Source organism: Nuphar pumila, chromosome 2 (assembly GCF_984573655.1).
Source record: "Nuphar pumila chromosome 2, dmNupPumi1.hap1.1, whole genome shotgun sequence".
NCBI classification, from domain to species: Eukaryota; Viridiplantae; Streptophyta; class Magnoliopsida; order Nymphaeales; family Nymphaeaceae; genus Nuphar; species Nuphar pumila.
In genome coordinates, this window is record NC_143250.1 from 21,329,852 (window position 1) to 21,390,799 (window position 60,948).

General features: G+C 36.1%; 2 protein-coding genes across 4 annotated transcripts in view; both read left to right on the forward strand.

Annotated features, from left to right (window-relative positions):
• Positions 1-8,396, forward strand: part of LOC149844993 (protein DETOXIFICATION 34-like) — an 11,268-nt gene extending 2,872 nt beyond the window's left edge. Inside the window, exons 2-8 of the mRNA XM_089997414.1 lie at positions 1-217; positions 1,859-2,202; positions 3,128-3,184; positions 4,805-5,043; positions 5,732-5,850; positions 6,999-7,085; positions 8,057-8,396. The exon at positions 1-217 is cut by the window's left edge and continues 65 nt beyond it. Coding sequence (XP_089853540.1) covers positions 1-217; positions 1,859-2,202; positions 3,128-3,184; positions 4,805-5,043; positions 5,732-5,850; positions 6,999-7,085; positions 8,057-8,128 — 1,135 coding nt within the window. The 3' untranslated portion in view covers positions 8,129-8,396. The remainder of the gene's footprint in view (positions 218-1,858; positions 2,203-3,127; positions 3,185-4,804; positions 5,044-5,731; positions 5,851-6,998; positions 7,086-8,056) is intronic.
• A 12,873-nt stretch (positions 8,397-21,269) lies between these two features.
• LOC149844994 (AT-rich interactive domain-containing protein 2-like) lies at positions 21,270-59,394 on the forward strand. Of its 3 annotated transcripts, XM_089997417.1 has the most exons (3): positions 21,270-21,415; positions 21,531-22,375; positions 58,026-59,394. In XM_089997417.1, exons 2-3 carry the CDS (start codon positions 21,551-21,553, stop codon positions 58,944-58,946), a joined length of 1,746 nt encoding a protein of 581 aa, XP_089853543.1. In that variant the 5' UTR covers positions 21,270-21,415; positions 21,531-21,550; the 3' UTR covers positions 58,947-59,394. The 3 variants fall into 3 exon arrangements, with proteins under 3 accessions (XP_089853543.1, XP_089853542.1, XP_089853544.1); XM_089997416.1 differs by lacking the exon at positions 21,270-21,415 and having other exon boundaries at positions 21,442-22,375; XM_089997418.1 differs by lacking the exon at positions 21,270-21,415 and having other exon boundaries at positions 21,442-22,375; positions 58,035-59,394.
• The last annotated feature ends 1,554 nt before the right edge of the window (positions 59,395-60,948 follow it).

Here is a 60,948-nt window from a genome sequence, read left to right on the forward strand (position 1 = left end):
GCTCGGCATCTATTTGCAGCGCTCTTGGATAATTATGTTGGTCTGTGCTCTAATCATATGCCCAGTCTATGTATTTGCTGAACCTATACTCAAGCTCATTGGACAACAGGCAGACATAGCTGAGCTTGGTGCAAACTTTGCACTCATGATCATCCCACAGCTCTTCGCCTTTGCCTGCAACTTTCCTGTTCAAAAATTCCTTCAAGCACAGAGGAAGGTGAGGTACGATGTGTGCGCATGCGTCTGTGTGTATGTGCTTGTGCATGCATGCTTGCATGTGTATGCACATGCTCATGCGTTTACACATGCGTGTGTGTGTGTGTGAGTAAAAGTCTAGCAAGCAAGAATTTACTGTTACCAAATAAAAGATGCACTGAAAGTGACATTGCCTGGCATCTTAAATTGGGTTTGGAAAAGGAACTGGGTGCGTTTGGGATGCCATGATATATATATATATATGAGTCACTAAAATATCAGAACTAATGTGTGAACCACAATTTTCAAGGATTTTTTGTTCTTTTCTCTTGAATCTAACTGCACGTATGTGATCTACATGCTTGGTTTTATAAGAACTCGCTCTTGAATCATCGGATTTTGATGCATAAACGAGATTTTTTTAAGGCTTTAAAATCAATGGCTCATAAGCTTCATAAATATTCAAGCATTCATAAATCACATTTTTTCATCAAAAATACATGATCCAATGGTTGATTCCTATCAAATTCACTATGCCAAGCACATCCACATTGTTGGATTTGCAAAAAAAAAATGTGTTGGAAATGCCCATATTTCTATTTCTCATATTCTATTTTTCATATTTCAGTTCTCATATTCAAGTGACTATATATATATATATATATATATTAAAACACATTTAGCCTATGCATTGAAAACATTCACATTCCATAGAACATACTCATATCATAGCCTATATATTTAGGGATGCAAATGGATTGGATTCAGTTGGATCTCCACTTAAGATCAAAATGAGTACCGGATGCAGACTTACGCAATTGGATTCTCTTTAGATTCATACCACATTTAGATTGATATGTTATATGGATGTGCACTCGTCAATTCAAGTCAATATTTTTTTATGCAAAATCATTGTTTCGAGCAATTTTATTAGATCTATCATTACCATCTGAAATCCAGAGTCAACTTGTCTTTGTTAGTTCCAAATTGGATGTAGATTCAGATTTTGGATTTGATCAACTATATATGATTTAGTCCATATCCGACCTCTTTGTGCCCCACTACTGATCAGGTCAAGGAAAGAGCATTCATAACTTTTTCCTAAAGTTGTTCTTTCCTCTATTTCCTTTTGTGGATTCCATATTGTATGCAATTCATAAAATGGATTGTTTGATTCCATGGAATAGGCTTCAAGTCCACAAACTGACAATGGTATGGATTCCAAATCTGCTGCATCCTGCCATTAATTGTTAAAACAAGAAAGTTTTCATCCACATATTCCTATTGTATCTTCTAATAGTACTAGGAAGGTTAGGAAATCATGGATTTTTGTTTCGCAAATTAATACATGGCCCTTGAAGCTCCTGTTGGAACTTGTTAGATTTGGTGTTCCTATGGGCACTAAGAATGTCACATTTGGTTTAGGATGATTGTAGCAACTAGCAACAACATATTGACCAAAATGAAGCTGGATGATGCTTAATTTTAGAAGATGCAGGTGCAATGGCTATTAATTAAACAAGACCTTGGTTTTGGGCCACGTAAGGCAGGGTGGTCGTGGGGCCCTACCCGGGGTTTTCCTTGCTTCGGCAAAGGGTTTCCCTTGGTTTTATTTTTCTTTCCTCATACGAACTCAAGTTCTGTGACTGATGATTGTGCTTAGGTGATGGTCCTGGCATGGATTGGACTTGCATCATTGATCCTTCATGTGTTTCTGTCTTGGCTCTTCATATGGATCTTTCGTTGGGACTTGACTGGAGCAGCTGCAGCGTTGGACATCAGCGCGTGGTTCATTGTGGTGGCACAGATGTCGTATGTGTTTGGTTGGTGCAAGAATGCATGGCCTGGATTCTCCATGATGGCCTTCAACGAGATTTGGGCATTTGTCTGGCTCTCGCTCGCGTCGGCCGTCATGTTATGCCTAGAGATTTGGTACATGATGATACTAGTTCTCCTCACCGGACATTTGAGTGATGCGACGATCGCCGTCGATTCGTTATCAATATGGTACTTGTCATGATTCATTTCCTTCCACAATGAAAAACATATAGGTGTGTTTGAGTTAGGAGTAAGGGTTTTTCTCTTGCATGGAAAGTCCAAATCCTCAGATAAAACCTTTAGAAAACTGTTTCTGTGCATTAATTTTTTGTTTTGTTTTATTACACGGAAAAAACCTGTTTGGGATTGAAGACTAGGTCATGCTGGTTTAGCCTGCATTCTTATGATCATTGTCTTGGCAGCGTAAAACTCTGCGAGCACCTATTGCTTAGCCTTGCAAGGTAGGGAGAGGCATCCCTATCCACGAGTCAAGACCACATGGGCAACCCCTTGTGGTCGTTTCGTGCATTATATGTAGGGATGGCAGTGGATCGGGGAGGGGGCGAGGGACAAGGTCTCCACCCCCGCCCTGTTTCAAAATCCGAACCTCCATCCTCGCCGGGGATGGATTTTAACCTCCACCCCCGCCTCCATCCCCGTTTCATATCCTTCATCCCCGGTCCAAACGGGGCGGGGCCCGTTGTCCCCGGGTCCACTGCCATCCCTAATTATATGAGAAGTAGTGAACACCTTCACTCCTTCCCCAATATCCAAACACTTTGTAAAGAATGTCAAAGCTCTTTGTGATGTTGTTTGTATGAGCCAAGCTAAACAGGCTCCCTGAACTAAGCCAGACCAGTTATCTATGTGTCTTGCTTCAGCTCAAGATTTGGTTCCAACCTTAGGTAGCTTGTCAGGTAATGGTCCATGTCCACACTAACAATCACACTGGCAACTTTCTCATGTTTTGGTAAACTTAAAAAAGTGCTGTGACTGTGTTTTGCAATCACAGGAAGCTGAGGAAATCCAAGAATAACAGGGTGTGTTGCAAGTGTGTTGAGAGTATTTCTCTAGCATCATAAACAAGCTGATTAGTTCTTTTTTCTTTTTTCAGCATGAATGTAAACGGCTGGGAACAAATCATTTTCATTGGAATCAATGCTGCCATCAGGTGAGAAGTTACATTGACAGTTGTGTGTTGAACTTGTTGTAGTGACCACCAACCATGTATTTGGATTGTTAAATTTGATAGCTAATGCTCATATGCCGTCTAATATGCATCATGCATTCCCGTCTAATATGCATCATGCATTCTAACACCATGCCATCCTATACCATTCATATGGTTATATGGCCATTCTCACAATAATGGTATCTTGGTCAACAATCCTTGCCTCTTTTACTTCCTGCACTTCAAGCTTCCGCAACTGCGAAATTGCTCTTGTTGCAACCATGATGAGTAACATAAGATGCCCCCGTAATCGGCTTCTATATGATTCAGTTATATAAGTCTTTCATCCATTATTTGCTAAGAGGACAGATCAGGTGCAATACTACATGAAAAATGGGATTTATTTTGTGTCAGTAAAAGTCTTTACTTGAACAATCGCCTCGCTATTGAAAGCCTCACAGGTAAAGCTCTCACTGGCGCCGGTGAAAGTTTTGACTGTCCAGTAATACAGTTTTCACACATTTGGTGTGCTGCTGCACCTGATCACCCTCTTGGACACCTGCTCCACAGCTGCAAGGCTGTACCCAAACATCCAAGATGGTCAGGTGTAGCAGCACACTAAAAGTGTGCAATCACATTGCACCTGATCCTCCCTCCATTGTTAAGGACCAATCAGTACAACTTTTTTTTTTAATGATGGCGACACCTGTTTATGGTGTCAGCTTCAGTTGGGTTCAAAACGTGTACCTCGCTCTTGGACAGTGAAACCCCAGGATCACCTCCTTAGTGGGCGGAGCTACATACTGGCCTGGAAATCCCCAATAAGGGGGTGACCTGCACCCCTCTCTCTCTCTCTTTCTATATATATATATATATATATATATATATATATATATATATATATATATATATATATATATATATATAGTAATGCTCCGGGAGTACCTACTCCCATGTACTAAAAATCATGATTATAAGTTGTATTTTCTCAATTAAACCTTATGGATGTACTCAACATAGTTTATTTGATAGGAATCAGCTTTTCATCATGTTTTTGGACATAAAAGTAGGATTTTTTAAGTCATGAAATTTTAATCCATTGTGAGCCATTGATTTTTAGAGGTCTTAAAAAACATACATATATGCTATAATCACATGATCCAAAAACTTGTTTTCTACTAAATAATGCCTATAGATCATATCTATAGGGTCCGATCAACTAAAGAAGTTTAAGAAATTTGACAATCTAAAGCTAAGTGGGAGTAGGTACTCCGGGATCACCGTATCATTACCAACATATATATACCCACCCTAACTTGGATTTCTGGCTCAACCCCTGCCTCCTTGCCCACCAAGAAAAAGGCCCTAGTTCTTTAACACGGTTATGCAAACAGGGACAACCATGCATACATTAGAAATTAATGATAGAGTTGGTATCCTTCTTATTAGTGCTAATCATGTTAAAGAGAAAGAAACATGTCCACTTTAGTTTATTTCATGAAATTAAAAAATTAGAAAAAAACCATATTAATGTTTTCTAAAATTTAATGTGGCACCAATTTTCATTAGTGAATTTAATCAATTATACATCCTTTTTTTATGTGCGTTTACATTTTTCAGTGTTCGCGTTTCAAATGAGCTCGGATCTGGCCACCCTAGAGCTGCAAAGTTTGCAGTGATCTCTGTGCTCCTAACATCACTGATTATTGGGGTTCTCTTCATGGCTGTGATTCTGATAACCAGAAACTACTTTGCCCTACTTTTTACCAGCAGTAAGGAAGTGCAGAACTCGGTTGCCAATCTTGCTTACATTCTTGCAGTGACCATGGTGCTAAATAGTATCCAACCAGTCATATCAGGTAACTACTACACATATATTCATGGAAAATGTTAAAGCTATGGTTTTTCTTTTCTGCTGTTACATTTTATTCTTTTGCTTTGTCACCTTGTCAAATTCCGGCAATCTTTTCAAATAGAAGTTTCAAAAGGTGATGGAATTTCCATCTTCCCATAAACCAACATATCCTATTTCTTTCACCAAAAAAACTATCCCATAATTTTGATAACCAACAGAAAATGTGACAGTTTTGCAAACACGGATCCCATCATTTGAAATAAGATGGGTTCCATCATACATTCAATCCTAGCCATCCGATCAAATGGCTAAATGGTTCTGCTGGATGGCTAGGATTCAATGTATGATGAAACCCATCCTATTTCAAATGATGGGATCCGTTTCCTAGTTTTGCTCTCTATGTGATGCAGTTAAAAAACATACTTAATGAAGGCTAATATTGTGAGAGTATACTTGCTATCGTCCGAAGCATGACAAAGTTTGCAAACTTCTGCAACCAAGTTTATGAATGCTCCAAAATTGTTATTTACTTGATCGTGTTTAATATAATTCCAAATGCTCCGTGATCCCAATGATCACCAAAAGCTAGAAATGGATCTGACAGATTTTAAAGTTTGAAAATTGAGAAGATCCATCAAGCTTTTTGAATTATCTTGCTAAATGATTCTTATTTTACTTTATTTACAATGCAGGTGTGGCTGTTGGAGGAGGCTGGCAAGCCTTAGTTGCTTACATAAACTTGGGGTGCTATTATATATTCGGTCTTCCTCTTGGCTTCCTTCTAGGTTACAAATTGGACTTGGGTGTTAAGGTAAGCTCTAGTCTACCTTCATGCTATTCAATCCTCTTCAATATTTTATTTTTTAATTTATTTAATTATCCAACCAGAGAGCCTATAGAATATGTTAACTGGAGTATGAACCAAGATTTTCATGGGGGTTTTTGTTTTTTATGCATAAATTTCACCAAACTAATGTGATATAGATGTTTGGTTTTATAAAAACAACTCTTGGATCATGCATAAGAATGATCTTTTAAGGCTTGAAAATTAAAGTCTTAGAATTTTCATAAATATTCAAGCATCCAAAAATCAAATTTTTCATCGAAAATACATGATCCAACAATCGATTCTCAGCAAATGAACCATGCCAAATGCATCTACAGGGTTGGATTTGCAAAAAAAAGTGCTAGAAATGCCTAGTTCACACTGCGGTTCACATATTTTCAGTTAACATATTCTAATGACCCTCCAACCAGATATACCTTCTCAATTTATTTTATTTTTTAATTTATTTATTAATATATAAATAAGTTCTTGGATGGACAAAGGCGGGCTTCAAGTAGGATAACACCTGGTAAATTGTTATTTAAGAAAAATACTGAACTTAAGACTTTTTCATGTCTTGCAGTAAGTACAAAGCATGATTCTGAATCTATTTAAAGTCAAATGCTTGTGTTTACTGAAAGTTCATCAGCTTCTGGAGTCAGGAGAACCAAGAAGTTTGTGTTTAATTGCACCTTCTTTTGTTTTCTCTAAAGAAACAAAAACGTCCCACCTATATGAGAGTCTTATGGACAAATTGCCACCTATGTGACATTAATATCTTAATTATATAAAAAAATATCGCAAGAAAACACAATATTATGAAACAAGTTAAAAATAACAAAAACATTGTGATATCTTTAAAAATGAATCAATTTTGTTATTAAAAATGAATGTATTACAAGTTTATTTGCAATGTCTTGGGAAAACAAACTTTGGTTCTATTCACTTATTTGCAAATTTTGTGTTATTATTTTCTTGTGTTTAAGTTAAAACCTAAAAAAAATAAAATGAAAAAAAATCGACAGAATTCATAGCTCTCTCTCTCTCTCTCTCTCTCTCTCTCTCTCTCTCTCTCTCTCTCTCTCTCTCTCCAAGTATAGGCTATTTTTATACTAATGTTCCGACTTTATCAGGGAATTTGGACTGGCATGCTTTGCGGTACTGCATTGCAAACCATCATTCTCTTGGGGATAGTATGGAGAACAAATTGGAGCAAAGAGGTAAATGATAAAATAATTGCATACACCTTGTCTTTTGTCTTTTTGGAAACATAAAGCACGGCCACTGCTCACTAGGGTCATGAGTTGCACAGACCCTAGGGACCTTGTCATCTTGAATTGCATCATCGGCATCATCTTTTATATATATATGCAAACATGTTAAATAAAACATGTTAAATGTTTGTTTTGTGCTTTTTTCATTTTATTTTCAAATTATCAGTGTACAGATGTGATCTACCTATTTTATTTTATAAGTATCAGCCCGTGGAGCGTTTGATTTTTACACATGGATGGGTTTTTATAAGGATCCAAAATCAGCAGTAAAAAATCTTTGTAAACTTTTGAGGCTTCAAATATCATGTTTTTCATAAAATACGTATGATCCGAGTGTCAATTTTTAGTAAATCAACTTTGCCGAACACATCCATCGGGTTGGAATTTCAAAAAGCCACAGGAAAAACAGAAAAGCTCATTAGTATGTTTCATTTACCAGTGAACCGTTGATCGAAGGAAAAAAAAAAGGTTTTTAGATGCAGTGAACTGCCACTGAAGAAGAGTCAAAAGTGGTCGTTGCTAAAGGGGTCTTTCCGCCACTAAAGATCATTTTTGCACTTTTCTTTTTTGGTTCATAGCCAGTCCGCATGTTTGCAGTTCATACATTCTACTCGTATATCCGAACTGCATTCGGCTCAAACCTCGATTATTGAATCATTTCGCATGAAGGCATATAAATGAAACCTTCAAACCATCATGTGTGTGCATGTCACAGATCCTTACCAAAAATATTGAATCCATTAACCATGGCATCCAGAAATATCAAAAAATTTAAAACTCTGGAGATTTTTGCTCTTCAAAAGAAAAAAAAAATAGTTGCAATATGTTTGGTAATGGTAATTTTCATTTATTAGAAACTGGCATCACCTTATGAAGAAAATATTCTTGAGAAATTCATTGGGATGTTAATGTGGTAGGCTGATGCTGCATTTGAAAGGGTGCGTACTTGGGGTGGACAAGAAGATGAAAAATTACAAGTGGAAATTTGATTGTCCGTAAAAAAGGGAAAGGGTTGGGGAATCGTGTGGTTTGGCGCCAACGGCCTCCAGATTTTGTCTGACAAAATAACCAGAGTTTGGAAGAAGAAGGTGAATTGTTCGCAGGAGAAAAAAAAAGAAAAAGAAAAAGTGAAGGCAGCTTATTTACTTTCCGTTTCCATGGTTTCCTATTTGTGAAGCAGTGAAATAGACATCCCACTGAATTTTGATGTTCTTGAAGTTGCTACGATTAGTTAATGAAATTTGTCTTTTCAGTTAAGTATGAAATTTGTGTTTACATGAATGCAATTATGAATTAACTCCATGTATGGTTGTATTCAGATCTACTGTAAATCTTTTCCCTTCAAATTTTTTAATCTCACCCCTACTCCATTGTTAGCAAACCTAAAATACTAAATATTATAAAAGCAAAAGCAAGGATATCAAGTGCAAAAAATTGGATGTTTTATAACTTTTTCTTAATTGACATCATTGTCATTTGAGTTGAGGATGTAATTAAAAATTTGCAAGGGCATTTGTATTGAGTTTTCTGTAAAAAGTAAGTGTTACTTACATAGCACAATGTAATTTTTTCAAATACTGCCCTTTAGGGGCCGTTTGGATGAGAGGGGGCAAGATCTGGTTTTTACAAAATCAGATTTCTAACCTATTTGGGTGACAAAAACCTGGTTTCAGGTTTTTGGCCACCAAAAACATAAAAAATAAAGAAAAAAAAAATGATGCCGAGGGGTGATGGATATTGCATAAGAACCTAACTATTAAGACGGAAGCTATCTTATAGACATTATATCCATGCCTCTTCTAAATGCAAATCATAGTATTAATTCTTACGAGAATTGAATGGAAAACAAGAGATACATTTTCTTAAAATATGGATAAATAGAAATTTAACTCCTAAAGAAGCATTTTACGAAGCTTCTCGTAATTTGATCGATTTATCCATTCCTTTGAGGAACATGACATAAATATACAAGACAATCTAAAAAGGGCTATTGTGCCCTTTTTTACCTTTCATGATAGATTGGATAATATGAAAAGAGAAATCATATTCAAACATATTTTTATTGATTAATCAGAATTGCATGCCCCTAGCTAGGACTTATAACTGTCTCAAAAAGTCCAATACACATACATTATTAGACCTTTTGAGTAAGAGTCAAGAAGATCTTATGAGAATTGAGCATTTTCACATAGAAGTAAAACAAATATTTGACATTCTACAAAAGGGTTTCACAATTGACTTGCTTAAAAATAAAAATCAGTTTTAAGCCTGTTGAAATTATTTTATTGGCCATTTCTTGGCTGGTGGCTGGTCGAAAAATGGCCAGCCAGCCCAACAAGTAAAAAAAAAAACTAAGAAAAAAATATGGTCGGCGCTTTTCCGGCCAGCTGCCGGCCACTGAAAAAAATGAAAAAAAAAAGGTGGAATCCATTGTAAACCTTTTGACACCAGGCTGCATGGCTTTGTGAATTCCATGTAAACGGGAAGCTAGTGATTGCCATGGTCGAGGTGAAATCCTCATACCAACACTTTTTAGCTTTTGATGAAGGAGCTGACAATCACCCTGGATGAATGCATTGAAATTTCGAGTTATTGTTCTCTTAATTTCACGAGGCAATCCAATTTAGGACTAGTTCTTTCTCAGTACCTGCCCTTATGAGTGTGTTGCTTTGCAAAACTTGACTGGTTGGGCTAAATGGCCACAAATAATCCATCATGAGGTCCCTTGCCTGTCCATGTAGGCTTTATGGCATGCCTAACGAGATATTACAGGTGATACAAACTTGTTCGATCAGTGCCTAATGTGGCTTAGAGGATGCTTCACTTTTTGCATAGTTGCTTTGATTGCCTTTGAAGAGATTCATGAGGAAATGGACCTTCGACGTGCCCACCTTCTCAAGCATCTGTTCCATTTTGGAAACCATCTTTCCTTGGGCATGGCAGCCTCAACTTGTCTTTACTGATACCAGTGAGACGATTGCTTTATGTGAAGCAAGGTGCTTCGTGAAATATGATTCTATGAGCATCTTACTGAGTTGAAGCAGGAGAGAATCATCCCTACCAAGTGCCTTTGGATTTGCTATAGTGATTTTGACAAAAGTGAAATTCTGGATGAATGAACCCAAAACCAAAAATTAAATGAATGCATGAAAAAATGACTTCTACGAGCTTTTGAGAAATCTCGGAGATCACAAGTGCAAACAAATGCTAACAATAAATTAATATCTACTAATGATAATTCATGAGGAGCTAACAACAAGTTATTAACAACAATCTTGGGAGTTGCTAATGACACTTTGAAAAGATATGGGTTCATGTGAAGGAAACCACTAACGACACTCTAAAAGAGCTAATGGCACATCAAGGAAAATGCTAATGACAATCCAGTTTGAATGATTTGTTGTTAGTGTAACGACTCCAATTTATAGCTTGATTTTTCTCATAATTTTTTTTTTAACTCATCGGAATATACAAATCAGGATTGTCACAGTTACCGTATCAAACCATACACTAACTAAAATGTAAAAAACAGAATACATCAATATCAATTGAATCGAATTATAATAAAGTTTAAATCGTTCATAATTGTCCAGTTACAGAATCATTCTTAAACCCAATATCATAGCCAACCAAACCCTCAAAATATGAGGAACCAAAATCACCACCTCGACAGGTAGCGTGCAAAGTCCAAGAATAGCTGGACAACGTATGATCACTAGGCCTCCTCAGAGCTTAAAAATTTTACAAGTAAAAGAATCAAACAACTCGAATATAAGTAGGCAATAACATACTGGCATAATGCACGATATCAGAATACATTTAAATACAACCTCATATATCAATCATGTAGCACACATCTTAGCAAAAAATAACATAAAATCATGTTAACAACAAAATAACATGTTACTTTAATGCACATCCATTCATGCTAAGATTTGCATCAATACAATAATTTATGCACATGCATGAACATTTACAAAATGCATGAATATATACAAGATGCATGAACTTATCATTTCAGTGATGTGAGTTCTTCATGCATGAATAAGTTTTTATTTTTAATTATTGTTTTCTTGCTTAAATGATACATGTTACGTTCAATCTATATGCAATTCGCATTCTTGTTTCATTTGCTAATATCTGTCTCTGGGTACAACACAAACTCTCCCAGTATAGAGGTACGACCCAGGTTTGTATTTTTAAGCAATTGTGTCTTATTAACCTACGTGACGCCCCAACTATGACTACTCCAGAGAGGTAAATATAAATTTTAGAGAGATTTCTCAACCTCCTACAACCTGCAATATCATATTTTTCTCAATGAGTCTTACCTACCACATTGTGGACAAATCGTGATAGTTTTTTAGGTTATGGGTTTTGTGGATGGGAGACAAAAGCAATCTTTCGTGCTAAAACAATATCTCACAAAACTATTAGTACCAGGCTTCCTCTCTCAATAGGTCATAAGAGAATTAAGTTTATTTTGATTTCTTAATTAATTCTCTTGTTAATTATGTCAATCCAAATATGCAATCACATTCAGGGTTCATATGCAACAATATTCATGGCACTTTATTCATGTATTCGATTAGTCTCTACCATAAAATCAATACAATAATGCAATCATTATGCATTTACATAATCAAGGTAGGCTAATCATTCATATTTATTCATACTCAATTCAATCAATAATGAAATGCATCCATTTAACATGCATATCTATCCAATATCATGTTTAAGCATCAATAAACATGTTGCACAAAGTAAAATACAACTACGCACCAACCCATGTTGTACTATGCAGTTTGGATCTCTATTATATAACCCAATTTTTAAAAACCCACTAAAAATCTCAGAGACCAAGTTTCACTCTCAATATTTTACTGGAACTGCCTCAACATCTCATAAACATTGCCAAGAAACATAATTGCAAAATTTATTGTAATAAAAAAAATTGGGACTGAACCATGTTCAGGAAAAATATCAGATAGATCCTATCAATTGCAGAAATTTATCCCGGTTTGGAAAATTTCTCAAGATTTACATAAACATCTTTTGACAAAATTCTTTTTACAAAATCTTCTTTTATATGTTAACCCAGATTTTTTCACAATTTATTTTGATCACTTTTGATTAAGGTTTTAAAACTTTCAAAATATTTGGTTGAAACAATCCTTTTGACAGGGCAGAAAACTTGTATTCTTTTGCAATGGATGTGTCTGATTTAAAACATAATCAAATGAAATGAAACAAGATTCTAAATTCAAGCCCAGGATGTGTAGAACACTTCAGTAGTTTTATTTTAATTTATTGACTTTATTTTTATAGCGATGTCATTTTTTTTCTAAAACTGGTCAGAATAAAAATGATGATAGAATAATCAAGATTCAAACTCATACAAGATCTATTAAATAAGAACAAGAATCATGGTGAGATTCATATAATCATGATTTTTTATGCTCTAAATATATTTACAACATTGTACAACGCATCTTTGATCATCTTCATGTTAGTCTTGCTAAAACATTAACATCCATTATCCAAGAATCACAAAAGTACAATTCCATATATGCAAGAATCATAAGAAGCATCTGATATATTCAGAGATTGTGGAGGAACACAGTGAGCATCTGAGGATCTTTTACAAACAATTAGAGAACATAAGCTTTATGCTAAGTTCTCTAAGTGTGAGTGTTGGCTCGACAAGGTGATGTTCCTCGAACATGTTGTATCAGAAAATAGTGTTGTGGTGGATTCAGTTAAGGTAGAGGCAATGTTGTATTGAGAACAACTGAAGATGGCTACAGAGATCAGAAGTTTCTTAGAGTTGGCATGATATTATGGTTGATTCATCCAGGACTTCTCTCGTATAGCTGTCCTGATGACAAAGTGACTGCAGAAAGGGGTAAAGTTTGTTTGGTCACCTCATTGCAAAAAGAGCTTTTTGTCAAACACATATCTATCTTACGGGAGGACATTTTCATCAAATGCATATCTATCTTTTTTATATGTTATTTTATTATAAAATCATCATGGGTAACATTGGCATATGAATTATTGTGGGTCCCAAGATATTCCTTCGTACACCTCCAAACACACGAATTTGTCTTCGGGGGAGAACACACAACCCCCACCCTAATTATATGGTTCTATCGCATGCCTAGCAGTATAAAAATTATTTGCATGAGAAGTTTTATAAAATGCATGTTTAAAATGCATAAATAAAAGTTAGATATATAATATGTATAATTTCTATGTACACATGTAAATAACTTTATAATGTAAATACATATGATTTATACATATGCATGATGTTAAATAACTTGCATACTTAAATTTTACATAAACATGTTTAATGACATGGTCTATAATGTAAATATGTATATTTTTTACATGTGCATAATGTTAAATGGCTTGCATGCTTAAGTTTTTTGCAAATATATATGATAACATGTTGTATGATATAAATATGTATGATTTTTATATATGCATAATGTTACATAGTTCACATGTTTAAGCTTTATGTAAACATATTTTATTGTATACATATGTATGATTCTTACATATGCATGATGTTATATAGTTTGCATGTTTAAGTTTTATGTAAACATGTTTGATAATATGCTCTGTAATGTAAATATATATGATTTTTACATATACATGATGTTACATAATTCGCATGATTAAGTTTTAAGTAAACATGTTTGATAACATACTCTATGATGTAAATACAAATGATTTTTATGTATGCATGATGTTATACAACTCACATGTTTAAGTTTTATGTAAACATATTTGATAACATGCTCTATGATGTAAATACATATGATTTTTATGTATTCATGATGTCATATAGCGCGTATGATTAAATTTTATGTAAACGTGTTTGATGGCATACTCTATAATGTAAATACATATGATTTTTATGTATGCATGATGTTACATAGCTCACATGCTTAAGTTTTACATAAATATGTTTTGACAATATACTCTATTATATAAATACATATGATTTTTATGTATGCATGATATTACATAACTCATATGCTTAAGTTTTACGTAAACATGTTGATAATATGCTCTATGATAGAAATATGTATAATTTTTATGTATGCATGAAGTTTTATGTAAACATGGTTGATGACATGCTTTATGATTTGAATGTGCACTTATGCATGTTACATGACTTGCATATCAAAGTTTTACATAAACATGATTGATAACATGCTCTATGATGAGAATACATATGATTTTTTACGTGTGCATGAAAATACATGACTTGTATGCCTAAGTTTTATGTAAACTTAGTTGTTGAGTGCTCTATGATGTTTGTATGTGTGACTATGAGCTCGAATTTACATGCATATGAATATGTATGATTTATGTTTTTTGAATACACATACTCCATAAAGGCTTTATGTATGTATAAAATAGTATGGTTTATGATTGATGTGTATGAAACATGTTACATGTTATTGTGTTTGTGCATGTTATGAGAGGAAAAACCATGCTATGTAATCTTCATAAATCTTATCATGATATACAAATATGTTCACATTCAATCAAAACATGATGTTGACATGATATTTCATAAGATATTGTAATGTTAATTTTATATGCTTGCAGTTGATTGCTCATAATAGAGCATATGGTTTGATAAAAATCAATATGGTGTCTGACATTGATATGCATACAGTAGGACTTGTATGCTTGCTTACTGTTGATGAAATGGGGTCAATGACTACCCGCAGAGTGTGACAATGCATTATACTATGAAAATCACATGCACACTTTAAATTTTGATGATCGCCTTCACAAGTAAGATATTTTTTTGGTTTAAAGGCACTTGAGCACAAGTGAATGAGTTACATTAACAAATGAGAACCTATTCTACATGGGCGAAAGATGCCTAATATAAGGCATATGCACTATGTGATCCTACCTTGTATGGGTGGATGGTGCCTACTTAAGTGTAGAATCAGAAAAATGTTAAACCCCTTAATAAATATGATCTAATAATCCATTTCACGGACTTAGTTCTTACCATGGAAAGGTGGTACGCAGTACAAACTCACTCTAATGAATAATGTTGTTAATAAATATGCTTATTGAGTGACAATGATTCTATGTCTTCAATTATCGAAGATAAGGGGATAGGGATACCAAATTATTATCATTGGTGGTAGGTCACACATACACTTTTGCAGTAAGTTATGATGCATCTTTGGTTATTTTTATCTTTTGAGATTTTTCTCTCTCGGTTCTTGCACTTTATTGTTCCCTTTGAAGTCGTTTCAGCTAGTCATGCAGGGTATTAAAATATCATAGAACAATAAACCCCTATGGTCTTAGTCTGACTCGACATAGTCACCTTGTGTGTACCTACAAAATAATAAATATGAAACAAAGATTTCTTATTCACATAATAAAAATCATGCCCTAATAAAACATATATTTAATTTGGTTATGTACATTATCCAATTATTAGCTATTATATTAGCATATCTCTAGAAAATTACATGTGTTTTCGAGTTTCATATTGATTAGCATGCTTACGTATGTTCTTAATTTCTCTAATGCAAAGATAGTGTGGTTAAATGACTAAATGCATGTTCTGTAGCATGAATGTGTGCAATCAATAAAATGCATGTTATGTCGTGTGTTTATCATATATATACTAGACTGATGAAGTCTAACCCCTTACAACAATTTTCAGGTGATTATTAGATACAATGAGCTGATAGGATGACGACTTAAGACCAATTTTTCATCTTATTCAGCATAATTTGGTTGTTGAAAACTTATTTACGACTCTTGTATATGTGTTTGAACCCCTTTAATGTTTTTTATGTTCTCTGACTACTTTAAATGGTTCCTAGATACAAAATTGATGTTTGGGATGATTAAGACCCAAGGCTGAAACCGGATTTGGTCGAATCTATTTGGGCATTTGCCAGTATCCCGCTCAAGATTGATTAACTCAAACCCAAAGAAAAGTTTTTTAGCTGCATCTTACTCACATTTAAAAAAATAATTATCTTAAATTTTCGTGTTTTAAATTTATTTTAACTAAATTGGTTGAAAATCTTAGGGTGTTGCAATCAAAGAGCACACTGTCACAATGGATAACACACAAAATGTTTATATGTTTTAATGTGATTAGGTGAAGAATCACTTACGTTCAAGGTATGGTTATGAGTGAGTTCTCTATGCAATGGTTTACAAAAGATGGAAAATAACAATCAACAAAAACCAAAAAAAAATCAAGTATAACGGTGGGAGCATTTTAGCAATCAATTAGGGGTGGCAATCGTGTCGGGTTGGCGGGTCAGCATACCTCAACCCGAACCCGACCCGTTTATTAAATGGGTCGGCTGTGGCAAACACGAATCCGACCCGTTTAATAAATGGGTAACCCGACACGACCCGCCAACCCATTTAATAAATGGGTTGGGTCGGGTAAACGGGTTCGCTGGTCGGGTTGACGGGCTGGCGGGTCGGGTTGGCGGGTTGACAGGTCGGGTTGGCGGGTTGGCAGACGGGTTGGCGGGTTGACCCACCCGCCTAACCCGTTTATTAAACGGGTCAGCCGGGTTGGCATACCCCCAACCCGAACCCAAACTGTTTAATAAACGGGTTACACGGGTCGACCCGTTTATTAAACAGGATGGCTTAAGCCCAACCCAAACCCGCCTAAGAGGCGGGTTGGCGGGTCGTGTCAGGTTTTGCCACCCCTACAATCAATATATACAAGATAACACGGTATCTTATCTTTCTACAAAGATAAATTATTTAAGAGGCGTTCACCTAACCCCCCCAACTGATCAGGGGCACTAGAGTATGTACCCATTATCCAGACCTGCTTGTTCAGATTCAGATCCGATGAGGCTAATACCATATTCGACTAATCCAATGTTGGCTAAATGGATTTATATTCAGATGGTGAAAAGTTCATACCAGATCTGCTTTTTAACATGTAAATAGATTCAGATATTTATCAGATTCGGAAGCAAAAAATCAAAGCCAATGTATGCATGCTATTGCAATCGGATAGGGTTTTGGCTTACCAAATGTAACTAAACATCATCAAATCATCAGGTCAGATATCAGATAAAATCCAATTGATTGATACCCCTAAACAGTATTTAGATAAAAATTATTTTTTGTTTTCACCCTGAAATCTTGCCACATATCTAAACTATAACCCTCTCTAGTGATTTAAGGAAATAAAAAACCATTTTTTTTTTCCAAAATCATCCTTGTCTTATAAGGCATTCCGGAATCCATCCCTGCCTTTATAGCTATTGCCAAGAACACCCATATGTTTCAAAAACGTTGGGACACTTTCATCCTTCCGGCTAGATACTGTGGTTTAGAATTGACCACAGTTGTTTAAAATAATAAATTTACCAAAACACCCTACTTTACTTTCTTGAGTATTTTCCTTTCACCCCACTTATGGTGCCCACTATTGCAATGATGGAAACCTTAAAATCCCAACTTTCTTGGTTGATCTTAGTACAAAGAAGCCAACTTAAATCTTTTTTTCTCTCTTTCTTTTTTTTTTTAGACAGAGAAAGTTGGGGGTTAGGCAGACCCTACCGGTTATACAACCATATACCATTGGGATTCGAACTTGCAACATGCCGAAGATGTTGCCCCCAACGAGTACACAATCCTTGAGCCGGTGAGGCCCGGATTCGTATGCAGGGGGCACCATAACGTTTTATTGGATCTTTTCTAATGGGCAAAAGCTCCAATTTATTGAAGGCAGAAATGATTTGGTCCTTCTAGTGAACAAATCAATTTTCAATTTAGACCTATAATTTTTTTTTTCCAAAAACATCTTTTGTGATGGCAAAAAGTGTCATTTTTCAAGGTCTAAACAGTTTCCCCTCTTCCTCTCCGACGGTAGTTAACTTAGAGGATGGATGTGGAAGGGTTAACCGAAAGGCGGGGACGATTTTGAGAATTGTTATAAGGCAGGGATGAATTTGGAAAAAACTCAATAAAATAAATTATATGTTTTTTTTTTATTGATTTGGTGAAATAGAACTACTTTTCCCCTCGCGCAAAAACACCCTTTTTTATTTTAACCTATTCATATAACACTTTCCTGTTTGGAAACTAGTAGCTGGGATGAGAAGTGGCCGCTGCCAAATCCTGGATTTGACAGCTACCACCTCCTAAGATGGTAGTTGTCAATTCCATGCTTTAGTGTAAATACAATGACTCTTCTCATCTCAAATGCATTAACTCTCATCCCAGCTACCAGGTTCCAAACAAAAAAAAAATGGTATGAATTTTAGATCCATATTCAGCCAAACCAATTCCATCAATTGAAGCGAGTAGTTCTCTTTCACGTCCAACTTTATAAATAATATGTCTGATCTTCCATGGGATTTTTCATCGAAGCTCAGTAAAAAATCCAAAAAATATTTAGCCTGAAAGAAGATCCAACCCAAGAGGTCTGTGTTTGGATACGTGGAATTGTGTAGAATTAAAGGATTCATGGAATTGGGTGGTATTGAAATCCTGTTGGATTTTGATTCCACCAGATTCCACGAATCCAAACACACAATTATCATAGCTGTCGTCTTGGATTTGATATGACTGAGGCTATCTAAACTCCTTACGAAATGGGTTTGGATGCAGATGTGTCATGTGGTATTTGGATCCATAGGTACATGGTTGCACATGGATTTTGCAAATGGTGGCCAATTTAAAACCGGTATTTTTCAATGAACTTCAAAAATCTTAAAAGCAAACTAAAGTCCATTTTTGATTGATTTCTTTTATAACTCAAAATTCTACATAATTTTCTCATGTATTTTTAACATGTAAAACAATATTGGTAATGCATTGATTTACCCAATTTAGTACAGGAAGTATATGTAATTCAATGTTGAAAGATTCAATTTAGACTTTAAAGACTTAGCAGGAAATCTCCAATGATATGAGACCATCAAATTTAATCAATGCTTAATTGTCATATATTAAGACCAACTGACAACAAAATTTATATTTTCTAAAAAAGCAGAATTTACATAACATTTTGACAGAAATAGAAAAAACAAATTTTTGAGGGTTTTAAAGTTTTTGTTTTAGAGTGTCTTTTCTAGCCAAAATTTATATTTTCTAAAAAAAGCAGAATTTACATAACATTTTGACAGAAATAGAAAAAACAAATTTTTGAGGGTTTTAAAGTTTTTGTTTTAGAGTGTCTTTTCTAGCCATGCTTCAATTTAAGTCAAAATTATGGGTTTTCTCTTTGTTTTTTTTAAAGGCAAGCTGGGGTTAGGCAGAACACCTACCAGTTATACAACTATACCATTGGGTTTTGAACATGCAACATCCCAACACAAGGTGGCGTGCAGTAGCTCTACCTACCAGACGAGCGGAGCCCCCGATTGGTCAAAATTATCGGTTTTCTCCACAAAAAGAAAATTAAAGAAAGTTGCGAAAAATTAATACACAAATCTGTCACTGCATGCATGATTATCTAATTTATAGTAGCCAAACTCGTCCTCGGCAATTTCTCAGGACATGTCAACATCGGCAAAACAAGATTAATTGAAAAAAAAAAAATCAGTCAACCATGGCAGTTGGACTCCTCGGAGAATCCTGATTAATCGTCATAATAAAATATTGTGATTAATTGAAAAAAGTTACCATTCACATTTTTGCTATAAAAAAAGCTAGAACTAGAATCATCAATTCCAAAACATTTTTTGTAAAAAAATCTTAGAAATTAGAAAAATATATTCAATAAAATTTCGATACAATTGCATGAGAGAGAGGAACTCCATAAATTATCAATCTTATTGAATTGTATACTTCAATAATAAGAAAAAAAATGAGCCAATGATGTCCTAAAAATGTGATATGTGCTGGTAATATTTCTAACTCATGTTGTTTATATGATAGATGAGCATTGGCAGGCAAAATTAAAAAAATTGAAGCAATTACTGTTGAGAGGTTTAAGCAGGATATCAAAAAAATGTCAGTAAATCTAACATAAAATATTGCTCCATCTGATGTGCTTGGTTTTATTTTCTAAAAGCAGATTCATAGAGATGAATCAAATCATTTAAACGGATTCAAATTTGATAGTTGTGGCAGCTTCATGAACTGTTTTTCTCACAAAGCAAGAACCTTGGGATGGAACTATATCTTTATGTTAGATAAGCTATAAATTTCCTTTATATCATTGGAGATAAATGGAGTGCAAAAAAAAAAAAAAACGATTTGGGTGATGAGTCGCCAGGACAGTTATGGAATTGATGGTATTTTTGGGAATAATCAACACTTATGAAAAGGACAAATTAATTTTTTAATAACAATTGGAATTATATCGACTCTTATTTATTTGTTATATAATGCTAATAAACGAGTGACAGGATAAACCCTAGTCCAAGGGGGACCAGCTGTAGCCATCCTTTGGTTGGCTGTTGGTTCTCTGCTAGGGGTGACAGTGGATCAGGGAAAGCGGATATCAGTCACGGGACAAAGGATATGAAACAAGGAATGAACAGGTGAAAATAAAACCCTATTTAGGGACTTTCTCCCACCCTGCTTGTTCCTGATCCCTATTAGTAAAATAACTAAAATATTCTTAGTTATTTAGTAAAATTATACATAATTTTTATATATATTTCTAATATCAAGTTTCTAACCCTAAAATCTAAACAACCTTTTCAGCTTCTTCTGTTTTGGCAGTCAACTCAAGACTGTGGGTAACAACTCGACCCTCTGGGTGGCTCATCCTCTCTTCTTCCTAATGAACACAATGACAAAAGACATGAATGGTAAATTTGGTGAGATACAGGTACGAGAGCGAGAATAAGAGCGGAGAGATAAATTTGAGACAGAGCTGAGGTTCAAAGTTCTCAATCACCAGGATGAACCAAAAATAAAGGTCAATATTTTGAAAGGGAACTAGGATGGAAACCTTGTCCCCCCCGTCCCTGGGTGTACTGCCATCCCTGCCCTCCACTGGTCAATCCCCCATTTTAAATATCATTAATAATTGCCCCCCCTTAGATTGCCAAATCCTATTTCCCAATGGTTCTTCTCATTCATAAAAAGGTACAAAAATAGCCCCAATTTTGAAAGACGTCTTTCTCTCTCTCTCTCTCTCTCTCTCTCTCCTGCCTGGTGGAGCTAAAGCGCGGGACGAGCATGCGGAAGAAATTGAGGGGCTTCTGAAATCCAAGGGCGATTTTCCCTCCTTCGCCGCTCTCTCCACCTTTGTCACCGTATCTTACAGGAGAGAGGTAACGGCTACTTCTCTCTCTCTCTATATATGTATCTTTCTCTTTCTCCTCCTGCCATCTTCTCCCTCCTCCAGTTTGAATTCTCAAACCCTACGAGCCCATTTCTTGGTTTCAGAACTCCCCATCAGGTTTCCCATGGCTGGATGGTCGTCCTGCGCCTACCAATCCCTCCACAACTTCCGAGTCAGCGGCTTCCGATCGAAGGAGAGCTCGGAATTCATGGACCAACTCCGGTCCGTCTTCGACGAGATGCTCGTTTCTTCCCTGAAGGAGGTCGCCGAGCACGAGTCGAGGCCTCTGCCGGCCATTCTTGGCGAAGGAAAATCGGTGGACTTGTTCAAGATGTATTTCATGGTGAAGGAGCGAGGGGGGTACGATTTGGTCGCAAACAATGGTTCTTGGGCATTGATCGCGCAGGAACTGGGCTTCGAGTCGCGATTTGGGGCGCCGCTGAAATTGGTGTACGTGAAGTACCTGAGTGGTTTGGATCGGTGGTTCAGGAAATTGGGCAGCGAGAACCATGGTGGCGGGGCTGATCGTGCGAGGGACGGGCCGGGGTTGGTGTCTGTTGATTTGGAGAAGGGTGCAGGGGAGTTCTTCATTGATCTCACCGATGAAAACTGTGGACTGGAGTGTGAGATGGAAAGTCGGGTGAAGGCGATCTCCTCTGTTGTCTGTAATGCTAGTGATGACGGGGAGGACAATGAAGATTGTGGAACGAGCGTATCGAGCGACGGGGTTTCGTTGCACAAGAGGAAGCAGGACTCCTTGGTGGGCATGTTGAATTGGTTGAAGGTGGTTGCTGTGAACCCTTGCGATCCGGATAAAGGGAGGGTGGTGGAAGGGCCCGTCACTAAATATGACCGAGTGGATGAATGCTGTTCTCGCGTACTTGTAGCTAGAGAAGCTATGTTTCACAGAAGGAAGGATTCTTTTGCGCATTGTGGTCCCTATACGCAGGTGATTCTATAGAAGCCCCTGTTTACTGTTTCTCCTTCTGTTTAGTTATTTGGATGTTATTGACAGGATTCTAAATTTTTTAACTCTTAACTGCTATGATCTCATTTCAATCAGTATACGTTCTATCAGATGGAAATGTTATTAGAAACTGAATATGCAGTCATTTTAGTGTCATTTCTTGGAAATCATTTGACGAAACCATTCATTTCTCATGCTTCCCTTGTACTTTAACTCGGGTAGTATTATTGTTTTCCCCTTCTCTTTGTTTCTTAGTGTTTTTTGGAAGCAATTTGGTCCACCACTCTTGGTATTCTGCTATGGATTTTCTTTAGATGAAGGAGATTTTTTTTTAGATGAAGTAGGAGAAACTTAATAGTTATCCGATAAACAGTGTGTTCTTTGTCATCAGCATTCTTCAAGGCACAAGCTTTGCTCATATCGTCTGAAGTGCCTGTTGTTACAAATTGATCATCTTCTGTACCTGGGAGAATGCAGGATCAAGTTGCACATTTTGTCCCCCAAAATTCTCCTTGGTAGCTTTTCTTGTAATTGTTTAAGTTGAGTGCATCCAACCATGTCATTTTTGGTACTTGTTTGTTTGTTCTTATTTCCTGACATTCCAAAGATGTTTAATAGCTGATCTTGGACATATGCTTCTACAATTTCTGTAATGTACTTTTCAAGCTTTCAATTGTGTGACTTGATCTCTTGAAGCAGTGGTCTGATTTCATTGACTATATGGTAGTATGGTAACTATGGTTAGTGAGCAACTAGTAGAAGTGATGAGGCTCATGCAGCTTGCATCAGCACACAATGGCTTATGCATACAGCTTGTTGATTTGATGAATTTGTTTGTAGTTTCATTATTAGTTTTCCTTGAAAGCATTGTTGTATTGATGGATATGGATCTAATATCCAAACACAAAAGACCCAAATAAACAAAGTAACCCATAACACAAAATAGATCAATGTGGGCCCTATGGACCCAGATTGCATCCCGCTTTTTCTTTGCACCATTCTCCTTGTTAAATTGTATATACCATATATATACATATACTATATATATGTGTGTATCTATACATATACATATTGGTATGTATATGTATTGTATACATATATGTATATATGCATTATATATGTATATATATTTTTATTGTTGTAAATAATTTTCTTTTTTTCCTTTCTTTTTAGTTCTATTTGAACTAGTCAACACAAAGTTGACTAGTCAAATATAGCTGTTGGAACTAGTCCAACAGCTACAAATAAAGCTGTTGGACTAGTTCCAACATCTCTCTTGCTCTCCCTTGTTGTATATAAAAAAGGGTTCACCCCCTTGTCATTTGTAATGCTTCTTGCATATTTTGAACATCAATAAAATATACCTATATATATAATATATGTATATTTATATATTTTTCCTTTTATTTTATTTTATTTTTCTCTTTTAGTTTGTCTAGTTCATTTTGAACTAGACTCAAACTAATCAACACTTTGTTGTTGACTAGTTTAAGAGCCGTTGGAGCTAGTCCAATGGCTACAAATAGAGCCATTGGACTAGCTCCAACGACTCTATTTGAGCCTCTTCAAGGCCCATTTCTTCCTCTCTCTCATGAGTATAAATAGGCGTGATTCCCCTCTCATTGTATCAATGCTTTTTAGGCATTTTATGTGAATTAAATAAAGATTATTATTTTTACTCTTGAGCCTTCTCATTTGTGCCTTTTTGTGGGTTGTAGTTAATGTGTCTTTAATAGACATTTGTGAGCATATGTGCTTTTGTTGAAGTTCTCCATTTCATTTCAGAAGCGTGTTTCCTCAAAACGCGGTTCAGAAGCGCGAAACACCATACTTCCGAAACATCACGTGAAGCACACTTTTAATTTGGGAATCACACTTCCCATTTAGGGGAATCCCACTTTCTCCTAAAATGGAAACATGTTTCCCCAAAATGGGAAGCATGATTCCCTCTAATTGGTAAACACACTTCCCTAAAAAGGGAAGCACGCTTCCCCTAAATGGGAAGCTTGCTTCCCAATTTGGGGAAGCGATCTTCTCATTTTAACCTCATGTTTCGATTTTTTACAAAAAAAAAGAATGAAATTATAAAATACCCTTTCTTAAAAGGGTATTATGGTAAATGGTCCCTATAAAAGGGAAAGTCGAAACCCTATTCGACTTTCCCAATCTCTCTCTCACTCTCCTACTCCCTTGATTTTCTGGTGACCTACATCATTCTTTCGACGACCTTCGACGACGGTGAGGCAACATGGCTTTATGGGTCTCACCGAACGAGGTTTGACCAATGTTGGGACAACTAGGTTATCAAGACCGTTTGTGGTCTCGCTGAGCGAGGTCAGACCAGTGTCAAGGGAGGAACTGGGCTATCAGGACCTTTTATAGTTTTGTTGAACGAGTTCAGGTCAATTATGTGACAACTGGGTTTTGAGACTCTTTTGTGGCCTTGTCGAATAAGGTCGGGCTAGTGTCAAGGGAGGTGCTAGGTTATTCAGACCGTGTGGGTCTTGTCGAATGATGTCAGACCAATTTTTAGGGACAATTGCATTGTGGAGACCGTTTGGGTCTCGTCAAATGAGGTCGGGCCAGTGTCAGAAAGGAGAATTGGGTTGTGGAGATCGTTTGGGTATCGTCAAACGAGATCAGGCCAGTGTCGGAAATGAGAATTGGGTTGTGGAGATCATTTGAGTGTTCTTCTTTATGTAGGCGACATGATCATCACTAGAGGGGACAAACATGGAGTTGAAAACATTAAAAAACTCCTCAAGAAACATTTTGAAATGATTTATTTGGGTTTTTTAAATATTTTTTAGGAATTGAAGTTGCTTATTCTTTGAGAGGTTATCTATTGTCTCAGTCTAAATTTGCTCTTAATATTGTTTTCAGGTTTGGAATCACAAATCATAAGAAGGTTGACACCATAGTTATAAAAAGTGCACCTCAAGGCGCAAATAGCGCACCTCGCCTTGAGGCGAGACCTTATGCTCCTTGAGGCGCAGGTAAATAGCGCAACAAAAAAAAAAGAAAGAAAAGAAAGAAAAGAAAAGAAAGGAAGGAAAGAAAAAAAGAAAGGAAGGAAGAAAGAAATGGAAGGAAAGAGAAAAAAAGAAAAGGACAGAAGGAAGGAAGAAAGGAAAAAAGAAGGAAAAAGAAAGAAAGAAAAAGAAAGAAAGAAAGAAAGAAAGAAAGAAAGAAAGAAAAGAAAGAGAGACAAAAAGAAAGAAAAAAAGAAAGAAAAAAGAAAGAAAACTATTTATATTTGCAATTTTTTGGAGTAGAAGAAGGAAAAATGTTAATTTCGCTCTTTATTTGCAATTTTATATTTCTTATTGATTGTTACTTTATCAATAAAGCATTTCTATTATTTATTTATATTTGTAGATATTTCTAAAGGTTTTTTAAAGTTTTGAGGCTTACGCCTTACGCCTTACGCCTTACGCCTTGAGGCTTACACCTCACTTCAGTTTTTGGTGAAGCGCTACGCTTCGCCACAACGCTTTTCACAACATTGGTTGACGCTCTCGAGGTTCTCAATGCTAAGATGAGAAATGATAATGAAGAACCACTTGAAAATCCCACTCCTTACAAACAACTTATCAGAACATCTTCTTGTCTTTCAATTACGAGACTTGATATAACACATGTTCACACAACTAGTCAATTTCAGCATGCTCCCACTTTTGTTAACATGAGAGACGTTTTGCGCATTATTAGATATATTAAGTCTTTTATTTATCGAGACCATTTCTTGTCTGCTTCTTCTATATTGGATTTAATTGCTTATACTAATGCTGATTGGCGAGGCGATCCTAATAACAGACATTCAACCACGGGTTTTTGTGTCTTTTTAGGTGAATCTTTGATTTTATGGTAGTGCAAGAAGCAACCAAATTTCTCTCTCAGTTCGACTGAAATTGAATAATGTGCGATGATTACGACAACTATGAAAGTGGTCTGACTCAGAAGATTACTAGTAGATATGGGAATTCTTGTGATAGGAGCCTCACAAATGTGATGTGACAACAAAAGTTCCATCTACATTGCCAACAACCGGACGTTTTATGAGCGTATAAAACATATTGAAATGGATTGTCACCATGTACGAGAGAAGTATCTACATGACACTATCAATTTGCCTTATATTACATCAGAGTATCCGTTGACAGATTTCTTCACCAAACCTCTTGCAACTCTTAGATTTTACTTCTTCTTAGGCAAACTTTCGGTTATCAAACCATAAGTTTGAGGGGAGTGTTAAATTATATATACTGTATGTATATATTTATTGTTGTAAATAATATTTCTTTTTTTTATTTCTTTTTAGTTCTATTTGAACTAGTCAACACAAAGTTGACTAGGCAAATATAGCTGTTGGAACTAGTCCAACGGCTACAAATAGAGCCGTTGGACTAGTTCCAACGTCTCTCTTGCTCTCCCTTGTATATAAAAAGGGGTTCACCCCATTGTCATTTGTAATGCTTCTTGCATATTTTGAACATCAATAAAATATTAATTTTATATTTTGTGAGTGTCTTTTGTGTGTCCTTTTGTGGGTTTTGTGAGTAATCCTATGTCATATAGGTGCGGGTGCAGATGTGGCACTTTAAAAAAACTTGGGTGCAGGGGTGTGGGGAGGGTATATATATAATTTTTAACAATTTTAAGTTAACACTAATAAAATAAAAACAATTATCATATCATCAATTAATCATGCATAAATTCGTGCAATAAATCAAATTAACAATCTACAATTGCTATTCCTCATCAATAAAAAAATAACACCATACTGGTGCAGAGGTGCGTGTATATATATATATATATGTGTGTGTGTGTGTGTGTGTGTGTGTGTGTGCATTTATGTATTTATATATATATATATATATATATATAATATGGATAAAACTGGACTTGGTTAGGGTTAACATCTACTTTTGGATAGAAATAGACCTCAGTGTGATTGACTTCAGCTGACATAAAGGAAGCCACGTCCAAGTGTCGCGCAGCCGCATGGGTGTGGGTCTGACGTGTGTGCGGGGCCCTGTTAGAAGAGTCTGTGTTACATAGGAGTAAGCCCTTTTGTGTCGACTTTGGTGATTTGGTAGACTTTGTTGGAGGCTCTCATTTCCTTTCACTCCCAAGTTGGAGAAAAACTCTTCCTCAGGTTCTTTTATTAAGCTTCACTTTGTGCATGGGCTCAAAATATGGAACTCAAACTCTACAATGCTCCATAAGCAGAACGTGTCATGTAGGATCTACTCTAAAATGCATAGGAAAGTCGTCAATGCACTTTTCAAACCAGCCATTCTTGCACGTGTTGATAACGAAACAGATCAAATAGATCTGGAGCAAGTAGTTTTGACAAAAATAAGGTCCACTCTAAAGAAACATGTACAGCAGCTATTTGGAGTTCAAGCATCAAAGCATCCATTACTCTGTCCTCTACATACTAGATCCACTACAAGCAAGTCCACGGTATGTGGAAGTTTGGTTTAGGCAAGATAGGCATAGAGTGGCTTCATATCTGGATATTGGGTATGACTTGAGAGGGTTCACTTTCAATTGGATCTAAGTGGGTATGGGCTTTAGTCAAAATTGAGTTTATTTTGGACTGGATGTTGAAGTCTAAGATGGGTTTTGGTGGATCCGATAAAATATACTTGGATTTATTAACAGGTACTGGATCTAAATCTACATTAACTGGATCTATGTTTTCAGGAGGTCTACGATAGGTTCCAAGGGAGACTCATTTGGATTGGGTTTAGTTTGTTTATATCAGATTGTGTTTCGGGAAGAACAAAAGTGTAAGACTGTAAGTTGGTTCATCAACAAACCTAACTTGCAGTTATTGCTTCATCTCAACCCATATTGGAATCTTTTTCAGTCTTATGGCTCTCATGACTGATTTGTAAGCTGATCCACCATACATGGTATGAAAAAATCAATGAATATATAACTATCTTCCAAGTTTTTCAGTCATATAATTCATCATTGACATTTCTCATATAGACAACTTTTCATCTTTCCAATCATGTGATTTTATATCATACTTTAACAGATTTATCATAATATCTTGAGAATATCTATCATCTTGATTTATGAATTATCATGTAAACATGCACATTAAACATTAAGACTATCATGAGACTTATTCACATATATTATGAATTTCTCATGAGATCATGAAGTCTTTTGCGAGCATCTCCCATCATGATATAAGTCATGTATCTACCACATAGATATATGAAAATTTCATTATAATAAATTTTAATATAACCATTAATATGCGAAAACATATCATCTTTTTCTCATATCAATGAGAAAATATTGTGTCGCACTTATGCAAAAAAGAAAATTACCTTTTATTCTTAGCAAGAGTACAGCCATGGCGATCTTAACAAGCTTTTATTCATACATCATAAATCAAAATAGTTGCCTCATCTCATGAAAATGTTTCATTTCTTAGGGTTCTCACTTTCATAATCAGTCATATGGGGTCTTATAACTCTTCCATAACTATAGGAGATCATGTGCCAATGATTTTGCATATAGTCTATACTTATGATAGATATTAGAATTTTCTTTATATCCTTTCTAAATACTAAGCCATTATGTTAATTCATGACTTACACATGCACATCAGTGATAAATCATAGACTTTCATCAAGCCACAGATCCATGATGATTTTTTTTTTCAATCATGATCCTGCTATTACCATCAAATTGCTAAAGATGGCAGTGTAAATATTTAATGGAAAAGTAAGCTCTGATGATCCATGTTCACAATGAGAAAAATGAAGAGAAATCAGCATATCATGTGCATTACCAAACATATCTAGGCATTTTTCCAATCATACTCAATTATCATAAAGTGCTCACAAAATAAGAGGTATATGCCCTAATTTCCGTCAAGACAGCCACTACCTAATCATTTTAGATCGATATGCATCCAGGACTCAAATTATCATAAATTATTTTATTTAAAAATCACAAGTGCAATCCTTGTTGCTAACCATGCATTTCATGCAAAACAATTCGATCGTGTTCTCAAACAATAAAAAGCTCATTCAGGATCATAGTTTTATGATGATTATTTATCATGATTAGCAAACAAACATCCACACAGATAAACAAACTATAATTGTGTTGTCACTTTTCTTATGCATATCAATTTGTCCACATGCAAAAATAAAGCATAAACAATCAAAACCTTAAACAGGCATTGTGAGTGTAAGACTAAAATCCAAGTTTTTCAATCAAGGTTCAACTAGATTAGATCCAAGTTCAATGCGAATGATCTTTTATCTATCCAATCACCATTTAGACATGCAAAAAATTATGAACTCATTTATTTTTAAGTTTTTTATCATGTCAAATATGAAATAAAGACATGAGCCTTTAAACCACAAGCTCAGATCCGTACATATATCCAAATTCATTGGATTCATATCGATCCATATCCGAATCTGACTTCAGATGTCATCAAGTCAAATGAGACCTTAAAAAAAGGATCTAAATCTAAAGCATAAACCAACAGAAAACTATGAATCTTTTCCACTAGTGCTGATTTGGATCAGACACAAAGGGATGGTATATTCCTGGACTCAGGAAACAGAATGAAAGGGACCTTAAAAGATCTTGTTGATTCATTCCTAGTTATTCTTGTTCTTGTATAATTTTCATGTATATGAATGCGAATCCGTATTAGTTTTCCTTCATAAAAATCCTCTCATTTATGGTCAATATCTTATCTATCCTTTCTTGAGAGAACGCATTTTTATGAAAAAATAAAGCATCTCGTAGTGGCACCTCGTAATGATTCTCAAAAACCTTCCCTTAAAGATTAGAAAACCCTTCGCCCTACTAATAAAAATAAAAGGCCTATCTCGGATTCCTTGAACTTTCACTCGAGTTTGAGTCTTCATCTATCCAATATTAGGACTTTATGGGTCTATATTTAACACATTAAAATTGCAACATGTCATATGAGATTTGGCTATGATCCAAATCCATGTTTAGTATCCAAAATCAAATAGATCCAACAACATATTTAATCAGGTTGAAAACACATCCAATATTATACTATCTGAATCCATCATAAGGTCTGGAGTCTGGACCAATACTGGATCCATACACTGAGAGGACCTAAAGAGGGACTATCCGAAGCACATATGCATCAAAACATGCATATTCGTACTTAGCCATGTCAAATTATCCTGGATTTCATTATACTAATCTGGATTCAAACTTGTCCATATCAAGGTTAAAATCCAACAGAAACCATAATTGGATCTGAAGGTTATATCATGAGTTTTGAGTTACATTTAATTTCAAAGTTGGATCTTAATATTCTGATTTAATATTGAGTTACTTGGCCCAACACTTTAATAACCTCATAACTCATAAACACGACCCATTCAAGTATGATATCAAACATAAATCTAAATTAACTAATAAATAAAGTTTAAGTACTGACCTTGATTTTGTGAAAGAAAACATCCTCAAACTTTTTTGTGGATCCTACATTGAGGATCACTCTAGTTCTGGTCCAATGGTGCATTATATCAAACCTGATCTAACAGGTCCAATCTCTTTTTATCGGATCTATTATGGTTCAATGGGTCCATTCATATCAACTGAGTTTAATTGACCCAACTAGATCCAATATGGTTTTATTGGTTCCAAACTGATTCAATTGGGTCTATTAGGATCCATTCAGGTTGAACCAGATTCACATTATCATGAATTTGAATGGAACAAAATCAGGGGTATTCCATTTTATACCTTGCTTATGAATTGTTTTGGGACTACAACTTATATCATGTTTAAATAAGCCATGTTTATGAGTTGTGAGTAATGTGTCGGGTCAAGTAAATCAACATTGGATCAGAATATTGAGATGTAATTTTGAAATTAAACTTAACATAAAACTCATGATATATTGTATAGATCTAGTTATGATTCGGGTTGAATCTCTACCTTCATGGCATATGTGAAAAATCTCATGATTAAATGTAGTAAATGGAAAACTCTTTGGTTGTGCATATGATTTAGTGCATAAATAGATAATATTTGGCAATATGCACCATAAGGCACCAATATGAAATAGCATTGTTTGATCTATATGGCCAAGTGAAAGATGTTGGATCCGGGTATAGGACCCAATATGTGGCCATAAGGGTCTCACGATGAGACACTATGAGATAAGTATCGTGGGCCCACCTATGAAGTTTCATTTTTGAGTATTAAAGGTGGCTATAACCCCCCTCAATTATATTTTACTCAGGTTTATGGTTTGCATGTATAACCCACAAATAATTAGGAAGAGTTTTTCAAGATTTAATGGGGCATGGTCTAGGCATAATAGTGCAAAGCCATGGTCATATCAGATGAAATATGAACCAACATTGTTGATAAACCATGTAGTAGGATGGTGAATAAGACCGTAACTGTCATGCCCCTGGAGGGTACCAGACATTAAATCCCATACCCTTAGGTCCTAAGACTCCATTTGAAACCCATTAAGGAACTTCTAGGTGTTAAAATATGTATATATATATATATATACATATACTTATATGTATATATATACAGTTTCCTTTTTAGTGAAATACCCGATAGGGGTATTCTTATAAAACCACAATGTATTTTTTCCTTTTTCTCTTTTTCTTTTTTACTTTTTTCTTTTTTATTTTTCCCCTTTTTTGTAAGACCACAAGGGCCCCACACTTGTAGTCGTTGGGGCCCCAACGGTCAGATTTCTGACCGTTGGGGCTCCCAACGACTACAAGGGAGCTCCTTGTGGTCCCTTCTTTGAGCCTCCCTCCTCTATAAATAGAGGAGGTGTTCTCCTCTTGTAAGCATTGGGTTTTCACCCTTCTCTTCATTTCTTCAATAAATCCAACTTATGACTTTAAGCCATTTTCTACTTTTGAGAGTTTTGTGTGTGCACTTATAGTGTTTGTGTTCTTGGCTCTTAAGGTCACTCTTAAAGAGTGCTTTTTACTCCATTGGAGCTTTCGCCTCTTTTCATTACATGGTATCAGAGCTCGGTTGGTGATTGGGCTTCTCTTTATTATCTTGGAACGTGTGCCTCTCAAATTTTAAGAAGAAAGGAAGGATTTGGTGTCGATGGAACATGATTCTAAAGTGGAGCTTTCTTTTAAGCTAAATGGGTCCAACTATCTCATGTGGGCCTCCGCGATGGAAAATCATCTAAGAGGTAAGAAACTTTGGGGTTTTGTTATGGGAACTACTCCCGAACCCTCTCTTGTTCTCACTAAAATCGAAAATGAGATTGAAAAAGCTTTAGATGACGATGAACGCATCAAAGCTATCAATGACCATCAATTCAAAGTTGAGGATTGTGAAAGTAACCATGCCAAAATTTTGGCATGGTTTATGAACAATGTTGACCTTTGGCATGGTTTATGAACAATGTTGACCTTAAAATTTGTGCTAATATTGCCAAATTTAGAAGGGCCAATAAGGCATGGTTTTTCCTTAAGGGTATGTATACCCAAAAGGATCTTGCTCGACAATTTTTTTGTCAAGAAAAAAGCCGTTCCACCAAACAAATGGATATGAGTGTCCGGGACTATTTTAGCTCTCTAACCCCTCTTTGGGATGAACTTGCTCTTCTTGAGCCTAAATGGGTGGCTCCGGAAGATATTGAATTAAGAAGGGAACAAATTGAAAAGGAGCATTTCTTTCAATTTCTTCATGGTCTTCGCCCGGAATTTGAACAAGTTAGGGCATCCCTTCTCCATAGAAGCAAAGCCTTACCTATTGAAGATGCCCTCGCCGAAATATGCCAAGAGGAAACTCGACTTGGCTTAAGCATTAAGAATGATGAAGTTTTGGCCGTTACTAGGCCCGAATCAAATGTTAAAGTCTATAGACCTCCTCACTTCAACAAAAATAGTAATGAGCCTAGAAAGGGAATAATATGCCATTATTGTAATGAACCGGGACACATTAGACCGGTTTGTCCCAAACTTAAAGGAAAAGTAGCCGCGGTTGGAGAAAATTCTCCAAAGAAGAAAGAAGAAAATGCCAAAGAGGGAGATATCAAAGAGACTCTTAATCACATCTCCGAAGTTCTCCAACATCTTCTCAAGACTTCTTCCTCAACATCCGGAGCCGCCATCGCCTATTCTTCATCACCTCCAGGTATGTGGATACTAGACTCCGGTGCTTCTTTTCATATGACATCTCATAAAAACTCTCTTTCAAATGTTTTTTCCGAACCCATATCCTCTTATGTTTCAACGGCCGATGGAACATCATTAAAAATTGAAAGTATTGGAACGCTTGATTTTAAAAATTCTTAAAAAATTTTCGTTCCTAAAGTAAGAATCGTTCCAAAAATTAATTTAAATCTTTTTTCCGTTTCTCAAATCACCGATCATGGATGTCAAGTCTCTTTCTCACCTAAAGATTGCACCGTGCAGGATCTCCAGTCAGGGAAGCTGATTGGGCAAGGCCATAGAAGGGGTGATCTCTATTTTATGGACTTTTTGACTCTTCCATCTAAATTTTCTTGCAATCTTGTAAAAGACAAAAGTATTGGAATTTGGCATGAGAGACTTGGTCATCCAAATTTTGTAAAAATGTATCTTTTTCCGTTTTTGAACAATACTTGTAAAGACAATCACATGACTTGTAAAGATTGCATTTTTGGGAAATCTAAAGCTACTCCATTTCCTCGAAGAAGTTACTTTACCACTCGGCCATTTGAACTTGTTCATTCCGATGTGTGGGGACCTTCCCCTATTTTGTCTAAAGGAGGATTTTCGTATTATGTGGTCTTTATTGATGACTTCACTCGATTCACGTGGATTTACTTCCCAAGTCGCAAATCCGAAGTTTTCTCATTTTTTAAAGAATTCCATGCAATGGTTAAAAATCAATTTTTGGGAAATCTATCTATTCTTAGGTCCGATTCGGGAGGCGAATATATGTCCAATGATTTTCAAAGATATTTAAAAAAAATGGAATTTGTCATCAACGTTCTTGTCCCGCTTTACTATATTTGGGATCCATCATTCAAAAGTATGGAGAAATTGATGGAGATGTAAATCATAGGATAAAGGTTGGGTGGATGAAATGGAAAAGTGCTACTGGAGTGCTGTGCGATCGTAGAATGCCATTGCGGTTGAAGGGAAAGTTTTATAGGACGACTATTAGACCCGCTTTACTATATGGTACAGAATGTTGGGCTGCCAAGAGACATCATATTCAAAAAATGAGTGTAGCTGAGATGCGGATGCTTAGATGGATGTGTGGAAATACAATAAAAGATAAGATTCGGAACGAAGAGATACGTAAGAAGGTAGGTGTTGCACCCATTGAAAATAAGATGCGAGAGAATCGTTTACGGTGGTTTGGACATATTCGGCGAAGGCCTAATGATGCTCCAGTTAGAAGGTTGGAGAAATGGGAAAATATATTAGTTAAAAGAGGTCGGGGTAGGCCTAGGAAGACTTGGATGGAGATGATAGGAAAGGATATGAATGCTTTGAACCTCACCGAGGACATGGCGTTGGATAGAAATGATTGGAGGAAAAGGATTCATGTGGAAGACCCAAAATGAATTTCTTTTTTGGTTCATATCGCTGACCCCAATTGTTTTGGGATGAAGGCGTAGTTGTTGTTGTTGTTGTTGTTGTCATCAACGTTCTTGTCCCAACACTCCGCAACAAAATGGTCTTGCGGAAAGAAAGCATAGACACATAATAGAAACTACAAGAACGTTATTAATTTCAAAAAATATCCCAAAATCCTTTTGGGCCAAAGCGGTTCTAACCTCAATGTATCTTATCAATAGAACCCCTTCATCCTCTTTGAAAAATCTCTCCATTTGAAAAACTTTACAATATGTCTCCCGATTATAAAAGACTAAGGATTTTTGGATGTAAATGCTTTGTTCTAACTCACAAAAATGATAAACTTTCTCCTAGGGCTATTGAATGTATTTTCTTGGGATATGGCGAAAAACAAAAAGGTTATAGATGTTTTGACATATTCAAAAACAAACTTTATATCTCAAAAGATGTCACATTCCTAGAAGAAGAAAATGGTTTTTCGCACCAACCAAATGAAAATATTGATTATTCTTTTTTATTTGACTTATTGCCTCAAGAAAACATCATAGATGATCATGTTGATCCTAGTGAACCCCTTGGTGAAAATCATTTTGAACATCCAAATGATGATCAAAACTTAGAAGAAAATGTTTCAAGACAAATACAAGTCTACTCTAGAAGGAATGAAAGAAATCCTCCTTGTGCCCTTGAAAATTTTTCCCAAAGTGAGTCAATCGAAGAGACCTCTTAAAGAAAATCAAGTCGGATTTCCAAAATACCCAATAGATTTGTTTCTTATGATTCTTTTTCTCCTAACTTTCGAGCATGCCTACTTGCTCTTCACTCCTTTCATAAACCATCTCATTACAATGATGCTAAACAATATGCTCATTGGAATTAAGCTATGGAACTAGAACTTAATGCTCTTAAAAGGGCGCAAACTTGGAAAATCATTGATCCTCCCAATGGCAAGAAACCCATTGGATGTAGATGAGTTTTTAAAGTAAAAACTAAGAGTGATGGTTCATTGGAAAGATATAAGGCTAGGTTGGTAGCCAAGGGATATGCCCAAGAGTATGGGGTAGATTATGATGAAACTTTTGCCCCAGTTGCTCGAATGACTAGTGTTCGAGCTCTTATTGCTATAGCCTCTGTTAAAAAATGACCAATCTTTCAACTTGATGTCAAAAATGTATTTTTGAATGGTAATTTAAATGAAGAAGTTTATATGGAACCGCCTCCAGGTATGAATTTAAATGGAAAAATTTTGAAATTAAAAAAGGCTTTATATGGACTTAAGCAAGCTCCTAAAGCTTGGTATGATAGGTTTAGTAATGTATTAATCAATTTAGGATTTTCTTCTTGCTATACTGACACTGCTCTTTTTGTTAAAAGGACAGGTGACTCTATTATTATGCTTCTACTGTATGTTGATGATATGCTCATCACTGAGAATGACAAAAATGGAGTAAATGATGTAAAGTCTATGTTAAAAGAAACGTTTGATATGTCTGACCTTGGATATTTTAGATATTTTTTAGGGATTGAAGTGACTTATTCCCCGCGAGGATACATCCCATCTCAAATGAAATTAGCTGCAGAAATTTGTACCAAATCAGGAATATCTGATGAAAAGAAAGTTGAGACTCCCGAAGTTATCAATGCAAAACTGAGACTTGGAGATGGTGTTCTTCTTGAGGATCCAACCCCCTACCGTCAATTAATCGGATCTCTCACCTATCTATCCATCACACGTCCAAATATAACTCATGCGGTTCATGCAGCAAGCCAGTTTCAGCATGCACCTACTTCGGTTCATATGGCGGCCGTAATGAGAATTGTGCGATATATCAAAAATACTATATCCAAGGGACTCTTCTTATCCTCTTCCTCATCTCTTGACTTAACTGCTTTTACTGATGCTGACTGGGGAGGAAATCCCAATGATCGTATCTCAATAACGGGTCTTTGTATTTTTTTAGGTGAATCCCTCATTTCGTGGAGATGCAAGAAGCAGCAGAAAGTTTCACTGTCATCCACTGAAGTTGAATATCGGGCCATGACAATGACAACTATGGAAATCGTATGGCTCAGGAGTCTCCTTGGTGACATGGGCGTCCCCATTTCCACTCCCACCAAGCTCTGTTGTGATAACAAAAGTGCGATATACATTGCCAGCAATCACACCTTTCATGAGCGGACCAAGCATATCAAAATGGATTGCCATTATGTTCGAGACGAATATCTCAGAGGGACTATCTCATTACCATATGTTACTTCAGAGTATCAACTAGCTGACTTCTTCACCAAGGCGCTCCCAACTCCACGATTTATGTTTCTTCTTAGCAAACTTTCGGTCTTCTCCCCGTAAAGTTTGAGGGGGCGTGTTAAAATATGTATATATATATACATATACTTATATATATACATTCGTATATATATAAGTATATATATACATATATGTATATATATACAGTTTCCTTTTTAGTGAAATACCCGATAGGGGTATTCTTGTAAAACCACAATGTATTTTTTCCTTTTTACTTTTTCCCTTTTTCTCTTTTTCTTTTTTTCTTTTTTCTTTTTTATTTTCCCCCTTTTTTTTTAGACCACAAAGGCCCCACACTTGTAGTCGTTGGGGCCCCAACGACTACAAGGGAGCCCCTTGTGGTCCCTTCTTTGAGCCTCCCTCCTCTATAAATAGAGGAGGTGTTCCCCTCTTGTAAGCATTGGGTTTTCACCCTTCTCTTCCTTTCTTCAATAAATCCAACTTATGACTTTAAGTCATTTTCTACTTTTGAGAGTTTTGTGTGTGCACTTATAGTGTTTGTGTTCTTGGCTCTTAAGGTCACTCTTAAAGAGTGTTTTTTACTCCATTGGAGCTTCCGCCTCTTTTCATTACACTAGGTAGAGGTCGGGGTGGGCACATATACAGGGTTTCGGGTCATGGTGGGCAGTGCCCACTTTGACATTTTTACTGCATATTTGAAAATAATATCTATATACATATCACAAGTGTATGAACAAGTATGTGGTTATATAAATTACTTTAAAAAATACTTTTTTACCTCAGGTCTCAAGTTCAAATCCCTTTAGTGTTAACTTTTTGAAATATGTCAAGGATTTGATTAGATCATGTTTAAAACCGAATTTGATTCCGCATCAGACATTTTTCAATCGGATTTAATTTTTTTTACCAAACCTGACTAAACGGGTTCGGTCAGTCACATATCTGACCCGAACTTGTGCCATATACATTCGTAGTGCCTGTGCCTAGGGGTGTCCACAGGTTGGGTATGACCTGATCCTGACCTGTACCGGGTCTGGTAGGGTCATGGTTTGATAACTAATGAAGGGGTCCAATTAACTATTTTGATCGGCCCCATAAGGTTCAATTAAATGTGTTGGATATGGTTTATGAAATTTTGTACCAAACCTGGATCTAACTCAAGTTCCGGTTAAGATTCACAAATTTTCAATGTAAAAACTTTAAAAAACTTTATCGGGAGTGGAACGAGTTTCATTTGTGTAATTTTTATCCTATTCAGGCATGATTTTTTTTATAAAAGATCCGATCAAATTCAGATCCAGACCTGACACTGACACCTCATAGTCGGATCGCCAGTTTTGGACTCACCCATTTTGATGGAGGTCCGACTAGTTGACACCTTATCTGTGCCCACCCTAGTTTAGCTTCCTGGCTCCGCCCTTGTGCTCGCCCCTTCCAAGATTGAATTGAAGAGATGGAGGTTGCTTTAATATTAAATGTTAGGTACCTAATCAATACAACAAAAAGTCCTAGGATAATTAAGGTGCATAAAGTCAAGTGCTTAAACCACCAAGACCCTAGCAGGTTCAAACTTTCAAAATTTGAAGGAAAGATGTGTAAGTTAACAAAAGTAATATATAAATTAAAACAATCTTCAAAGGCATGGTTTGAAAGATTTAGCATGACTGTCATGCAATTTTACTACAGTAGGTGTTGTTAAGATTATTATAATATAAGTATATATATTGTTTAATATATATATATATATATTATGCATATATTGTAATATATATATATATATATATATATATATATATATATATATATATATATATATATATATATATATATGCACAATATATATGGTAGTCAAGTCAAAGCTAGTTTGACTTGCTCCTAACGGCTAGAACTCTAGCTGTTGGGCTCTCTCTCTCATTCTTTAATGAGAGAGGACTTCCCCTCTCAATGCCACTTCTCTTCTTCTCTCCTCTATTTTTCTCTATAAATATGGGTGGGTGTGTGCCTTTGTAAGGGTGAGAGAGTGGTGGGTAGTTCTAAATATTTTTTAGTGTTCTTGAGTGCATTTTGTAGTGAGGTTTTTATGTATTTATTTTTATGTATTTTATTGTTCATTATGAATGAAATTATTTATTCACAAAACTTGTATTAGTTTGTATCTTAGTATTCAAATGTATTTTGATTTGGCATTTGTATTACGATTTGGAATGTCTTGGGTTCCGTGCCATTTTTATTACATGGTATCAGAGTGAGGTATCTTGTTCGTGTTTGTGCTTCGAAAAAAAGATTAGAAAGAAAGGTATCTTGTTCGTCTTTTGATATATGTTTTTGTGTAAGCATGTTTACTAATTTTTGTTGTATGTATTTTGTTTTATCGTAATGATCATTGGTACCCTTAAGCATGTGTCAAAGCATGATTATTAGGTATATTATGTGAATTTTATGTTAAAAATGTGTTCCTTGAGAAATTTAGATTCTTGTATAATGTATATCTTGAGTCATTATAATTTTAATTCTTTGGTAATACCATAAATATTTTGTATGCTCTCATATCGACATGCACATGTCCCATATTTTTATGTGGCTTCAATTATTGACTTTAAGATATTGCTTTCATTGTGCTAAATTAATTCTTTGAAAACATCCTCGATTGATTATGCTTGAGAATGATCTTGGATATTTTTATGACTTGTGTTCATTTCTCTTTGTCATTCGTATTACAAATGACTCTTGCATTGGATGCTTTGTTTACGTATACTTGAATGCATTTTGTATGTCATAATATTAACTTGTTTTTCTCCTTATGGATTGTATTTTGCCCCTTAAAAGGTTTATATTTGATGCATTGTGAGTGATATTTAGTATATAGTATTAAAATTTATAGCTTTTGTATAGCCTATGTGGCTATAAGTTATTAAATTATCTTATTGCTTTGAGTATTCATGATTAGTGATAATTATGTATGCTTTTAAGTTTATAAATAGTTTCTCGAGAATCTCTATTAATGTTACATGTCATTATTGTCTCATAGTAGACTTATGGTTTAAATCTAAATGGCTTTTTTCTTGATCATATATATTGTTCTTGTCTTCTCTTTGAGGGTCATTGGATCCTTTGTATGTGATATGCCTTAGTGCACTTATTCCTTAATTGGTGGATTTATGAATTTATTTTTGAAGAATTGCTTATATTAAGCATGATTCTTGTTTGCTTATTAAAGATTGTAAAAAATTGTCATGTGACATATTGTTGGTCATTTGATTGCACTACATTCATTCTAAGATTTCATCTTCTTTATTGGATTTTTGATTTGAAACTTTGTCTTTTCAAATCAGTTCCTTTTATGAACTCATCTTTATGGAAATGATTTCCGTGAGTATTTATTGCCTTATGGAATTTGTTGTGTCCATCACAAAATTATGATGCATCATTTCTCTTGGCTTTATTATTTTTTATTCAAAGATGTTGAGGTGAGTTGTGTGCACCTCATTTTATGTCAGTTTAGATTGTCAACTTATGGTTTGGCTCTAACTAACAATTGTTTGATCTCTGAATATGAGTATGTTGTATCACTTATTTGTTGTATGATCATTGTTATTATGGATGATTGTAAATCTGTTTATCTGTGATGATTATCTATTTATGAAACCATGGAGTTTCAAAAGATTGTTAAAATTTTTATTCTTATTGATAGCATTAGTTTGTTTTCCATTACAAACTTTTTTACCTTTCCTCTCATTGAGCCTCTTATCTAAGTGTCATTATATGTAGACAATAGATGTTTATTCACACCTTCGTGTGTGATTTTAGCCCATTGTTGGCATTATGCTCTTGATCTAATCGCTGATATATTTTATTTTTTAGTGTCATTATATATAGGTAAGAGATGTTTTATTCACACCTTTGTGTGTGATTTTAGCCCATTGTTGACATTATACTCCTGATTTAGTCGCTGATATACTTGAATTTTTATTGTCATTATATATAGACAAGAGATGTTTATTCATACATTCGTGTGTGATTTTAGCACATTGTTGGCATTATACTTTTGATTTAGTCGTTGATACACTTGATCTTTGAGTGTCATTATATGTAGACAAGAGATGTTTATCCACACCCTTCGTGCATGATTTTAGCCCTTTATTGGCATTATGTTCTTGTTCTAGTAGCTGATACACTTGTTTTTAAGTGTAATTATACGTAGACAAGAGATGTTTATACACCTTCGTGTGTGTCTTTAGCCTTTTAGTGACATGATGTTTATGCTCTTGTTCTAGTCGCTGATACACTTGATCTTTGAGGTTTCGAGGCCTAGGAGGTGATTGCTTGTGGTGGTCAAACTGGTGTTTTAATCAAGATTTTAAAACTCGCTGAGTCAACTCGATGACTCGGCTCGGCTCGGCCCTCCAGCGAGTCAACCCGGCAAGGCAAACTCGGTTTGCCAAGACTCGGGCCTGACTCGGCCTGACTCGACCTGACTCGGGCGAGTTCTGGGATGTTTGAAATTTGATTTTTTGGGTATTTTAGAATAAAAAATGATACAGAGCTAATGGTATTATGGGAGTTCTGCTCAATCATCTTCAATTTTGCATAACCAAATCCTCTCAGAAATAGCATCTCCTACATTTAGACTGTAAAATTGTGTAATTCTTGTGGAAGAAAAACTAAGTACATCATTCTGACCAGTTTACTAAGTTTGATGATTCAAATCATATAAAGAATTGGCCCTCATTAGTATAAGCATTAAGAATAAGATAAGATGACTAGTCTGAAAAGATAACTTAGAAATGCAAACTTGAGAATTAAATGCATTCTGACAATAGATATTATGCATAGAGTAACACTGGAAGAATGGCTTTAGGAGGTTTGTTTCTCCATTTCTTCCAATCACGAGCTACAACATCTATCATAATGCAACCTTTGATGTATCTTTTCACAACCTCCCTCCAAATCTTCAATGGTCTTCCTCTTTTCTTAGCTTTTCCACTAACATGGTATCATTAATGTTGTGACAAGTCTCTGTGGAACATGTCCAAACCATCCTAAGCAACAACCTTCTTTTTCTGTTATTGGCAGTACTTTTAAGTGTCTTCTAATGCATTCATTTCTATCCTTTGTTATTTTATACATTCATCCTACCATACACATCTCTATAACAAGAATTCCCTCAACACTGGGCACCATGTAAGAATGTTGATATTACAACAATCTTGGAAACATTCTTGCAATCATAAAAGTGATTGTCCATCACATAACACTCCACTAGCTTGTCAATATTTAATCCAGCGAACTCATCTTACTAGTAATATCTTCACCAAGCCCACCATACTGTTGCATCATAGAGCTTGTATATGAGTTTATCATCTCTTGTTTACTGAAAAACATGGGTTGAGACAAATTATATACTGTTTTTCTTTTAAAATCAAAAGTTAACAAAACTCGGTCCAAGTCACCGAGTTGACCCGGCGAGTCACGAGTCAATAAAGAACGAGTCGAGTCCCGAGTCACTTGGTTTTAAAACCTTGGTTTTAATTTGCAAAATTTATTCATTATGATGTATGAGATTTTTAAAATTTCTCTATAATTTTTCCTAAACTCATTTGCTCTTTTATGAGAATGATTGTTGAAATATTTTCGTGCATTTCACATTATGCTTTAGTTGCATGAGTTATTCCATGATTGATTTTCTTGCATAGTTTGTATAAGTATATGCTTTTTCAAGGATATATTCATTAAAGAATATATTTTTTACTTGTTTGTGTTGCACTTTATTTTTGTATGTGCTTTTGCACTTTATTTTTGTAATTCCTTATATTTCATTATATGATTTTTTTATAAGATTCTGTGTAGGGTTCAGCAACCTGCAAAAAATAGGAAAAGCGATAGAGAGAGGAGGGAGATTCACAATGGTTGGGGGTGGCACTCGTTAACCCAACCTCCCAGCCCTAAACTTTATAAATAGGGAAAAAATACGATAGCTGAGATAACATGAAATTTACAGGAATGCCATTAATGAAATGGCATTGTGCATGTGTTAAAACATAACGATCCAGATCCATACGCATATCATATTTTAACACCCTCCCTCAAGTTGTACGTGGTCTAGGAGCATGTACAACTTGCTCTTCAATAGCCAAAATTGATGTCCTGTTAACCCCTTGGTAAACAAGTCTGTCACTTGATCTTCTGTTCGAACATGACGTAGTTCTATCTCCTTCATGTCGACTTTCTGCCGTATAAAATGTTGATCAATCTCAATGTGCTTCGTTCTGCTATGCTGAATAGGATTACATGCAATGTTTATTGCGCTTTGATTGTCACATAGAAGAAATGATCGAATAATTGTCTCTCCAAGATCACTCAATAAGTGTCTAATCCATGTAGCGTCTGCCGTGCCTGCAGCCATCGACCTGTATTCAGCCTTTGTACTCGACCGTGCCACTGCCTTTTGTTTTCTGTTGCTCCAGGACACTAAATTGTGTCCAATATATACACAATATCCAGAGACAGATCGTCTCTCATCTGGATCCCCTGCCCAATCTGCGTCTGTATAAGTGATGAGTTCATGCCCTCTATGCAGGTTATTGTTCTTGCGATAAACAAGACCATCTCCTATAGTTCCTTTTAAATATCGTAGAATGCGCTTCACAGCTTTCATATGACCTTCCGTTGGAGCATGCATAAACTGGGATACCTGATTGACAGCATGAACTATATCAGGTCTGGTAAAGGTCAAGTACTGCAGCATCCCCACAAGACTTCTATACGTTGTTGGGTTGACACAAAGATGGCCATCTTCAAAGCTCAGCCTTTGATGTAATACACTCGGAGTGCTGGCTGGTTTGCAATTCGTCATCCCGACTCTTTCTAGAAGATCAAAAGTGTATTTTTGTTGCATGAGTGTCAACTTCCACGCCAAGGAAGTACCTCAACTCCCCTAAATCTTTCATCTTGAAAGTTTTCATTAATAACTGCTTCACGTCTTGCACATGATTATCTGAGCTCCCAGTGATCACAATGTCATCAACATATATAAGAAGAAGTATAACGATGCCTGTCTTTTGGTAAATGAAGAGTGAGTGGTCCAGAAAGCATCTTCTAAAACCATAGCTTTGAATTTTCATAGAGAAACTTTCAAACCAAGAACGGGACGCCTGTTTCAACCCATACAGAGATTTCCTTAGTTTGCACACCCAGGCAGTAGGATCTTTTTCAGCATAACCAGGAGGTTGCTCCATATACACTTTTTCCTTTAAAGCTCAATGCAAGAATGCATTTTTAACATCCATCTGGCTAAGCCTCCATCCTCAGTCGACTGTTAGGGATATGATGACACGAATTGTACCCATTTTGACGACTGGACTAAAAGTTTCATTGTAATCTTCACCATATTGTTGTGTGAATCCTCGAGCAACAAGTCGCGCTTTATATCTGTCAATACTTCCGTCAGGCTTATACTTTGTTTTATAAACCCATTTTGAGCCAACTACATTCTTTCCTTCTGGCCGAGGTACTATTTCCCAAGTCTAGCACTCATGAAGTGCTTCCATTTCTTCATTCATAGCTTCAGTCCAATGACGAGATTGAAGAGCTTGATTAAAACAAGTGGGTTCATCCTGTTTTGTGAGCTGAGACATAAACAACTGGAAATCAAGAGAAAAGGTCTCATAACTCACCCATCGTTGAATAGGATGCCTAATGCGTGACGACCTTTGAGCCGGATCATTAGCGATGCTTTCCACATTCCTCTGCTTTATATTTTTATCTCGTCTAGTGTATATATGTCCAGAGAAGCGTTCTACTGGGGTTGGTTTTACTGGAGATGGTTCAACACGCATCTGTGAGTCATCCAACCCCCTGCTCAAGCCAAAAGAAGGACAATTCACCTGACATGTTTCTCTTGTATTAGCAAAAAGATCTGCGCTCATCCATGGATCATATACCTCTACTTCTCGAGATGACAACGCTTCAGAGTCATTTACCTGAAATTTTTGTTCATCAAAAACAACATTCCTAGAGGTTCTAATACGTTTTGTAGTAGGATCATGGCATCGATAGCCTTTGTATTCATTCGCATACCCAACAAATCTGCACTTAACGGCCTTGTCCTGAAACTTATTTCGCAGAGATGAATCAATATGTACATAACATACACAACCAAAAACATGCGACTCATCATAAAAGGGATGTTGCCCAAATAAAGTATAATATGGAGAGTGTTGATCCAGAAGTGCCATAGGAAGACGATTTATGACATGAACAGATGTATGAAAAACTTCTGTCCAGAGACTAACGGGCACATTGCTATCATGTAACATGCTCATCGCTCTCTCGACAATATGCCTGTGTTTCCTTTCCGCAACCCCATTTTGTTGAGGGGTATGAGGGCAAGAAACCTGTCGACTTATTCCTTTATCCCGAAGAAAGGCAATAAACTCGTTTGATGAATACTCGCCACCACCATCACATTGTAAATGCACAATGTCACAGGAAAACTTTGTTTTGACCATCGAATGGAATTCCCGAAATAGTTGAAAAACTTCATGCTTATGTTTCAAGAAATATATCCAAGTATAACGGGAATAAGAATCAATAAAGATAACATAGTAACGACTACCAGAAAGAGAAGGAATATGTGCGGGTCCCCAAACATCGGAACAAATAATCTCAAATGGCTTTGAAGCCCTTTTATTAATAATATGAAATGGAAGAACATGACTTTTGCAGAGTTCGCATGAGGAACATTTATTATTATCTAAAAAAGAACATAAACTAGACTCTGGAAGAAGACCATCAGATACAAGACTTTCAACGAAGCCCCGACTACAATGGCCCAAACGACTGTGCCAAATATCTGGCTTATTACAATGAGATGAATTAAAAACTTCCAACGAAGGGAAAAACAAAGACTCTGAAGGTGAAGACACTGAAGAATGCTTGGACGACTTCAACTGGAGGACTGGGGCTGAAGGTGAAGACACTGAAGAATGCTTGGACGACTTCATTGAGGGAATCTCCTCGAAGACGTACATGTTTCCTTGTCGCTCCTCCTTAGCGAACGTCTCCTTCGTTCGTAGATCCTTAACATAAACAGAAGAGGGAGTAAATTCGACGGAAGAATTCATATCATCAACAAGTTTAGCTACAGAAATAATGTTCTTTTTAATATTAGGCGCAAGGAGAACATTGGACAAGTGAAGTGAGGACTCTGACATAGGGATATGTGCACTGCCAGTATGACTAATGGAGTGATAAGTTCCATCTCCCGTAACTATACTACCTTTTTCAGAATAAAGCAATAAGTGAGATAACTTACCGACATTACCCGTAACATGAGTGGCAGCGCCGGAATCAACATACCACTCGCCTTGTTCATTTTGCTTGATCGTCATCTGTGACAATGCTGATAACAAAAGTTGTTGCATATCTGTAGGTGGCGCTTTCGTGTCCACAGTAGTAGTTGACTTATTTTCAATTTTGTTTATTTTTCCTCTATTTTGTAGATTAAACCAACAATCAGCTTTCACATGTCCTCTTTTGTTACATAAGAAACAAGTGGGCACTCTCCTCTGATTCCCTGTATTAAAAACACCAAAAATATTAGGTGTAGGCAAAATACCACGACCTCCCTGCCCAAAACGTCCGCGGCCTCTGCCTCCTTGATGCCCTCCATTTCTTCGTCCAAAACCGACAGAAGTGTCCATGGCCAAAACTGAATGAGAACGAACTGATTCATTTCCTTCTGCTCTTTGTTTCATAATCATCTCATGCTGGAGAAGTTTCGCTTGAAGATCGTCAAAGGTAGGCAAGTGAGGAAGGCATGACAAAGCTGTGGTAAACATGTCAAAATCAGGGCCCAATCCATTGAGGAGTTGTTGAACTTTATCTTTATCTGAAATAGCACTTCCAATAACCGCCAATTGGTCAGTAATAATCTTCAAGCGGCCTATGTATTCCATGACTGACATGGAGCCTTTCTTCAAACTTTGAAACTCATTTTTTAAGTACATAACTCGAGCTTCTGACATCTGAGAGTATGTCTGAGACAACTTACTCCATAGATCCGCCGCAGTGCAATCATCTGAAAGAGTAACAAACACTTCTTGAGATAGTGTTGACGTAATATAAGCAACCAAAGACTGATCCCGCTTCCTCCAGGCTGTATACTCTGGATTCTTAAAGGAAATAGTAATGGTGTCACCCTTCTCATTGGTGGTTTCCTGCAAAATAAACCGTGGTGGTATAGGAACCAAACCATCCAGATGTTCATCGAGATCCTGACTCCGTATAAAATGAAGTATTTGTCTCTTCCAGGTCAAAAAATTAGAGTGAGTAAGTTTTTCTGTAACAAGCTGACTCAAGAAATTTGCAGAGGGACCGGAGGACAAGGTGGATAACGAAGAGTAATCCATATCAATGGAACAACGAATAAACGAACAAGACGAATGAAGAGAAAGAAAAGAAAATTGAAGATCACTTAATCAATCAATGGAACTTTAATAAGGGATACACCCGTGATACTAATAAAACCCTTTTTTTTAGGGTCGAGATTGTAGACTGTTATAACGTGCCTATAGGCGTCACACAGAAAACATGAAACAGTAATAGAAAAGAAGACTGCAATAAAAGAGGGAAACTATAATCGTTGATGTCGAAGAGGCGTTAAATGTGAAAACTGCAGACGTGTTTTCACATTTAACGAGTACTGTGAAAACTGCAGACGTGTTTTCACATTTAACGAGTGCTGCAGACGTTAAGAATCAGAATGAATAAGAATCAGAAAAGGAGAGACAAATGGTGATAATAACGAGTACTGTGAAAACTGCAGACGTATTTTCACATTTAATGAGTGCTGCAGACGTTAAGAATCAGACAAGGTGGATGAATAAGAATCAGAAAAGGAGAGAAATCAGAATGAACGAGTGCAAAATTTACCAAGGAAGAAGAATGGACGAAGAGGTGTATCAAAATTGTTCCTTCAGAAATCTTCAGATCTCGCTGAACACACGTCTGGTAGGGTTCCGCAACCTGCTGCTCTGATACCATATAAGATTCTGTGTAGGGTTCAGCAACCTGCAGAAAATAGGAAAAGAGAGAGAGAGAGAGGAGGGAGATTCACAATGGCTGGGTGCGGCGCTCGTTAACCCAACCTCCCAGCCCTAAACTTTATAAATAAGGAAAAAATACGATAGCTGAGATAACATGAAATTTACAGGAATGCCATTAATGAAATGGCATTTTGCATGTGTTAAAACATAACGTGCGTATGGATCTGGATCCAGATCCATACGCATATCATATTTTAACATTTTTAAGCATTTCATTAGTGAAATCTCTTGTGTATGCTCATAGTGGCTATTGTGTGCATTTGATTGCTCTTGAAATTGATCTCACTTTATATTACTTTTTGGCAAAACTTATTGCACTTGTGTGGATCCTCATTGGGATCCCTTTTTTTTCTCTTATTTCCAAGCATGTGTTCTTGAAAGATTGTTTATTGTTATTGGTTCATATGCGACTTTTTCATTGGTTCTAAATTATTGCATGGTTTATTCATATATGCATTAGTTGTTGGTTTAAATATTGCTTCTAATTGAGTCATGCCTATTTATATCTTCCGTAATAATGATGAAAATCTATGATTGTTATATATTAATATGTCTTTTGTGATAGATACATATATACATGATTTTCATAAAATAACTTTATCATTGTTTGCATCTCTCTTAATATTATTCTATTATGGTCGAGTTTGTCAATGACTATCATGTTTGTAGTTAATGATTGTTTAAAATCAATTCTTACTTTAAATGATTTTGTAAAATGTTAAATTGACTTATTTTGTACGTATCTTATGTTTGTGTGCTTGGCTATCCTCCATAATATATATTTTTTTGTTAGATTGCTCTTGTTTTGCTCTCTTTATTGGTTCTCTAAATATTAGCGGTATGGATGATTCTAAAGACATTTCAAGAATATTAAGAATTGATATAGAAGATTCTTTATATAATAGAGCATATGATTGAGCACTCCTTGAAGAGACACCAAATGGAAAAACTTGATAAAGTCTACAAAGACATTTTGTGTAATGAGTTTCTTCTTTTGTAAATTCAAACTTACATAAAGACATTGTAAGTTTGAGGGGGGTGTTAAGATTAATGTAATATAAGTGTATATATTATATGTATATTGTAATAATATATATATATATATATATATATATATATAATATAAGTCAAGTCAAAACTAGTTTGACTAGCTCCCAACGGCTCTCTCATTCTTTAATGAGCGAGGACTTCCCCTTTCTATGCCACTGCTCTTCTTCTCTCTATTTTTCTCTATAAATATGGGTGAGTGTGCCTTTGTAAGGTGAGAGAGTGGTGGGTAGTTCTAGATATTTTTGAGTGTTCTTGAGTGCATTTTGTAGTGAGGTTTTTGTATTTTATTGTTCATTATAAATGAAATAATTTATTTACAAAACTTGTATTAGTTTGTATCTTGTTAGTATTCAAATGCATTTTGATTTGGCATTTGGATTACGATTTTGGAATGTCTTGGGTTCCGCGCCATTTCATTACAGGTGTGTGAGTGATGCCACACTATTTGTTATAAAAAAGGAGAATATATGTCTAATTATATATATGTGGATGATATTGTTATATAACATGTGATAATGAAGAAGAGATATCAAGATTAAAGAGATATCTTAACGAAGTTTTTGATGTAAAATATCTTAGGACACTTCATTACTTCTTGGGGTATAGAGGTTTTCTGATCAAAGACTGAGGAATACTTTTATTCCAAAGAAAACTTGTTGAAATAAAATAGGTACCCTTGGGTGCAAGAGTTTAGTCACTTCAATTGAACAAAATCATGAGTTGGTTAAAGTGAAGATGAAAAGTTTGGAGATGTTGGAAGATAGCAAACATTGGTAGGTAAACTTATCTCACTAGACTTCCTAAATTTTATGTTGTAAGTGTTGTTAGCCACTTTATGTGTGCTCCCACTTTGGTGTATATGAATGTTGTGCATCATATCTTACGGTACCTGAAGCAAAATCTATGAAAGTGTATTGTATAAAAAAATAATGGATCTTTTACGTTTGAGGTGTATGTAGATGCAGACTAGACAGGCTCCTTGGAAAATAAATCTATCTCAGGATATTTTATTTGGGGAAACGTAATGTCTAATGTCTTGGAAGAGTAAAAGCAGGTGTTAGTGGCTAGGTCAAGTGTTCAAGCTGAATATAGAGCCATGATGCAAGGAATCTATAAAGCTTTATGGCTAAGATCTCTACTTTAGAATTGAAGTTGGAAAAGCAAACCGTTCTCCCTATATTCTAAGAATAAAGCTGCCATTCAGATGGCCTTAGATCCTGTCCGTCATGAAAGAACAAAGCACAAAGACATTTGTTGCCACTTTATAAGGGAGAACGGTGATGCAAAAGAATTTCAGATTACTCATGTTTGCACAAATCTTCAATTAGCTGATATTCTTGCTAAGGCCTAAGGTCAAGACTCCAAGAGATAAGAGGAAAGTTGAGATGGTTGCTCTTTTCTCCATAACTTGAGGGGGAGTGTTAGAGGGTCACATGTATTTTTTATTCACAATCAAGGGTATTTATGGGTGTATGTATATATATATATATATATCATTTTGTAGTAGGTCATGCCTTCTAGGGGATTTTTTGTATTTTTATTTTTTAATGTTTCTTGCTGTTGGGACTACCCCAATGGCTAGTAGGACCAGCCCCTCCGCCTCTTTCTCCTCCTATTTAAATGGGGTCTTACCATGGTTGCCAGTCGAGGAAGCGGGAAGCGAGGCACTTTAAAAAATTTAAGAAGCGGGAAGCGTGGGACGACTTAGAAGCGAATCACGAACCGTCTCAAAAGTAACCTAGGAAGCGAACCGGAAGCGAAAAAAAAAATAAAAAAAAATGAAAAAAAGAGAGAAGTGTGGGGGAAGCATGTTTTTCATAAAAGGGAAGCACGCTTCCCATAAAAGGGAAACATGCTTCCCATTTATAGGAAGCGCACTTCTCCAAAAAAGGAGACACTTCCCCACGCGTTTCGGAAGCGGGACGTTTCGCACTTTCGAAATGCGTATCGGGGAAGCGCGCTTTCCTTACTGGTTAGGCGCTTCCGGTAACTCTGGGTCTTACCCATTGTTTAAGTATGCTTTTGTAAGGCATTCTTTAAGTTAATAAAAATATTATTGTGCTCCTTTGAGTGTTATTTGTGAGGTGTGCTGTTTGTTACCTTGTGATTGCCCTAGTGGCTTTGTGTTTGTGCTCGTATTTGAGGCTTTATTACATGGTATCAGAACCCTTAGTGTACACACCCTTGGGTCTTGATCGAAGTACCCGTGTGATCGGGTGCTCATTGTCATTCTTCCACCCTCTCTTGCTCTTTCTCTTCGTCATGGCCAAAAGAGAGTCAAAGATTGAACTCTCCTTCAAATTGAATGGATCAAACTATTTGATGTGGACGGTCCCAACGGAGAACCACCTCAAAGGAAAGAAACTTTGGGGTTATGTATGTGGCACAATTCCCGACCCACAATTCAAGCTCACAAAGGAGGGAAATTAATAGAATACTCTTAATGGAGAAGAAAGAAGAAGAGTCATCCAAGAATATCAAGTAAAGATAGAGGATTGAGAAAGCGAACATGCCAAAATATTGGTATGGTTTATGAGCAATGTTGAGTTGAAGATTTGTGCCAACCTTGCTAAGTTCAAGAAAGCCAATAAAACTTGGATATTGATGAAAGACATGTTCACTCAAAGGGATCTTGATAGACAATATTTTTTACAAGAAAAAATGAGATCCACCAATTAAGGAGACATGAGTCTACATGATTATTATAGTACTTTATCCCCTTTGTGGGATGAACTTGCTTTACTTGAACCTCAATCGGAAGGAGCTGCCATTAAGTTAAGATAAACAAATTGAAAAGGAGCATTTCTTTCAATTTCTTCACGGTCTTTGTTCAGAATTTGAACAAGTTCTAGCTTCTTTGCTTTATAGAACTTCTCTTCATCTCCTAAATGAAGCTATTGCCAAGTTATGTCAAGAAGAGACTTGCCTCTCGATGACTAAGGAGGGAGATGAGAGGTGCATGATGTATCGAGACCGGGGAACAATCTAAGAACATACAAGCTTCTTCATTTTGGGAGGCAAAACATTGGAGAAACAAGGAAAATCATATGCCAGTTTTGTAATGAGCTGGAACATATTGAACCCGATTGTCTTAAGCTCAAAAGAAAAGTGGCCTTTGTTGGAGAGAAGCCAACCAAAACAAGTTATGATTCAAAGAAAGGAGGATATCTTAAAGACTTATTCATCGCTCAATTGGTGAAGGCTCTCCAACAATTTTTGAAGTCATCTCTACTCCATCTTCATTTGGTGTCGCAGTCTCATCCTCAACTCCTCCCGGTATGTCTTCTTGGATACTTGATTCAGGAGTTTCTTTTCACATGACACCTAATGCATCCCTACTATTTGAAAAATGCACCAACTCTCATATTTCTTTTGTTTCAACCGTCGATGAAACATCTTTGGAAATCAAATGAATCCAAAATTTGTAAAAAGTTTTGAACAACTCCAAAGAATTTTTTGTTCCAAAAATTAGAATTATTCCAAAATTGAACCTAAATTTGTTTTTTGTTTCTCAAATCTCCTACCATGTTTGTAGTCTTTTTTTCACCTACGGGTTGCTCTGTGCAGGATATTCATTCTGGGAAGCTGATTGGGCAATGCCATAGGAGAGGAGACCTCTACCAAATGGATTTTTTGTCTCCCCTCTAAATTTTTTTGTAATCATGTTCAAAACAAGGATATATCTACTTAGCACAAAAGACTTGGTCATCCTAGTACTTCTAAATTGTATCATTTTTCTTTTCTAAAAGCTTTTTGTAATGAAAAAGAGTTTATTTGTAATGATTGCATTCTTGAAAAAATGCATACTTCTCCCTTTCCAAATAGTAGTTTCGTTTCTAAGAGACCTTTCGAGTTGGTCCATTCGGATGTATGGGGACCAATGCCCGTCATGTCAAAAGGAAGATATTCTTGTTATGTTATTTCTGTTGATGATTATATTAGATATGCATGGATCTACTTAGATTCAAATTAGATCTTTTCACATTTTCTAAAGATTTTATATGCTTGTCAAAAATCAATTTCAAACAAATATTTCTATTCTTTGATCAGATCATGTGGAGAATGTATGTCAAATGAATATCAAAATTATTTGAAAGAAAATGCGATTATTCACCAAAGATCTTGTCCAAAAACTCCACAACAAAATGGACTTACAGAAAGAAAACACATGCATATAATCGAGACAACTAAAACCCTATTTATTTCAAAAGGCATTCCAATTTTTTTTTGGGCCGAAGCTGCATTTATTGCTATATATTTAATCATCAATAGAATGCCTTCCTCTTCCCTAAAAAATATTTTATCTTTTGAAAAATTATTCAAAATATCTCCGGATTTCAAAAGACTAAGTTTTTGGATGCAAGTGTTTTGTACTCTTTCAAAGAAATGGCAAACTTTTACCAAAAGCCATTGAGTGTGCATTTATTGGTTATGGAGAAAAAAATGTATATAAATGTTATGCTTTTAAAAAACAATAAAGTATATATTTCTAAAAATGTAACCTTTTTGGAAGATCAAAATGGATTTGATAAAAGTAAACCTAAGGAGGAAGTAGACTACTCATTCTATTGATATGAATAGGAAAACTTTCATTAATGAGACATCTAATGAGATTCATGTTTATACCCGACGTGAAGTGGAGAGTCAACCATGTGCTTTTGAAAAGTACTCATAAGGTCAACCATTAGACGAATCTATAGAAGAACCATTCTTAGAAAATTTCAATGGATTTCTAGACCTCCAAATAAATTTGTATCCTATGACTTTTTCTCCAAGGTATTAGGCTTGTTTAATAACTATTCATGCTTATCATGAACCTTCTAATTATAATGAAGCTAAAAAAAACTCATTGGATAGATGCAATGAAGTCGAAATTAGATGCTCTTCATAGAGCTAACACTTGGGAAGTTGTAGATTTGCCTATAGGAAAAAGAGCCATAGGTTGTAGATGGGTATTTAAAGTTAAGACTGAAAGTGATGGTTCCTTAAAAAGATACAAAGCTAGATGGTTGTTAAAGAATATTAGCAAAAATATGGGATTGATTATGAAGAAACTTTTGCCCCAGTTGCTAGGGTAACTAGTGTTAGAACCTTGATTGCCTTATTCTTCGCCTAGGTTTAATATTGAAAGGGGTAAGGTTCTTAAACTTAAAAAATGCTCTTTATGGTCCTAAACAAGCGTCTAAGGCTTGATATGATCATTTTAGTAAGGTTATTATTGACAATGCATTTGTTTCATGCTATACTGACACTGCTCTTTTTGTTAGAAATGCAGGAACCAGTATAATTGTTATATTATTGTATGATGATGATATGATTATCACTGAAAGTGATAAAAAGGGTATTGATGAGGTTAAAAATATTCTTAAAAGAAAATTTGACATGTCTAACCTTGGATTTTTGAGATATTTCCTAGTGATCGAGGTTGCGTACTCCCAAGAGGATATGTTCTTTCTCAAATTAAAATGACATTTGAAATAATTGCTAGATCAGGTCTAACAAATGAAAAGTTGTCACATAGGTGCGGGTGCGGGTGCAACGATGCGACACTTTAAAAAAACTTGGGTGCGGGGAGGGTATATATATATATATTTTAACAATTTTAAGTTAGCATTACTAATGAAATAAAAATAATTATCATGTCATCAATTTATCATGCAATAAATCAAATTAACTATGAAGTACAAGTCAAGTCAAGCAACCCAACCCAAACTTGGATTCGGCTCTGCTGAACCCACACTGCCTTTAGGTTCTGTCGAACCCAAGCTCAGGCTGGGTTCAGTTACTAGGTCTGGGTTCAGGTTCTGTCGAACCTAGCAAGCCTAGGTTGAGGTTTTGTCGAACCCAGGCCTGGGTTCAGCAGCTGAACCGAACAAGCCTGAGTTCAGTAAAGCCGAACCCAACAACCCTAGGTTCAGGTTCTGCTGAACCCAGGATCTGAACCTAACCTTGGGTTTGGCTCATGCGGCAACGAGGGGAGGAGGAAGAAGGAGGAGAAGGAAGAAGAAAAGAGAAAGAGAGGAGTAGGAGAAGAAGAGATAGGAGGCGGAGAAGAAAGAGAGGAGGAGGTGGTGGAGGGAGGAAGAGAAGGAAGAAGAAGGGAGGAGGAGGAAGAAGAAAGAGAGGAGGGGTCGAAAAGGGTTGAGAGGGGGGGAGGAGGTTTACAAAATTATGCCCTAACCACCCCCCCAAACCACAATTTTACATTTTTTACATCTAGATAAGTTTGACCGCAACTGTTGTGGCTGATTCTTATGGAAGTTGTACATGCACCTGCGTCGCATCGATGCGGGTGCGATGACCTATGGAAGAGTCCATGTGACATAGATGAAAAGGTAGCGGATACTCCGGAGGTGCTCAATGCAAAAATGAGGGTCAACGATGACACTCCACTAGAAGATCCTACTCCTTACCGACAATCACATGCAGTTCATAGTGTAAGTCAGTTTAAACATGTGCCTGCTTCAGTATACATGGTTGCGAGAATTATCAGATATTTAAAGGGCAATATAACTAAATGGATTTTCTTATCCTCTTTCTCGTATCTTACTTTAATTTTTTATATTAATTCAGATTGGGAAGGCAATTTTAACGATCATATTTCTACTATAGGTTATTGTATGTTTCTTGGCGACTCACTTATATCTTGGAGGTGTAAGAAGCAACTCTATCCTCCATCGAAGCCGAGTATTGGGCAATGGTGACTACCACCACTGAAATCTTAGCTGAGAAGTCTATTAAGAGATATGGGTGTCACCATTTCCACTCTGTCGAAGATGTGTAACAATGAGTGTTCTATCTACATCATGAGCAATCACACCTTGCATGAACTGACCAAGCAGATAGAGATGGATTGCCACTATGTTCAAGAAGACTTTTTTAGGGGCTATATTGAACTCCCTTATGTTACATATGAGTACTAGATTACGGACTTCTTCACGGCTTTGCTAGTGCCTCACTTTTCTTTCCTTCTTGGCAAACTTCCGGTTATCTCACTGTCAGTTTGAGAGGGTTGTTATATATATACATATTTCTCTTTTTGTAATAGGTCATGCCTCTAGGGCATTTTTTATTTTTATTTTTTGCTTTTTATTTTTTAATGTTTCTAGCTGTTGGGACTAACCCAACAGCTACCTCTTTCTTCTCCTGTTTAAATGGGGTCTTATCCATTGTTTAAGCATGCTTTTCTAAAGCATTCTTTAAGTTAATAAAAATATTATTTTTTATATTATTGTGCTCCTTTGAGTGTTATTTGTGAGGTGTGCCCTTTGTGGCCTTGTAATTGCCCTAGTGGCTTTGTGCTCGTGCTCATATTTGAGGCTTCATTACATTTATGCCCTCTTCTTTCTCTTAACTGTAATATGACATTTTGTGTCTTTTTTAGGGCTATATTAGTCCTGAGAAAGCTACATGCATGTAATTATGGTCTGGAATGTGATTAGAGATTATTATTTTATCCTAGCCTTCTCTTGTTTCTCTCATCTCTCTTCTCCTCGTACTACTTGATACATTTTCCCTTACGCTTTTGCCTTTTTAATCTCTGATTTTACCGATCTTCCTACCGTGAGTTAACATGAGATATGGCCCTAATGGGCTGAAACAACAAATATATGAAGAATAAAGGTTGTTTTTTCCTTTCCAGCAGTTGCTGTGTATATCAGTTGAAGAAAGAACCTTTCACTTGTTTTAGTCATGCTGTTTGAGATGGCATGCAGGGATCAGACATTGCATTTATTCAGGTATAAGCAACATAGGAAACATTAAACTAAACGTGGGAAAAAACAATTAGGTTTTCCCTAAATTTTGAAACCTTTTTGTGAAAAGTATGCCGTCATATACTGGTCCATGCACTGATTGCAGTTGTGTTTTGAGATAGCTTTTATCTTCTTTGTTACTAAGATGAAAGGGTTGAGAAAGAAAAAGGTTTTCTTGATACTTTGGAGCTAAAATACACTGGGAAACAACTGCATCTCAAATAACCTTTTCTCTTCTCTTTTGAACCTTTTTGTTTATGCATGTCATTGCATCATCCAGTGGTCTGTTCACCTATATTGCTAGGTGGAGGCTAATAGCACAAAATTGATATATACATTGATCTATTTGAGACATGTGCAGCATGTAGCTGACCTTTAGGTTCAAATTTGAAGAAAACGGATTACTCAAGTTGAGGCTATCTGGATTCTTAGCAAAGTAGTTCTTGTCATTAGCTAATTCAAGTTTTCCATATACAAGCTGTTTTTGTGTAATGTCTCAATGATGTCACGTTTGGTACAGTTTGGAGGTCATCTGTGCTTTCTTTTTAGTTTGCAGTTGTGTGTCCAAGTAATATGGTTTTGATTGTATCTAACTCCAGATTTATCTCAAAGGAGTCCGACTGTTCAAGCATGGAATGATAGATTAGATAAGCACTTATGTTGGTGCCTGCATGTATTGGAACTTGACCACTCTGATATATAAATGTCTTTGGTCAAATGGAATGCATGATTGATAACACTCTCATGCTGTTAGGAAGATGGATACAACAGCCAATGACAATCACAAGAGGAATATAAGAAGACCAGAATTCATGTACAATTATAACTAACATCTGTGCTTGGTTTTGTCAGAAAAAGCAGAGGGTACATCCCTCCATTTATGAAGACGTGAATGGCAATTTGCATCAGGCTCCAGAGAAAGTAAGAAGCAGCCAGCGCCTTCTTTCCCTTAACAGTCGTCCTCCTCGCACATGCTCAATTTCCACTCTGATAGCTAAGCCTGTCAAAGTCAAGCCTTCTTCTCAAACTCGAGTTCTGGAATGCAATGATGGGCCCTCCTGTAAAGATCAGTTTCCAAGATTGCGGATCCCAATTGGTCCTGATTTTCAAGCCTGTGTTCCAGAGTGGACTGGATCTGCAGCTTATGATGCTTCCGAGGACTCAAAATGGCTTGGAACTCAGTCTTGGCCTTTGTCAGGTGCCTGCTGTTCACCAGTAATTGAAGATGAGATTGGAAAAGGGAGGCCAGCGTCATGCATCTGCTCTTTACCTGGTTCAGTCAGATGCGTTAAATGCCACATATCCGAGGCAAGGCTGAGACTGAGGTATGAACTTGGTTCTGCATTCTATGGCTGGAGATTTGATGAAATGGGTGAGGAAGTTGCTGTTTCATGGTCACTTAATGATGAACAGATTTTCAAAGCGATTGTGAGATTGAACCCCGCATCACTGGAGAAAAGTTTCTGGAGTGAAGCATATATATGCTTTCCTTCCAGAATCAAAAGAAGTCTTGTTAGCTACTACTTCAATGTGTTTGTACTCAGACGGCGAAGTTTCCAGAATAGGATGACTCCAGGCAACATAGATAGTGATGATGATGAATATGAGTTTGGTGCAGTCCCTGATAATGTAGTTGCAGGCAATGCTGCAGCTCCTTCCTCCAAACCAACAGTCTGTGTTCAGAATATGCAGTGTGATGATTTTGAGATGGGTGTGGATCAGCAATCAACATTGCTCCATGTCAACAAACCAAGACCTACTAGTTTCTTTTAAATACATGATAAATACCTGTTATGGTTTCACCATATGTGCCCTGCAAAGTGATGCCCTTCACCCTTCAAGCTCCTAAAGATTCTTGGATATTGAAGGCACAAGCTGCCCTTGTTGAGGGTTTCACGGATTTATACTTCAGAACTGGGGAAGTGAATTTTGTTGTCACATGTGACGATGGTGCATCTGCAGAGTTCTGCCTCTGTTTCAAGCATCAACACTCCGAAAATTGATCCGCTGCTGGAGATATTGTGTTGTCTGTATAACCCAGTTGGGTTCCACTTATACAAGGGAGGGGCTCCTGAGATCAAGTCAGGTGGTTGAGTTTTGCACAAGATTTGCTTTTTGGTGTTGGTTGTTTTTTTCATAAGGAATGTAGAAATGATTTTAACTCAAAGCTATGACAAATGTTGAGATGCTCCATGTTAATGAAATCTGGAGTTTAAATGATATTATTTGCATCGGCTTCTTTTACTCCAGGTTTGATGTGCTCTTCTGCACAAACAATCAAGGTGTAAAAGTTGTGCATGCATAGAACACATCTTAAGAAAAACAATGGTTGTTGACATTGCATTTAAAATTGAGAGAGAGAGAGAGAGAGAGAGAGAGAGAGAGAGAGAGAGAGAGAGAGAGAGAGAGAGAGAGACTGTGCTTCATTCAACATCTCAATTTACATGTCATCAAGGTAAATAGTACATCCTCTGCAACTGCAAGCATGCATGGACTCACATGAAGGTGCACATGATGAAAAGGGAAGGAAGAAAAATGCTGTGCAACACAATACATTAGAATGAAGTGGCACAGAGCACTAGATCCATCTAGTAGCTGTGGAGCGATGATCGAGATTGGTCCAAGTTTGGCATAAATAAACTTATAATTGCAGTTCATAATTTGTAAATTAGAAAATACGATGGGATCAACTACACGGATTACAAAGTAGTATTAGACAGCCCACTAAATCTTGGGTTAAAGCACTTTTTGCAATGTCTATAAGGTACAATGTGCAAATAAATAAGCTTGTTCCAAGTAAAGACTATCCTCGCAACAAGCTTCAATGTGGCCTTTAGCCTATGATTATCCTATTCACTGTCGAGGATGAACAACTTTGCCTTTCTCCAACCATTCAAACAATGTAATTTTTTATGCATTATGTGCTCATGTCCCATCACAAAAGTATGAGGGAGATTTACATATTTATCACAAACTAAGTGATTCTGCCCTTTGCATATAAACTATGCCTTCAGAGAATGTGGAAACTCATGAATTGTCCCTAAAAACTCTGGTGGTGAGCATGGAAACAGATGGATGCTAGAAGAAAGGCCTGTCATTGTTGGATACATGGTCACAACTCTCATTCTTCTGAAAATATCAGTGAGAAAAATCTAGCAATATCTTAAAAAACTCGATTTTCTTGAGAAAATCTCAGTAAAATATCAGCGTATAGAAATTAAAATATATTAGATGTTGATAAAATAAAAATAAATAATATAAAAATAATGTAAAAACTAGGTGAAATGTGCTTATCGTGTTAATTTTGGGTAAAAAACATGAGATTTTCAAAATAAGGCGATATTTTGAAAATATCACATTTTTTTGATACAACGTTGTAAATATTTCGATGGAATGGTGCTGTTTTAAAAAAATATTGATGACATTTTTGTCACTATGATTGGATAAAAGGCAAGGTTGCCCTTGAATCATACCAGATTGGTGTGGATTGGACTAACTGCTGCCTGATGGAGATAGATAATCGTTTCGTAAGCTCATGTCAAAAGAGAAGAAAGGAGGATGTCGCTGCCACTCTGAATCTCATCTATGCATGTTACCAACTCTATAAGGTTTCTTTTATGGAGCAGTGCTGCATAACCATATGCTGACGAATCAAGAAAACCATACTTAATTATGCTTATTCGGATGGACGAGTATATGCAGAGTTGGGGTTATTTACAAAAACATACGCAGTTTTTTTTCTATAATTTAGATTCATTCTCAGAAAAATCATTAA

Bases quoted from the DNA above. Each gene is read 5' to 3' on its own strand.
- LOC149844994 (XM_089997417.1), top strand. From the start codon at position 21,551: ATGGCTGGATGGTCGTCCTGCGCCTACCAATCCCTCCACAACTTCCGA. The intron at 22,376-58,025 runs GTGATTCTATAG...TGGTTTTGTCAG, and splicing joins ATTGTGGTCCCTATACGCAG to AAAAAGCAGAGGGTACATCC.